Raw genomic sequence first — 72,089 nt, 5'->3', positions numbered from 1 at the left:
ACTTGCATGCATCAGACTCTATGATGATATCCAGCTCGTAACCGAAAATTGCCCTGTCATTTTAGGCATCAATGTGATTCAGCCACCATCTCATCTCTATGCTGATTTCTTGAGGAAGGGGAACCAAGTCTGAATAGGACAGCTCATTCTGGAGATGATGGATTTTGAGCAGTAGGAGAGCCCGATAATGAAGGGGAACCCGAAAGATGACTTGAAGGGAGGATGCAAGCAAACCCACGATTTGAGCCATCTATCTCAGAGATACCACCGCCTTGGACTGAAGAGACTTCAATTTCTTCTTGACATCCTTGAACTTCTGAGGGGGCAATAATAATTGCTTCATCACTGAATCTATCTGTAAGCCCTGGAACTCTATCAATTGTTTAGGAATCAACCAAGTCTTCTCAGAGCTCAGAAGGAAAGCCAACTGTTGAAGAAGATATATGGTCATGTTCAGGAGTGACAAGAGGAGGCTGTCCAGATACATTTGAAGATGTACCCCTTTGAACTCATAAAAATTAAACCTTGGATTTTATGAACATGGTGAATCACCAAGGGGTGGAAGATAGCCCAAAAGGCAGAGCCGAATATATGAACCAGTAGTTCTGCTATTGGAACTGGAGATATGAACAGTGAGGAGGAAAAATCAGAACTGTGAGGTAGTCCTTCATTTTGAACCCCGACCCTCCAGTTGCTTCCCTGAGGAGGTCTATGAGGATGTGAATGCCTTCCATTTTGTGATGGTGGTAATAAGCCTAGTTGTGTAATTGTCTCAGTTTAAGCACCAGCCAGTGACATTCTCCCTGCTTGGGAACCAAGAAGGTGGTACTTCAAAAAACCCTCAAACGTTGGGACGTGAGGAAAACACCCCCTTTGCCAAAACACTCATAATCTGCTCATCTATGACAGCCTGGTCTAGATTGGAAAAACACAGAGGGCATGGAAGGACCCGTTGATACAGGTCCTGTAAAACTCTATTTCATAACCCTGTAAACTCTGAAGGACCCAGGCGTCTTGAGTTATCAGAGCCCAACTGTGTACGAACAAACAAATCTGACCCACTAATGGTACCTAAAGGGGAGAAATCTGTCTCACCTACATTTGACAGCTGCGCTTCACTGTACATTCTGGATCAGGATCATCCCTCCCATGTATGGACCTGCAGATGCAGGAGCAGGAGGGGTAGATGATACTGCCACTGGTGTAATATTGCCAGGAGCTGCTTCAGTGAACATCAAGCCCATGTTGGGGGCCTGTGATGAAAGCACAGCTGGGTGGGGGAACTCAGAAACTTCTGGGGTAAAGGTTGGACTGAAATGCTCTTTTGAGGGAGTATTGGACTTTGCCTAAGGTTGTGAAAGTTTTGAGAAATGTAACAGATAGAGTTCTACTAGTGTGGTGGTATTTTCTATCTTACAAACATTTTTGAAAGGATCACCTAAAAGGAGACCATTGTTGATGGGCCACGCTTCCGCGGATGCCAATTATGAAACATTTTAAGAAATGTATTCATGTTGTTATTAACTTTAGGAGTGATGGAGACCATTTCTTCCAAGTTCGAGCGGAATAATTCTGTCCAGGTCTTAGGCTGCACCTCCTTATTCTAGCTCCTGGGTACATGGGTATGCATGTATATTGCAACTTTGGGTCATCCTGGGGAGTTGAAGGGATGGCCTGGGCTTTGCCGTTCTAGGGAAAAGGACTATAGGGAGGGGCAGAAGAGGCTTCGGAGCCAGTAGAGGTGTTGTAAATGTGGTCCATCAAAAATGATTAGGAGAGACATGATGTTGGAAGGTGGTTCATTAGTAGGTTCAGGTAGGTACGCAGCCCACCTGCACTTACAAATTGTTTAATTAAAAAAACTCTGGCAAGTCACCAGAGGCCATGCCCCCTTCACCACCACACTGTAAACGTGCCTCCTGGTGCAATGGTTGTTGGGGAATTAAATCCCCTTGAATGCTGAGTGCCTTTTGGGGGCAACAAGCCCTCTTGTTACCTCTAGTAAGTCCCAGAGAGTGGCATTGCTGAAAGGATTTAAAGGCCATGCCCCCTTTCTCCACCACTCTGCAAACACACTTCCTGGACCACTTCTGGTTGGGGAATGAATTACACTAAACTCCTGAGGCCCTCAGGACTAAAGTGAATTACATCCCCCCACCAGTAGTGCGCCAGGAGGCCCATAATGGAGATCCGTGCAGAAAGGGGATACTGCCTCTGAAAACCTCTCACCAATCCAGCTGCGTTGATGTTACTGGAGGTGGCAGAAGGGGTAGTTGGCCACCAATGACTCTCAAGTAGGCATGGGCGGAAAATCCGTTCCGCTCGCGGATTTTGCGGATTTTCGGGAAATCCGCAATCCGCGAGATTTGCGAATTTCCCGCAAAATCCGCAAATCCGCGAGCAGCGGATTTTGCTCGCACTGCTCGCACTGTTCGCGTGAGTTCGTGCCCCGCGAATAAGTGCAAAATTGCAGAAATACGATCTTAGCAAAACTGAAAGTAACTACTTACCAGGTTCAAAAGTTCAGGCACATCATTAGTAGCCATTTCCTGTAGTGCTTCCTGAGGGGCCCCTCCAGAGTTCAGTTGCCAGTTGAAACTATTATGTGACCCTGCTCTGAACCTCAGAATAGTTACACATATGCCACAAAGGTCCTGAATTACAGCTAAGGGAGACAAGCAGGAGCCAGGCTGGAAGTTAAAATCCATTAATCAGCCCCTAATTCATTATTGTCAGTTGGGGCAGGGCAGGTGTTGTAACTAATTTTGCAACAATGAAAGCACTTAGCAAGTGCAAAAGATCACTAATCAGGGCGCACTAAGGAAGCAGGTGCCAGCTAAAAAAATATTCTGTGACACATTAATCAGCCCCAAATTAATTCAGGTCACTTGAGGCAGGGAAGGTGTGCTTTGCTTTGCCGAAAATAATGTACACTGGACAACCAGAGGGTGTGGTGATGAAACAGAGGGTGGCATGGGTGGGCCAGAGGGTGGCATGAGTAGTCAGAGAGTGGCAGTGGTGACAGAGAGTGGCAGTGATGAAGAAGAGTGTCCCAAACAGGCTGGACACGTAGAAACAACAAGTTCGCAAAACTTGCGACCCGACAGGTAAGTTCGCAAATTGCGAAATTGTAAAAACCCTTGCGAACTGGCAGAAACACGGGCGAACACACAAAAAAAAAAAAATCCGCGAATTCGCGGATTTTGCGGATTGCGAATCCGCAAATCCGCTAAATTCGCGAACGCGAGATCCGCAAAATTCGCTCATGCTTACTCTCAAGAGCCAAGGGGACTTCATCCCCTAACTAGTAGTATGCCAGGAGGAGGTGCATTTGCAGAGTGGTGGAGAAAGGGGGCGTGGCTACTGAACATCTTCCAGCAAACCCAATGTGTGGGACTTATTGGAGTTAACCAGTGGGTCAGTTCGTCCTCAAGAAGCCAAGGGAACTTCACCCCCCTACTAATAGTGCACAAGGAGCCATGTTTGCAAAGTAGAGGGGAAGGGGGCATGGCGTCTGACAGCCTCTCAGGAATCCTGATGTGTGAGACTTACTGGAAGTAACAGGAGGGATATGTGGCTCCCATGGACACCCTTCAGGGCCAACTACCCCTCCTGTTACCTCCAGTAAGTCCCACACAGCAGGATTGCTAAGAGGTCTTTGGAGGCCATGTCCCCTTTCTCCATCAATCTCTAAATGCGGCTCAACTTTTGCTGCACTAGTGGTTGGGGGATGAACTCCAATTTACTCCTAAGGGACATTAGAGGCCAAGAGGCCCTCCTGGTACCTTTTGTAAGTCCTACACAGCAGGAGTCCTGAGAACTAGTTGGAGGGCCAGCCCCCTTTCTCCACCACTCCATAAACATGGTTTTGCTTGTGGTGAACTAGTGGCTAAGGGATGAACCCCACCCCTGTGGTTTTTCTCTGGGCCATTATGTGTTGACCTATGTAGGAAGGTGGATATCTAGCAGCATGTATGATGGGACCCCCTCAATAAGGTTAATTGTGGCCAAGGAACAGAGGGGAAAAAACATCACTGTGAAGGGATTGTTCCTTCAATGGCCATACATTTCAAATATTGGTATACATCCTACTTATTCAAGCTTGGCGACACAATTATTCTAGACAATCTTTATTCAACATTTCTTTTACTTTCATTTTATATGATTTCTTATTTGTAAAAAATTATTTCATCATGAGTACATTTTTTTTGGAAATATTTTTTCTTAATACATATAAACAAATATCACAAAAGTAGCTATAAATATGTACAAAATCAATTAACACAGATTATTTAAGAAGACACCACCTGATACCATACACATAAAATCAAAATACTAGCATCCTCACACCCATACTACATTCAAACCACACCAACAGGGAAAAAGGGAAGGCTGAGTTATGGTTGGCAAGATCTCAGTGCCAATTCTAGGGCCTCAAGATGCAATTATGGGCCCCTGCACCAGGTCGACGCGCGTTTTGGCGGCTCTAGGCCACCTTCCTCAGGACCTTTTTCTCACACTTTATTTACCAGATATCAGGGGATCTATAAGATATATGTAAAAAAAAGGAAAAAAGAAAATATCTGTCACCAAAACAGTCACAACAAGTTGAAAAACACAACAACCAGGTGATTTTTTATACTAAAACACTTGTTTAGATTTAACACAGGAGCTCTTCACGTGACCATAAGTTGCAAAAAAGGTGCACGGTGTATACTGACACCTTACATGTAAACATCATAGCGTTATATCCAAGATGATATATTCGAATCAGGCCTAACAACACAACAAGCAGACAGAACCAAACAGGGATCCTATTCCTGCAGAGGATACTTTACAGGTACAATAAAGCACATCAGAACACAAATACGAGGGCGTTAACCTACTTACGATAAAAACAGATATTTCCTATTGCTTAAATTCTATTTTCATATAAGTTGACCAGTTTGGAGAAACACGATGTACAAGCAGCACCTGAATGAAAGGCAAGGAAAACCCTTACTTTGCATGCTACAAAAGGCTTGACTAAAGACAAGTTTGTTCTCCCGAGTGGAAACTTACCAATAAAGGATGCAATATACGGTCTGTTGTTATTAATGGCTCAGGACTCCATAATAATATATGTCAGTTCTTCCTATGGTCAGAGCAACTGAAACAGAAATACGACGATGTTACGGTCTAAACAGCTCATATGAAGGTGATAAGCTGATCTATATAGCCAAGGAGCATATGATAAAAAACACACCTCCTAGTCAGCTAGTAGTTGTCAATCCTCTTATGCACGAAATTAGACGATACAGCGTGTCTTCGCGGTGAGGGGACTTAGTCTGATTCTAAGTAATCTAAAACATGGAAGAAGACACAGAGGCAGAACATGAGTTTATCTAAGCCAGTGTAATCATATGCCTTATTGCAGTTTAAAAGTTATGCTGTAGCAATTGCATAGGCATATATCTAAAAAACATTATCTTACTTCTATCAGCGATGCGGTATATTTCAATCGAGGGTAAATTGTGAAGATTTTAGTACCATTGCCTCCATAAGACCATCTGAAATATAAAGATGGTATAAGTTTCCCAAAAGGATGTAAAAGCATGAGCATGGAAACATGCACTGAATCGTACGATTTTATGATAGATAGATAACAGGTATTGAGGCACAAGAGAGTTAAAGAGGCTCAGAGAGCCTACAGTCAGATGTTACACATAACCGCCCGATCGTCCCAACATTACGCATTCCGGCCGCATTCTAAGCCGACATAGTCTCACATAGCCCATAATTATAGCTTACCAAGGCGTCTCGCATAGCCGTATAAGCTCCCCTCACTGCTTCAAATGTTCGCGGTAAACGGCATTCGTAATGCGATATCCGACTTTAAACCCCTCTACGGGGGCAGAAAATCTTGCGATAATTCCTATATTCCCGATGTGATCTAAATCGTCACACGCAATTCAACATAGAAAGTGGACTACGCAACAATTACCATCTGCTTGAGGTATATACCCTAAGTAAAAAACAACTTGAACGGAAAAACGGACAAAGGACACTTTATGCCAAACTGCAAGGAAAAGAAGAATCTCAACGAAAATGAACTACAACAAAGCAAGAAATCTCTAAATAAATTGCTATTTATCAGAAGTCCCAGCAATACGAAGACACAAGAGAAAGTGACTTGTTTAATATAAACAGTCATTTTCTCTACGTGCAAATAATGGTGATTTTCACTCATGACCACTCACCATTACTTTTCATAATTATAAAGAGGGACTCAAAATCAGATATAATGCGCAAAACATAAGACAATTCACATCTAAATAAGAAAAATAGGCAAAAAAACAGCGCACAATAGTGGAGCATATTTACAAGGATTAGTGATATGGGTCAAGGTACAGGTACTAACTAGAAAGAATGTAAATATCTCTACTTGGTAACATAGTAGGATATTTTCTCATTCAATCCTCGTTTAACACTATCCAGATAATATATCCAGAAGGTTTCACGTTTCTTCCGGGTTATTTCGTTCAATTGGCCCATTCAGGGTACTACCTTTTCCAGGATAGACCACTTGATTTCATGTTCAGTGTGGGACTTATCTAGACAATGTTGGACTAAGGGGGCCGATAACTTTTTAGTCCTGATGGCAGACTTATGTTCACTGAAACGGACGCGAAATTCGCGACCCGTCTCATAAGCCAAGCCACAACTGCAGAACAGAATGTAAATGATGTTACTACTGCGACAATTCATCAATATCACAGTTTGATATGTTTTTCATTGTATTTAATCACCTCAGATGTGATGGCTGAATCACAGGCGTGGCACGAGCCACATCTATGATTGCCTAAAACCACTGGTAAGCCTGTGATAGAACGCTGGTTATCTGAAGAAGAAGTTTTTGTTTGTCTGGTATGTTCCAACATATCCCTAAGGTTTTTATTCCTTCGATAGGCTAACAGGGGTAGTGGCAAAGAAGGAACATTCTCGTCAGAATTCAAAATTCTCCAATTTTTATTGATGATGTTCCTAATTTTGAAGTTCAAAGTGGAGTGGTTAATCACACACGTTATCCGATTTTGTTTTGGACGTGTGGTGCCCTGGAGAAGTGCAGTTCTGTCGTAATATTTAGCTCTTTTATAGGCATGCTGCACGAGGCGATGAGGATAACCTCTCTTGAGCAACCTATCTTGGAGAGCATCTCCATGTTTATAAAAGGAGCTCATATCTGTACAATTACGACGAATTCACAAAAATTCACCGAAGGGGATGGATTCCCTTTGACAGTTCGGATGATAACTATTGAACTTTAGAATGGTATTCTTGGCTGTACTTTTCCTGAAAAGGCTTACTGTTAAATGTCCATCAGTTCCTTCAATGCTGATGTCTAAAAAGTCCACTTTATGGTTGTTGAAGTTCACTGTGAACCTTAGATTGGTGTCACTAGCGTTCAGACAAAGGATGAATGTCTGTAAAAGTTCTTCTGGACCACTCCAAATAAAGAAAATATCATCTATAAAACGCTTCCAAACTTAAATATTCTCAAAAAATGGGGCCAGTTCATTATAGATGTTTTTGAGCTCCCACTCTCCCATGAAGGTGTTAGCCACACTGGGGGCACAAGAGGCCCCCAATGAAGTACCTTTGATTTGTTTAAAAAGGCGGCCATTGCACTCAAAGAAATTGTTCAGAAGAACAATCTCCAGACATTGTAGGATGAAAGCATCAGGACGATCGGAAGGATATCTCTGCAAAAGGTCTGAGACTGCCTGTAACGCTTGACACTGAGGAATGTTGGTGTACAATGCCTCAATGTCGAGCGTCACAAGGATGTCTATGTCAGGGTTGAATGGCAGGCCCTATATCTTATTAATTATATCCCCCGTGTCACGGATATAAGAAGCGTATTTATGAGTAAGAGGACACAAAAATCTATCAACATACTTTGATAGAGGTTCCGTGCAGGACCCAATGGTAGAAATTATGGGTCGCATAGGTGGATTTGTTTCTGACTTATGCGTTTTCGGAAGACCATAGAGGGCAGAGGTTATAGGGGAAATATTTCCCCAAAAAATGTACTCATGATGAAATAATTTGTTACAAATAAGAAATCATATAAAATGAAAATAAAAGAAATGTTGAATAAAGATTGTCTAGAATAATTGTGTCGCCAAGCTTGAATAAGTAGGATGTATACCAATATTTGAAATGTATGGCCATTGAAGGAACAATCCTTCACAGGGAAGGTGGATATCTGACTATGGTTACCCCGAAACGTTTTGCCTGGTGTTTAGCTGGTTTTCGACTTAGTTGGCCTGGGATCCTGCTATTCAGGGCCCCAGGCTAATTGCTCTCTCCTTAAAATGGACACCATGTACCCTAGGTGCATACACAATTGGAACTGGTTCTCCTTATAGGCCCCTGTAACAGTGTACCATAGGTACCCAGGGCATAGGTGTATCCAAGGCCTACCAGGGGCTGCAGCATGTATTCTGCACCCCTGGCCTGGCCTCCATATGTGACACAACTGGCTGATCACTCAGCTGGGGTAAGGTGGTGTAATCACCTCTTGCTTAGATATAGTATCTCTATATCTAACCTTAACTGACACATGTTAACCTATCAGCCATTCCTATGGAAGGCCCCTGCAATCCTGGGGGCAGATTGCGTGGTTTCATGTGAGATGGTGCTCTAGCATGAGCTGAGCCTGTCTGCAGCTGTCGGGGACAACTCCCTTAGCTGTTCCGGGATATTGCCATACCAAATACTCTTAAGTGCATTATAATCCTCGCGGTTATATGCTAACTTTGGTTTGGCTTTATCAAAACATGTCGAGTAAGGTGTCATACAAATTGGAATACTACCCCCTCTAGAGTTCTGTCGACGGGGATAGCATTCCACCCTTCTAGAGGGACACGACATGTACATAGCCTTAACCCCGGTTAAAGTTACCAGAGCCTCAGCATCACAAAATGGATGCTGCCACCACAGACACAAGTCTGACCTCTTGCTGCTGGGAGTCCTTCCAGCGAGGGAGGCTTGGACAAAGGGTTTCCTGCCTTGGGAGGTGCGAGCACCACCCCAGACAGGATTTTGTGTATTGGGTAGGACAGGGCTGAATAGAATCAGACATGCCCGGGGCACACAAGGTGTCCCCGTGCATAAGCCAGTCCAAACCGGTCCTGGGACTCTCCAGACACAAGCCTGGCGAGGAGCTGGACAAAGGAAAGGGGGTGTAACGGCCCCCTTCCTGGTTCCACCCAGCAGGTGATCCACCCCTCAGATTGGGAATAAGAGTGGGAGCAGTGCCATAGCACCTCAGATCATCCTGAATCAACTTGAAACTAAGAAGACGACTGGACTTCGACATTCTGCTGCACAGAAGACTGAAGAGCATCTCCCTTGTGGCCTAGGAGTGGCCACCCTATGAACACAGGCACCAACCAGCAACTCGACGTCTGCTTTGCCGCTGCCTCCCGCCGGAGCCCGAGCCCAGAGCTTGACGAGACCCAGACTCCCAGACTTCTCACCGCACGATCCACAGTCCTTGCTAAGAAGGGATCCGTGGAGGCACCGAGAGATGTGGGACCGGACATCTTGGAAGACCCTCGAAAAGCTGACTGCGCAGCATCTGAGGCACCCTCGATGTTGTGCTTTGGGGACTGAGAAGCCCTACCACTGAGCAGCCCTTGCACGGAAGATCAGCCCCCCAGCATCACCACGATCTGCGTGGGGCCCTTTTGCATCGTGCCACTCAACGCGCCATCCCGGCTATTTGCCACGTGGTCAGCGGCCATCTTGGCGACAAAACCTACAATCTACACTGCGGGTCTGGTTGCTCCAGACTTGCCCTCGCTCCTGTAAAAGGGGGGAGCACCCGCTCTTACCTTGCTGGTCCGAGTGATAAGCCTTTTTCGATTCCTGCATGGCTTGCATTAGCCATGGCCTGTTTGCTCCAATCAAGTTGCCGACACCGCCAACAGCGAGTAGCCTGTGTGGGATAGCTCGTGATTGACTCTTGGACGTCCTCGAACTCTTCGTGTCCACATGGCTGCAGAGAGAAGCTACACCTCATCGCCTGTTTGCACCCGACATCGCCTGGTTCCAATCTGGTTCCACCGTAGTAACTGGCTACTGAATTTGAACATTGTCCCCTCTGCTTTCAGGTCTTCACCACTTCAGATCCACCCTTGGATCCACCGGAACTCTTCACATCGAGCCGCCTGCAGCATCTTCAGCTCCAAGCACCATTGACCTGCATGACGAAACCCGACCTACTTCGCACCTGTGCACCCGCTTCCTGTGGGTGAGGTAACTCATCAACGCCGGTGTTCCCACACTGGTACACACCTCTAGTGCCTGTGTCTTAAGTTTCACTCCTCTAGGTCACTCGGAAGGTTCCTAAATAACTAACTTTGTACCTTTTACGCACCATAGACAATGCATTGGTGAATGCGTGCACTTTAAACACTGCACCCGAGTCCCGCGGGCCGTTCCCGACTTAGTCACTGCTAGTCCCTATCAGCTCCAGCGATTCCCAAGGCCCCAGGCCTACTTCCTTTTCAATTGGTATCTCTTATACCACTTTCTTAGTATATGGTTTAGGTGGCCCCTAGGGCTCATCCATATTGTGCAACTTTTGTGTATTTTTAACTGTGTTTTGTTTTAACGCTTGTACTTCTGTGCTCATAAAGAGTATAGGGGAAATTTGTAGTTAATAAATATATATATATTGAAAATATATATCTGTGTGGTGTCCTTTCATTTGGTATTCAAGGGGGTTGTATATGGTAAAACAGCTTGCTTCACATGCCTTTCAGAGTTTAGCCTAAGACTGCTTTGTCCACGCTACCACTAGGATAGCTGGTCTATAAGGTTGACTTACAACCAATCATCATAAGGGTTGCTTGGCATGGTACACGGTGATCACTAGAACTAGTGAGCATCATATACCAGGCCAACTTCTCACAACTTAGACACCATTTTAATGAGAATAACACGTGTTAGATTATGAGCTGACATGACGTAATGTCAGTCATTTTTTAAATTCATTGATACATGTCTTTTATTTTAATTCTTTACAGTTGTGTGGATTGATTTCCGCACATGCTTACAATTATGCATTTCTGAAATATTGTTTGAACTGAAGGATAAAATCCTATATAATTTTGATTTATACTTACGTATTACAATTGTATTTTAATCGTAACTTTGAAAGTAATTATGTTACAAGAGTGCTCTATAGATGAGATGTAGTCTATACTCGATACCTATGCAAGCAGCCAACACTGATTGTCTGCTTATATGTTTGTGTCTTTACACTTTAAATGGTGACTGTGTCTATGTGCAAGTTGGCTTTGGTAAAAGACCTTTGTTGTCGAAACTTGTTGCAGTTCAAACCAATACAACTAACTTTATGAACACGATCCTGGAGTGCGAGTCGTTTTGTATTCAAAAGTGAGAATACAAAGGTTTCCTGTAAAAAAAAAATATATATATATATATAGATGTGGTGAGCAAGGCGGATTCGTCCGTTGAAACGCGTCTTGATCTGTATTGCATGGAATAAATCATTCTCTTTGATTCATATCCCATGGAGTCGGTGCCTGTTTCTTTGATTAATGGAATAGGATTGGAAAGAATATATATATATATCTATATTACCTACTGGCGTTCGCCAGTAGGTATATATAGTTAGGATTTTTTCCCTATGGGATTTTTGAAAATTCTATGTCTAATAACTTTGGCGTTTGTGGACGGAATCGGCTGAAATTTTCAGGAAAATGGCACATTTTATGTCTGAGCAGCCCCTGAAAATTTTTTGGGGTTTCGTCAAGGGGGGGCCGAGAAAAAAGGGGGGTCCCAAAACACGTTTTTCCCATTCATTTTTCCATAGGGCGGTTGGACTCACTTTTAGCTCGAACGGCTGAATGGATTTGCACGAAACTTGGCAAAATTGTAGGGACTGTTAGCCCGATGTGCCTTTGCTAGGTCTCAATATATGTGCTCCAGTAGTTTTTGAGAAATTAACGTTTAAATCAAGATATATATCTGTAACAGCGCTCCAGGCTGCGCTCCGGTTCGCTTACTTTTCGCGAAACGGAACTTTGAGCGCAGAAAGCTGATTGGCTCTCCGGTGTCTGTCAACATTCTAAACAGTCCGGAGCGGCCGCCATCTTATCTCTCGGTAGGATCGAGAGAGAAGAAGAGGTGAAAAACGAAGGGGGAATTTATTGAAAGGGGGCAAGGTATACCCCTCTTGACCCCCTAGGAATGTTGTTGGGGTTATTAAAGGGTCCCGTGGGGAAAATAAAAAAAAAATGATTTTTCACGGTAGAAGCGCTTCACGGGCCGCGAACTGGGCCGCAAACTGGTAGCGAAATGGGAATTCGCCATTTTGTGCTTGGTTTTAATTGTTTAGAGACAAAAATTATCGCCGCACATCGGCCACAATGCATGAATATCGCTGAAAAGTCAGCGATATTCATGCATTATCCAGCAAATGCTCTTAGCCATGTTATCCACCTTCCATTGGATAACATGGCTAAAAACTGCTCTGTGCGTGAGCTTTTTTTTTTTTTTTTTTGCTGCGTGACGTGTGTTAACGTTCGATTCGATGGAAATCAGGAAGTGTTGACCACCATTTTGTCACTGCGAGTAAATATTTTGTTATAAATTAATCCTTATTGATAAACATTGTCTGCGCCATCTTGCGTTTTTGTCCAATGCCACAATTTTGTCGTGCACGGCAGCCATTTTAGATGCCTTGACCAGGGCCACTCTCTGCACTCCGCCGATCCTCAGCATGGCTCCCCACCCTCGCAAGCATCTCCCCCACGCACTGGTCACCCGCGCTCTTTCTCTCATGCATGGGCCATATACTTCCCCCCCATCTGCGCTGCTCTTCTCTGAGAATCACACCCTGTGCCCGCCCGACACCTCCCTTTCACCCTATTCACTACCGCACCCTCTGACACTCCTCTTCCTCTGTGTCCGATTGTCCAGGCCGGACCTAGGCTATCACCTAGCCATGCGGATGTAGTTTATGGCCCCAGCTGTAGAGTATCCAGACATGCCAACCCTCCCGATTCAGGCGTGAGACTACTGATTTCAGTGCTAGTCTCCCGCCTCCCGATTCCTGCAAGCAAAAACCCGGGGGCATATTACCAACAACTAGCGATAAATTTTGTCTCTAACTTATTTAGAGACAAAAATTATCGCCGCACATCGGCGAATTTTATCGCACATAAACCTTGCTATTAGCAAGGTTTATCGCAAATGCGATAAAAAACGGCCGCAATGCATGAATATCGTTGAAAAGTCAGCGATATTCATGCATTATCCAGCAAATGCTCTTAGCCATGTTATCCACTTCCCATTGGATAACATGGCTAAAACTGCTTAGGGCAGGTGTTAGGTTTTGGAGATATTCGCGCTTAGCGCGAATATCTCCAAAAGTTGGTAATAGGAGATAGCGATGGTTAGGGACTGTTTCCAGTCGCTAAAATCTTGGCACGCCCACTTTGCATGTCATTAGTGATAAATATCACTGATATGCAAAGCGGGGCCCAAGATTGTCGCTATCTCCTTTTAGCTGTCACTAACTGGTGTTAGCGACAGCTTGGTAATAGGGAGATAATTTTATCTCTTTTTTTTGGGGCTTTTAAAGCCCAAAAAGCGGAAATAAACCCCCTTGATAATATGCCCCATGATTTCTCGGGGGTTTCAGCTGACAGGGCATGGTATTGTGTTACGTGCTAATTTTTCCAGGAAACGTCAGAGGGTCGATGCAGGGGTTCTAGAAGGGGTGATAAACCATTTAAGCCTCATGAACAAGCGCATGGTCATTTAAAGATTTGTGAAGTACTCGGGGCGGCGGTGTGTGTGTGCCCTCTTTCAGGAGCGGGCGGGGGGGGCACTGCCAGCAACTTGCCAGGCCAGGCAGTGTTCTACACGTGCATCACCCTTTCTCTGCCTGCTATTGCGCTCCATGCTTCGGAAAGGTAAGAAAAAGAACGTGCATTTGAGTTTGAAATGTCCGATCTTGTAGCAGTACACTTGCAAAGCCCACACATGACAATAACCCGATTCAAGGCCCCATTCACCCGATTTTTTAAACATATATAGCACTCCAACAAAGTTAGATTTTAAAACTTTATTAACATTTAACTATAATGAACGGAACAAAAACTGTAAAAACATTTAAACATTTTTCACCCAAAAAAGCAACAATGGTCAGAAGCTGTCTTTTGTGCGAATAGTCCCAAGGCAGCACAACGTGCAGAGTTCTGGACGGCACCCAGGTGATGTCGCCTGGGTGCCGCACTGGTTTTGGGATCCTACAATGCTGCTCCGAAAATTGGTGTGGGGCGTCCCGGGTGGGGCGGGGGGAGGCCTCGTCAGTAGTGGTCTGTTGTGCGAATAGTCCCAAGGCAGCAGAACGCGCTGAGATGTTGATGGCACCCAGGTGATGTCCAGTAAACTGCCGCACTGGTTTTGGTATTCTACAATGCTGCTCCGAAAATTTGCGTGCGGCGGCCCGGGGGGGGGGGGCGTGGGGGAGGCGGCGTGAACGGGCCTCCCCAGGTGGCGGCCATCCAGCTGAGTTGCGCCCGCTCTTGCGGCTACAGCGTCTCGCTCACCATGTTGTTGAGTTGCTCCCACTCTTGCAGTGCAGCGATAGGCGCCTGCCACATGACTCTCAAAATGGCGGACGGCTCTTCGGTTTTGGGCCTGGTCCACTCAAATGGCCCTGGGACACCTTGGAACTCGGACGCTTGCCTGCTAGGGCTTGGGCTCCATTCTCGAAAAGTGTCCCCTCAGCCGTGAAGATTCTACAAAAGTCTTGGGGGCCCCCGACTCCCGCAGGCTTCCGGTGGGGAGCGGCTGCCATGATTGCTCGCGGAATGACCACGACAGAGCCACGAGATGGTGGTGCTCTCATGCTGACGCCAGCTTCAGTCTGAATGATCCAGAAACAAGGTGGGACTTTCATCGTTTGGGAAAAAAAAATGTTCTAAACCAATGAAAAGTGTTATTTTTAGGTCATATGACCAAGCCTTCCATCTTTAGGAAACCAAAAGTAAAATGATCCAATGAAAAGTTTTATAAACAAGTCACATGACCTGTTATGCGGCATAGGGCTACAAAAAGCGTAGAAAATCCGTTGGCACGTGAGGCGGCGTCAGTAGCGGACCGATGTGCGAATAGGCCGAAGGCAGCACAACGCGCCGAGATCCGGATGGCACCGAGTTAGTGTCCAGCAAGTTGCTGCACTGGTGTGGCTATCCTACAATGCTGCGCCGAAAGACGGCGTGTCCAGCTGAGTTGCGGTCACTCTTGCGGTACAGTGACTCGAACGCGCCGAGATCCGTATGGCACCGAGGTGGTGTCCAGCAAATTGCCGCACTGGTGTGGCCATCCTACAATGCTGCGCCGAAAGACGGCGTGTCCAGCTGAGTTGCGGTCACTCTTGCGGTACAGTGACTCGAACGCGCCGAGATCCGGATGGCACCGAGGTGGTGTCCAGCAAATTGCCGCACTGGTGTGGCCATCCTACAATGCTGCGCCGAAAGACGGCGTGTCCAGCTGAGTTGCGGTCACTCTTGCGGTACAGTGAGTCGAACGTGCCGAGATCCGGATGGCACCGAGGTTGTGTCCAGCAAGTTGCCGCACTGGTGTGGCCATCCTACAATGTTGCGCCGAAAGTCGGCGTGGGGTGCCCCGTTGGCTTATGAGGTGATGTCAGTAGTGGACCGATGTGTGAATAGGTCGGAACCAGCACAAGGCGCCAAGATCCGAATGGCAAGTCCTGGATGTTGAGTGCCTCAGTTGAGAGTTCTGAGCAGTGCTTGTAAGATTGTCTGAAGCTTATTTGCACCTGCTGCAGCTTCACTATTGCCCTGGTGTGGCCAAAGGTCGCACATGACATAGGCGGCCGGCTCCCGAGGTCCGGCGGAACTTTTTTCCTTTTCCTTTCTGCTTCTTTTCCTACAATCCGTTTCATCTGAAGACACGACCAGGTCCCTGAATGTGTGCAGGGGGACGCTATTGATTGAATGAAAATGGCGGCTTGACACAAAGCTGACTCAAGCGTTGCTGTTGATGCTATACAGACAAAAATTGGTTTTCAGTTTGTACATTCTTCAGGATTTTTTTTTCTATCCAAGTCTGATTGAGAGTTTGTAGAAAAATGGCTTCAGATTTTCCACATACTACTCTTCAACATTCTTCCTAAATGAAACAATGTGAAACTCACTAGGAGAACAGCTGTTTCTGTTTCCTTTCAAAATGCTGCCAACAATATTTTCTGAATGGAAGACACCATCTTGTAGCATAAAGGGCCGAAAGGGGTTCTGGTCTGGCCGATGGTTGGTGGAGACATTTTGACTATATCTTGGACATGCCCGGCCTCGGCCAAAATGGCGCCGGTATAAATGGGACTCGTAACTCCTTGCCCGCAAATGTATATCTAGAAAATGTTATTGTAAGTGGCCCTGTCGTATTTTAATTACAAAATGTACGTCCACCGATTCCGCAACTGTTAGACACCTTTGTTCTTGCAACCTAATGGCCCGCTCGTTACGTTCCTCTACAGTGTAAATGTCTCCTCATCATATACGATTTCAGTTTGCTCCGTGGCCGGCCCACGTGGTTATAGGCCCGTATTTGTATACTGACATTTTCACAATAAAGGTTTTTAAAACAAAACACAGTAGTAGTATTTACATTGGTAAAGTTTTTACTTTTAGTCACTGTTTTCGAATCAGTAAAAGGCAAGTGAAATAAAGCAGTCCAATTACATGACAGATAAAAGGTATAATATGTAGGAACGCTGTAAAGATAAATGGTCAAGGGCAGTTGTGTTTTTCATTTCTGCAACATAAAGTGATCGATAAGAATCTGATAATCAGGCGTATCGGCGACTAAGACAGCAGGCCGAATCTCTTTTACTCAACGGCTCCGTCATGGAAGGAAGAAACGCCCTTTTTCTCGAAAAAGGAATATATTTTACTTGCAGGACAGTTGTAAATTTTCCGGGAAAGTACATTAGCCTGGAATATTATAACATATGTTTAAAAAAAAATAATGTTCGAAAACAATAAAAAGCGTAATTTTTAGGTCATATGACCAAGCTTTTCATCATTAAAATAACAAAAGTAAAATGAACCAATGAAAAGTTTTATTAACAAGTCACATGACCTGTTATGCTTACGTTACGCGCTGCGCGCCGCGCCTCGGATCACTTCCGGGTGCGCTAACGCGGCGTGTCATATAACGCATTACGCGACAACGTAGGTCAAGAATATAGTCAAAATGTCTCCACCAACCAGCGTTCTGAACACAACCCCTTTCAGCAGTCCAAAAAGTTCTGTTAAATGATAACAGAGGGGACAGGCAACAAGAACCATCAGTCAAAGAGGGGAGGGCAAGTTCTTCTCTTCCTGGTCATGTTGGGGCGCTACCGGAACTGATCGAATTGGTAGTCTACAGTGTTTCTGGATGTTTCAGACTAAAGCTGGCGTCAGCATGAGAACACTACCATCTCGTAGCTCCGTCGTGGCCATTCCACGAGCAATCATGGCAGCCGCTCCCCACCAGAAGCCTGCGGGAGTCGGAGGCCCCCAAGACTTTTGTAGAATCTTCACGGCTGAGGGGACGCTTTCGAGAATGGGACCCAAGCCCTATCAGGGAAGCGTCCGAGTTCAAAGGTGTCCCAGGGCCATTTTAGTGTACCAGGCCCAAAACCGAAGAGCCGGCCGCCATTTTGAGAGTCCTGTGGCAGCCGCCTATCGCTGCACCGCAAGAGTGGGAGCAACTCAACTACATGGTGAGCGAGACGCTGTAGTCGCAAGAGCGGGCGGTAAACAGCTGAATGGCGGAAGAGGCACAGTGTAGCAAAAGCGGGCGGAATGGCAACTGAAACGGTAAAGGGGCGCCCCACTACAGCTTGTCTTCAGGTCAAACGGATTGTGGGACAAGGTCCAGAATTGAAGAGTCATCAAAAGGCAAAAAGTTCCGCCGGACCCCGGGAGCCGGCCGCCTATGTCGGGGGCGATCTCAGGCTATACCAGTGCTATAAGACTTGGGGAGGGTGTCGGAGCCAAGCTTCTTCTCCGAGTCCGTGCCATCACACCGTCCCTCGGGGGCCTCCGTCAAGCGGTTTAGGGAGGTACCATATAACATTGTTTTCAAATGCAGTCAGGTCCACAAACGACCCTCACTTACTTTGAGAATAGTGAAGCTGCAGTAGGTGGAAATAAGCTTCAGACAGTCTTACAAGCACTGCTTTTGTAAACATTTTTTGTTTTTTTTGTATTTTTGCACAGTTTTATATATTTTTTTTGTTTTTGATGGAGGGGAAACAACAAAGCACAGGCATTGAAAAAGGCTCAAACTCAGAACTCTGAACTATGGCACCCAACATCCAGGAGCTTGCCATCCGGATCTTGGAGCCTTGTGCTGCTTTCGACCTATTCACACATCGGTCCACTACTGACATCATCTTATAAACCAACGTTATGTAAATAGTTTTTTAATAAAATGTTTTACCCTGTTTCTTTGCTGGTGTGTTGTCTATATTTTTAATATTTGCATAGGGTTTGTCGTTATTTTGTGCGGGATGGGTGATGGAGCCGAGCTGTCTTGCAGCCCTCATGGTGTGGAGCTCAGTTCATCTCACTATTTTCGTATTTCTCATGAAGGGTTGTTTATAATATTTGTATTTTAGCGAGGTCAAAAAAAGATCCAATTAGTGGCGTACTGATTTTGCTCGATTACTTTTATTTTTTTACACGATTTTTCCCGATCTGCAAAGACTAAACAGAGTATTGCGACTTTGTGCTTGTTTGTAAATAGAGAATGAACCAAAGAGAATCAATTGTAAAACAGTAAATGCTTGGATAATAATCAATCAAATGGAGAGACAAGCAGGCACGACGGATTACAACGGGGGCAAAGGCCTGCGTTAACTACCGTTCACTATCTGCAAAGAGAGAGTACTACTAAGAGAAAAGAGGGGAGGGGGGGGGGGCAGCGTTCAAAGCACATCAGCGTGCATAAATACGAAAATGTTTTTATCTATCACGTACTTGACATTTTAAAGCTTTTCATATTTGCTATTAAAAAACCAATGAAATTCACAGAAAAAACCATAGGTTATAGTGGATATATAGTTAGGAATTTGCATTTACAAAACCTTGAAAATTCAATGAAAAAACCATTGGTTTTAGGCCATATATAGTTAGGGATTTGCATTTACAAAACCTTATTTTACTCGCATAAAACCATTGAAATTCCATATATAGTTATAAGCGCTAACTATATATCGCGCACCTGCAATCCACTGCTGATGATGTCACATATTACATCATTCATGACATGGTTAGTGACATCACTGATGACATCACTGATGACATCTCAAATGACATCACTGATGACATCACTGAAAACATCTCATTTGACATGACTGATAACATCACTGATGATATCATTCATGTGATAATACCATGAACCTCTTCAGACTCTAATATAACCTTAGATACAATCAGTGTAAACAGACAGTCACAGACTGTCACTCATCCATGGAGTTACTCACACACCTAGTCAGTTATGCCAAAAATCAATCACACCTCCATTTTCTCAACTATACAGTTATACACACCTTATTTATTCAAACATATACTAACACATATTTACTTTACTCTCTTATACAATCTCTGATACATGTTCACAATGATCCATACAGCCACTCACACATTTACTGGCTCTTATGCACAGTTATTTATAGATGTCAACTCTCACATGTACTGTGTTTTACATATGTACTTAATTTGACATGTAGCACTGAGATATCCATTCACTCACTAATACACTCATGCACAGTCAACCGCCCATACAGCTGTTTGCACATGCACTTTTGAATCTATACATATAGTGAATCAACTACTCACACATCTATGTACAGAGTCACACACCTCCCAGCCACCCATACACACACACTCAGTTTCCCATACAAATACTTGGACAACCAATCAATAACCCATACAGTTACTCATATAGCTACTGATCAACATATGCAGCAGTTTGTAGAACAACAGATATAATGATGCACAAATTAAAACAGTTTAGTCACTAACCCATGCACTCAGTGAGACACATTTAATCACTCACTCAATCAGTCAGTCATGCACCTAGTAAATCCTTCATCCAGACACTTATATATCCACTCATTCTTCAATATGTAAAAGATATTTTAACTTTACAGAAACATACAGTCACTGGATGTTGTCATCAGTGATGTCATCAGTGATGTCATTTGAGATGTCATCAGTGATGTCATCAGTGATGTCACTAACCATGTCATGAATTATGTAATATGTGACATCATCAGCAGTGGATTGCGGGTGCGCGATATATAGTTAGCACTTATAACTATGTATGGAATTTCAATGGTTTTATGCGAGTAAAATAAGGTTTTGTAAATGCAAATCCCTAACTATATATGGCCTAAAACCAATGGTTTTTTCATTGAATTTTCAAGGTTTTGTAAATGCAAATTCCTAACTATATATCCACTATAACCTATGGTTTTTTCTGTGAATATATATATATATATATATATGGAGTCAAAAGTTTCTTCAATATCCCTTAGAAAAAAACACACGAACACTTGGATCTCCCAAAAGCCTTTTAATTCGGCAGTTTAAAGGCAATCACTCTACGCGTTTCGGGTCTGTGACCCTTGCTCATGAGTAAATTTCAACACCCAAAGCACAACTTAAATAGTCATGTGATAATTGTGCAAATAATGAAACAGAAAAACAGACTATGACTGTGATTCTCAAATAAAATAGCAAATGTAAATAATTCCTTTACCTCCTTATGCATATATTTTTTAGCGGTATATTGAATATTAAACCATATTCTTTTCAGTAATCAACATCTATATTAACTCTTTTTAATGCCATAGGGTTTTAGGGGATCTCAACATGAAAATGAAAATGAAGACAGGGGTATTTGAAAACAGGGGTAACTTTACATAGGTTACTTTCATCTTAGTCCTTTATTAATCAGGACAGACTCTAGTGACTGTAAGGTATCTAGCCCTAGTGGGCATCCTGAGCTATACATCACTGCATTGATTAAATGCCTTATTGTATCCCCTTGTCACAATCTCTTTTTCGCTCATTCTGAGCGACCAACTTAGAAAAAGTTATTGAGCCCAATTGGGCATTTCATTCCTCCAATTCACCACAATTTCACTCAATTTATGAAGTATACATGAAAAGATTCTGCTTCTTTTCTCCATATGCTCTAGATTAAAGAAAACAAATGGAAAGGGGCGACCACTCGGTCCCCCCGAACGTATGGTGGAGTGCCTCGATCCCCCCGGGAAGCCATTTTTGGGCGGGAGGCGTGTCTCGGCTGGTATGCCCGAAGCGGCGTAGCCGGGGCGCGCTTTTTCCCGCCCTAGAGTGGGCTGGCCTAGACACCGACGTAGCCAGCCCCGCCCTAGGGGCGGGCAGGGGCGGGTTCTCGCCCGCCCCGAAGACGGATAAAAAGAGACGCAAGACCAGAAGACGTCCTCTTGTTCTTGTGCTCCGAAGCTGCACCTCCTCGCTACACGTGAGCTCGGGACAGAACGAAGAGCCAATTTTGAGCGTTTTGATCCTTTTCTTTGTCTTCTAGATACTTCCTCGGGGAGATGCCCAAGAAAGGCGCGAAGAGAATGACGACCGACCAGATGGTGCGGGCCCTTTGCAAAGAAGTGTCCGACATAAAGAAACGGTTGGCAGAACGGGACGGGGAGGAGGGTACGGGCCCTGCGCCGGCTGGAGGGAGACCTAAGAGGCCGAGAAGGGTTCCAGCCGGTGGAGACGTCCCGGTTCCCTCTGCCCCGCTCGAGGCGCCGACCCCAGTACCGATCGAGGGGAATCCAATCCCTGTTGTCGTCACCCCGACACCCAAGGGAGACATGCCCCCCGAGCTGGCAGCACAGCTAGCAGCATGGTTGGGGGATAGTAGTGATGGCGCAGCGGCTGCCGAGGCACAGGCGCTGATAAAAGGACTTCGTGAGAAAAGGGAGGCGGCTAAAGACAAGCCGCAAGCGGCAGAAGTCGCGTCCGGTTCAGGTAAGCGGCCATTGCCGATTGCAAGGGACGAGTCAGCACCCTCTCGTAGAGAGAGACTGGGACAACATGTGCCTTTGGCTATAAAGGAAAAGATCTGGTCTGGGGAGTATGTGAATATTTTCTCCTTGCTTGTTGACCATTATGATATGGAGCATGTTAAAAGTCAGAAGGACTTAATGCATCCGAGTGTTTGGCGCGCAAAAATGGCCGCCTTTAAGGTGAATGAGAATATTGGCAACTGGGGCAATGCGTGGGGTATTTTCACATCGATTTTGGGGGGTCGTAGGCCCGAGTTGCTTCCTGAGTTTCCCGTTTATCAATCACGAATTATGGGGTACTCGACATCGTATCAAGGTAACCATTGGTTTTGTTATGACAACCTGTTCAGGAAAGAGAAGGAACATAACAAGAGTTTGACTTGGGATTGTTACGATTCTATAACATGGGATAAAATGAAAGAATCGGGAATGTTAAGAATGCCATTGGTTGGGAGCAATGTTATTGATTACTCCCGCCAAAATGTGGGGACGCCCTTTCGTCCAAGTACGAGCACCGACGACCAGTCAAGGCCCGCAGGCAATACAGGGAGAAAGGGTTTCTGTTTTAATTTTAACAAAGGGAAATGTACCAGGCCTCCGGGATTGTGTAAATTCAAACACGAATGTAGTACGTGTGGGTCGTCCCATCCTGAGTCATCGTGCAGAGCCAGAACGGGTGAGAATGGGGGTAAGGGGGGCGCCAAACAGGTCTAAGCTTGGCCGAGGGGCGCCGTTACCAACCCCGATTGATACCTTGGCAATGATTCCCTGGCTCAGCGAATACCCGGATCGTACTTCTGCCGGGGTGCTGCGGAACGGTTTTTCACATGGTTTCCGCATCCCGGTGGGGGACTTTCAGGGGGTAGGGATGTGCAAAAATCAACTTTCCGTGTTGCAACATACATCTGTAGTGCATGAGAAAATTCAGAAAGAGGTTAGCCGGGGACGGGTTGCCGGCCCGTTTAGTGTACCCCCGGTACCGAATTTTGTTTGTTCTCCGTTAGGGGTGGTCCCCAAGAGGGACCCAGGTGAGTTCCGTTTGGTCCATAATCTGTCTGCTCCACATGGTCTTTCGGTGAACAACGCAATTGATCCGGAAGTTTGTTCGGTGCGATACGCATCGTTTGATGAGGCAGTAGCCATCTTGAATCGCCTGGGGCCCGGGACGTTGATGGCGAAATCTGATATCGAGTCAGCGTTCCGGTTGCTCCCGGTACACCCAGACGATCAGCGTCTTTTGGGATTCGGGTTCCAGGGGTCATTTTACATGGATAGGTGTATGCCAATGGGTTGCTCTATATCATGTGCTTATTTTGAGCAATTCAGTACTTTCCTGCAATGGGTGTTTACTAAGAAAACGGGTTTTCGAAATGTAATGCACTACCTTGACGACTTTTTGTTCCTGGGCTCCGCCGGAAGTCCCGAATGTGCCCAGGCCTTAGATGAATTCTGTGTGTTGATGGGTCATTTTGGTGTGCCATTGGCAACGGGTAAGACTATGGGTCCCACGACTTGCCTCGAGTTTTTGGGGATCGAGTTGGACTCAAGGGAGGGGTGTTTCCGTTTACCAGCTAGCAAAGTGTTGAAATTCAGGACAGCCCTCCAAGTATGTTTAAATGCACCTAAGGTTACACTGCACCAGTTGCAACAATTAGTGGGAAAGTTGAACTTTGCCTTGAGGGTGATCCCAATGGCTCGCCCGTTTTCCCGCTCGATTGCCCAATCAATGGTTGGCTTAAGAGAAGGGCATCATCGCACGAGATTATCGGCCGAAGTCCGCCAGGACATGCGGATTTGGTTAGCATTTTTGGCGGACTTCAATGGCCGAGTCGTCTGGAACAAGCCAGCCGTGTCCTCCGAAGAGCTTGGGCTATGGACAGATTCAGCAGGAAGTATAGGTTTTGGCGCCATCTTCGGCACAAAATGGTCTGCACAAAAGTGGCCCCTATGGTGGCACGAGAAGGGGCTGACGGGTAATATAGCTTTCCTTGAACTATTTCCCATTCTGGTGGCCCTGAGAACATGGCCAGACGGGTTCAGAGATCATTCTGTCGTGTTCTGGTCCGACAATATGACCGTGGTAGAATGCATCAATAGTCAGGCAGCCCGTTGTAAATTGATTTTGAGGCTGCTCAAAGAAATTGTCTTACTGTGTATACAACTGAACGTGATATTCAGAGCAAAACATGTCCCAGGGGTGATGAATCAGGCTGCTGATGCACTGTCTCGTTTTCACATGCAGGCTTTCTCGGGTTTCCTTCCTTCAGCGGACCCAGAGCCGGCACCCTTCCCCGAAGCTCTCTGGTCTCTCGGTGCCCCGAACTTCGTCACCTCGTGGGAGAGAGTCTAGCACCCAGGACAAGGAAGGCATATGAAGGGGCGTTTCAGGCCTATTTAGCCTTTTTGGGGGAAGAGAGAGGGGGACTGTGGGGGCAGGAAGAGTGTGTAGTACTTTTTCTGATGTCTTTACGTAGGGCTGGGAAATCGGTGGCTACGGCCCAAAGGCATCGTGCCGCCATTTCCTTTGTTGCCAAGGCCCATGGCATCCAGGACCCGACAGCGTCTTTTACGGTACAAAAAGCGCTGCGTGGGTGGCAACGCCTAGAGGGTCGCAGAGTAGACGTAAGACGACCGATAGGTCTGGATAGGTTGGCCCAGTTACTGGCCTCACTCCCTAACACGTGCTCGTCCCCTTTCGAGACCTGTTTGTTCCGGACTGCATTTACGCTGGCATTTCACGGGGCTATGAGAGTTAGTGAGCTGGTTGCAAGGAACAAACAGGATGTGTCGGGGGGCTTGTGCAGGGAACATGTCCGGATCAGGGGCGATGCGATGATTGTCTCCTTTCTCAGGTCCAAGTCCGACCAAGACGGGAGGGGGGACTGCACGATCATTCGCCGGACCCCCGGATCCTCCATGTGTCCGGTACAGTGCTTAGAAGACTACCTAGCACGAAGGGTGGCATCATGGGGGGGGACATTGTTGAGGCATGCAGACGCCACCCCACTGACGAGGTTTCAGTTTCAGCGGGTGCTTGCAATGGCCATTGCCGCAACGGGCTTGGACCCGGGCGAATTTGGGACCCATTCCTTTCGGATAGGGGCTGCCACTGAAGCTACAGCCAGGGGTCTTAATGTAGAACAAGTAAAACGTGTGGGGCGTTGGTCCTCCAATTGTTATAAGAGGTACGTGCGATTGCACATGTTGTGAAGCTGTAATCATGTACTCACGCCTCTTGTCTTTGTTTGTTTTCAGTTGCGCAAGCCTACGAGGCAGGGCGGACTGTGCAGTCGACCCAACACCAGGCCAGCGGTTGCACATCACCGGCTGTAAGGAAGGAGGTGTGGGTCGTGGGCCACTCATACGTGAGACGGGCCGCGGACGTATTCAAAGCAGGTGACATGGTTCACGTACCTGGGGAATACGGGTACAGAGTGTCCTTCTACGGAAGGGGCGGTCTCTGTATTGACCAGTTTCAGGCATTTTTTGAGGGTTTGTTAGAGCGGATGAGGTCACCGCCGTCCATAGTCATAGTGCATTTAGGGGGTAATGATTTGGTCACTACCGGTAGACGACTTCTCCTGGAGACTATGCTTTCCACGGTAAGTTGGTTAGCAAGGAGAGTTCCGGGGTGCATAATTGCGTGGTCTCATATGATCCCACGAAAAGTATGGCGGGGGGCTATCTCGATCCCTGCTTTAAATCATTCTGTTAGAAAACTGAATAACAAAGTGAGTAGGTTGTTCCGTTCCAAGACATTGCATTCGATCTCGCATAGTTGTATTAATGATGACAGTATGTATCTGGGGGATGGTGTGCATTTGTCGAGGGTGGGGAATGAGTTACTCATAGGAGACTTCTTAGCCTGGTTAAAATCATTAGGACATGACCTTTAGGTAGGAGTTTTGTGGGGGGTCCGGATAGCCGGTCAACTATCCGGACCTGTGGCGGTAAGGTCATGATCGGTGAGCACTAATTGGTAGATCCCTATGAGTGGGCGTCACCCAACACGGATGGGAGCGCTCGGGAGAGGTGGCCATTGGCCCCTCAGTGGGGAGGCGGTCCCGTCTAAGGGCGGGTCGCCGGAAGTAAAGGAAAGGCGGTCAAGGCCCCTTCCGTTGTAGGAGGGGTTACAGCCCCCTCCTGGGGAATTTCCCGGGGCCAGGGTCATCTGCGACGGCAGATGCGGTAAGTTGTGTGGGATGGGGGGAGGTCCACGATACCTTCTAGATACCACACACAAGTCTTCGAACGACCTTTAAATGGCGTCGAGTCTTAAGTGCCCCCGTCAAGTCAAGGGAAATTGTTAGTAGTTGCACTTGAGGTAAGCCTCTGTGCTGTCGCCCCTCACAAGTGGGAGGGGTAAGTCTGGTTAGGGATCTTGACACCGGTTATGACCTTGCCGTTGGCCCTTAAACGTTAGGATGTACAATTTCAGTTTTTCTAGAGAATGTTTTTGTTGGATGCTAGTTCGGCTAGGAGAAACTCTGTATTAGAGAATATGTTAAGGTGAGCCAAACATCGCAATGTGATAATGAAATTGTACATAAAATGAAACGTTTAATGTTTTAATTTTTTGTTTTAATAAATACGGCCGGGGGAGGGTCACTCCCTCCCCACATCCAAAAACTTCAAGAACTGTTTCCGGTTTCCCTTCCTTTTGGGGATTGTGTTGAGAGGGGGTGGCGGGTATCTCAGCCATATGGAAAGGGGCGACCACTCGGTCCCCCCGAACGTATGGTGGAGTGCCTCGATCCCCCCGGGAAGCCATTTTTGGGCGGGAGGCGTGTCTCGGCTGGTATGCCCGAAGCGGCGTAGCCGGGGCGCGCTTTTTCCCGCCCTAGAGTGGGCTGGCCTAGACACCGACGTAGCCAGCCCCGCCCTAGGGGCGGGCAGGGGCGGGTTCTCGCCCGCCCCGAAGACGGATAAAAAGAGACGCAAGACCAGAAGACGTCCTCTTGTTCTTGTGCTCCGAAGCTGCACCTCCTCGCTACACGTGAGCTCGGGACAGAACGAAGAGCCAATTTTGACCCACCCACCAGCCCCTGAGGACAGCAAGTTGTTGTGCAATAAAGTGAATTTATAAGTTTGTTTTTCCATTCCGTTTACAGGCTGTGAAAGTATCAGTTTGTTGTTGATCATAATAAAGTATGGTGAATATTGTGTAGTTGTTTCGATTAAAATGATTTGGTGTAGTGTTGTATTTTTTAGCATGTTCCTTCGGTCGTAGCGACCAATGTTTTTTGTAGGTTTGAATAAAAATTGTCGTATTTATTTTTGGTAGGCGGTAAGGTCATGATCGGTGAGCACTAATTGGTAGATCCCTATGAGTGGGCGTCACCCAACACGGATGGGAGCGCTCGGGAGAGGTGGCCATTGGCCCCTCAGTGGGGAGGCGGTCCCGTCTAAGGGCGGGTCGCCGGAAGTAAAGGAAAGGCGGTCAAGGCCCCTTCCGTTGTAGGAGGGGTTACAGCCCCCTCCTGGGGAATTTCCCGGGGCCAGGGTCATCTGCGACGGCAGATGCGGTAAGTTGTGTGGGATGGGGGGAGGTCCACGATACCTTCTAGATACCACACACAAGTCTTCGAACGACCTTTAAATGGCGTCGAGTCTTAAGTGCCCCCGTCAAGTCAAGGGAAATTGTTAGTAGTTGCACTTGAGGTAAGCCTCTGTGCTGTCGCCCCTCACAAGTGGGAGGGGTAAGTCTGGTTAGGGATCTTGACACCGGTTATGACCTTGCCGTTGGCCCTTAAACGTTAGGATGTACAATTTCAGTTTTTCTAGAGAATGTTTTTGTTGGATGCTAGTTCGGCTAGGAGAAACTCTGTATTAGAGAATATGTTAAGGTGAGCCAAACATCGCAATGTGATAATGAAATTGTACATAAAATGAAACGTTTAATGTTTTAATTTTTTGTTTTAATAAATACGGCCGGGGGAGGGTCACTCCCTCCCCACATCCAAAAACTTCAAGAACTGTTTCCGGTTTCCCTTCCTTTTGGGGATTGTGTTGAGAGGGGGTGGCGGGTATCTCAGCCATATAAAAATTATAAATAAAACAACCTGTGACCCGATGTACTTATTAAAATTACTATCTAGGAGAGATCAAAATAGATAATCAAAATTTATTATTAGAAATTTGGAAACCATGTAGACTGCTGTTTCCAAGCTCCTAAAACCGAAATATGATCTTTATAAATCAAATTCTCCAATGATGTAAGCCATTTTTGTCCCCTGTTATACAACAAAACAGTAATATTTCATTTTTAGCAGGTTAACCCAAATGTACTTCAAGCTCTTCATCGCAATTGTGCCCTAACGGAGTCATTGTCTTGTACTGAATGATTATTCTTGACTCTAGCCTCCGTAGATTTTAGACTCTATTCCCACTTCTTTCATCAAACTTAATCGTGTCCAACACGCAAAAGCTTAGTAATGATGTATCCTGTTTATGCGAATATATGTCGTTACCACGCGCGCGTTACAATGACCTACCATTACAACGACTTGCGTGGGGGGGGGCGCAAATTTAAAACATTTAATTTACTATTCCAACACCAGTCCCCGTGGATAGTAGGGAAGGTGTTGGGATAGTAAATTAAATGATTTACTATCCTCGAGCGCCCACCAGCACAATGCGTTGTAACAACTTTCGTTGTTACAACCGCGTGGTAATGCTAGGTCGTGGTAACGCACGCATTGTAAACATTGCGCACCGTTTATGCTGGCTTTGAAAATGTCTGGCGATCGGGTATGACTTATCACCATTCTTTATTGCTCGTAAATGTTCCAGGACTCTGAGCTTAGCTTTTTTGATAGTACTGCCCAGATAACACATGTTACACGGACAGAATAGAGCATAAACAGCAAATTCTGTGTTGCAGGATGTGTGTTCTTTTATTTGGAATTTTTCAGCTTCTGGAGATAGAGTTACCTCTTTTCTATTGCGACTGTTCTTACAAGCTTTACAGCTTCTACAGGTGTAGAAGCCTTGTATCCCAACTATTTTCGGGTTTTTGGTTTCCACTGCTTTGCAGAGTTGATCTTTTAATGATATAGTCCTTTTGAAAGTCACTTGAGGGAATAGATCAACACAGTCTGTGATGTCTGGGTCAGTTTTCAGAATTGGCCAAAACTTAGTCAGACCTTTTCTGATCATATATGATTGATTACTATATGTAGTAATAAATTGGGTTGTGTTCTCTTCCTTATCCTTCTTCGTTCTTTCTAAGAGCAAAGTCTCTCTGTCTTTTCCTGCCACTGCTCTCTTTGCTCTGTTAATGATCTTCCCCGAATAACCCCTGTTTCTGAATCTATCAGACATCAGTTTTTCCTCTTCTATGTAACCTTGCGGTGTACTACAATTTCTCTTTGCCCTTAATAGTTCTCCCATCGGGATACTTCTGATGAGCGCGCTAGCATGACAACTCTGGGCATGAAGTAAGCTATTCCCTGCCGAGCTCTTTCTGTACAAGGTGCTCTCTAGTTTGTTATTAGTGACTCTTAGCTTCAAATGGAGAAATTCCATATTGTATTTCCCCCACTGACTTGTGAATTTCAAATGATATTGATTTTTATTTAGGGTTTCAACGAAGGTAACTGCTTCTGACTCTCCATATGACAAAAATGTCCAGTGGATGTGGGCATTCTGTATACCACTTTTTTTTCCCACAGGCCCATGAAAAGCCCCGCAAAGGATGGCGCAAAGCATGTTCCCATACATGTACCCAGGTTTTGTCTGTAAATTTTATTGTCGAATAGGAAGAAGTTTTGGGTAAGACAGGTTCTCATTATTTCTAGCGGCATCTGTGTGTGTTCCGCATAAGAGATGGATCTTTCTGATAGAAAGTGTTCACATGCATCCAACCCTTGTTGGTGTGGGATGCATGTGTATAATCCCACTACATCTAATGTTAACAGTGAGTAGGTTGGTTCACAGTCTGTGTTTCCTATTTTTCTCAGGAAATCCCCTGAATCTTTTAAATATGCTGGTAGTTTTTGAACTGGTCCCTGGAGGAAGTGGTCTACGTATCTAGACGCATTTTCAAGATTACTCCCTCGTGAGGAAACTATTGGTCTCCCTGGGGGATTATTGGCGTCCTTGTGAATCTTCGGAAGAAGATACAAGGCTGGTAATTTAGGATATATACAGTCTAAGAACTTAAATTCTTCACTTTCAATCAAACCTCTCATTTTCCACTCATTTAACTGAGTGTTGAAGCTTTTCAATGATTGTTCGTATTCCATACGATTGCTTCTACTGTAATTGGTGATGTCTCTTAGTTGTCTTAAACCCTCTTCAATGTATTTGATCATTGACATAACAACTACATTCCCCCCTTCGTCCGATTTTTTGATAACTATGGAATTGTCATTTCTTAAGTTTTCTAGAGCCTTTCTTTGTGTGGGTGTTGTGTTGTTCCAGCCTTTTCTTTTAGTATGGTTGGCTATGTGTTGTAGCTCTTTATTCATGCCTTTCTCGAAGACATCAATTACATCACTTTTTATCTGTGGCAGAAAAATAGACTTGGGTTTGAAACCGCTTTCTACACTCATTGTTAATGAGATAGTGTTCTCCTGAAATTGGTCATAGGGACTGCTGTTATCATCTCTCTCACCATTTAACACTTGCAGTGTGTGTGCTAATTTTGCTTCTGCTATTGTAATAGGGCATGGACTATCTTTCTTAGCATGCCCCTCTGTAGTCACTCTAGTTGCATACCACTTGTGAATTCTCAGTTTTCTCGTAAAAAAGAACAAATCCACTTTACTCTGAGTGTAATTAAAAACATTAGATGGACAAAAACTTAAGCCTTTAGTAAGTAATTCTACCTCAGATTTTGTGAGTGTCCTGTCCAAAAGGTTAATGACTATTTGTTCCGCCATTACTTTGTCTTCAGCTGGCCCCTCGTTATATATATACATTTATTATTACATGATGTGCACGATTGGTATGTGACCAGTCTGCGACTCCTGTTCCCGTGCATTTGCGACACATGCGCACGATACGCGACGCTTGCGCGGTGGCGGGTCTCGCGTGACATCATATACGTGCTGGGTGCGCGACTCCCCCAAAAATGTTTTATGTTCTAAAGTTATATGTATACGTCTTTAATATACATATTAGGGCAAGAGATTATCTAAGATATTCATAAAAATAATATATTTGTATTTATAATAAACATATTATTTTTAAATATATTTTTGCGAAGTTGCATCGGGTGCGTGCTTCATGAGCGCAGAGTGCGCGGATCCCATGTGACCTAAAAAAATGGATTTCATTGATTCAATTACATTTCCCACTGTAACTTTTGAATGACCCCGCGCATTTTAATCATTCTTGTTGGAGCATCTTTAGAGAGACTCTCTTTTCCTACAAGAACCCTTTTTGCTTGTTTTTTTGGTGTTTTTCAAAAAATATCAAACAAAATGGCATCTGCACAGCAGCAGCCGCAGGAGGAAGTATCTTCTGAAGAAGAATTCTTGCAAGAGGCACCACGTCCACAGAGGCCAGAATCTGTCATGTGGAAATTCTTCACTTTTCCACATGGAGAGAAGAAAGTAAATGCGAGAAAGGTGATGTGCACAATTTGTGACCGATGCCTGTCAAGAGGCAGTAAAAAAAAAGTGCTCTTATGGCACTGCTTCTATGTACAAGCATCTCCGGACCACACATCCTCTCAATCTTGCTCAAAAGGAAATGAGGCGTGCTGCTTTGAACCCCTCACCTTCTGTGACAAGTACGTCTGGAGCGTCCCCAGGAACACCTGCAATGGACATTAGGCAAGAATTCGCCTTTCTCGAGCAACGCTGCATAAAGTGTAAGAAACTTAAATCCTTTGGTGAGCAGTCGGTGGATGCAGTTTGTGCTGCGCAACGCAACCATCGTTTTTCATTTTTTTTCTGCTGTTTTTGGAATGATAAGTAATTCCAAAAGTTTCCTGTTTTATTCGTTCTTTTTTTGTTCATTTTTTGAATAAACACCCAAAAAAATACAAAATTGTTAAAAAAAAAAGAAATACAAAAGAAAAAAGAAGAGAAAAAAGTTCTTATCAGAACTACCTCATCTGGTTAAAAAAAGGCATTTTCCTCTTTCAATGTATGCAGTGGAATGCAACATGCATTGAAAGAGGAAAGAATTAGGAGAAATGAAAAAATTCTCCCCGTTGTGCTTTGCTACACCAACTCTAGGATGGCGCAGCATTCACACACATCTCCAGATTTACGATTTCTCATAAATCTGGAGATGTGTCTTGTTTCATGGCTATGGGAACACCCAAAGCAACACCTATGGAACGCCTCTTCAACACAGTTCTGTGTATGAAGGGGTCGTATTTACAAGGAGAGGAAAAACCATGCAGGGGGTTTTTTCCTCTCCTTGTAAAGATGAAGGAGTACCTGGTGCCATCACTTTGTTAAAAAAAGTGATGTACTGGTGGCGCAGGGTGCTTGTAAATGTGCACCATAAGTGCTTAGGTAGGCAGACAGATACAATAAGAACATCGTGCTGGATGGGTGATTGAAGAATTGCATGAGACTGACAGGAGGTATCCTACACTACTGCAGTATTTAATGGAGTGGACCAATAGTATGTATCTGCTTAGAGATTTGTAGGGATTATGCACAGAATATTTTATGTGTACTTGTGTTGGTGCCTAGGTCATTTTATGAGAATACCACTAGTAACTAGAATGATGACAGTGCTGCAAACAGAGTGAACACTTAATTTATAAGAGCTTACGTTTTGGTGGAGTGGTAGGATAAGTAGATAGTGATAGATAAGTGAATAAGGAAGTGCATGGGACAGACTGGACGATTCCTATGCTGCATGAGTACTAACTGGGTATTTCGAAGAGTGTATCAATAGTATGTAGCTAGTTAGAGGTTTGCTTGGATAGTGCACAAAATATTATAGCTGTACTTGTGTTAGTAGCAAGGCTATTCCATAAGTTCATGACTATTAATTAGAATCATTACAGTATTACAAACAGAGTATATAGTGAATTTTTAAGTGCTTAGGTATTGGTGGAGTGATAGGATATGTAGATAGTGCTGGATGGGTGATTGAAGAAATGCATGGAACAGACAGGAGGATTCCTACAATGCATAGGTACTAACTGGGTATTTGGAAGATCGTATAAATAGTTTGTAGCTGGTTAGAGGTGTGCATGCATAGTGTACAAAATAGTGTAGCTGTACTAGTATTAGTGTGTGTATGGTTTCGAGAATGGTAGTCTGTATTTTAGGGTGTGAGGAGGTGCATCAGATAATCACGTGGATGATGTTATCAGTGATGTCATTTGAGATGTCATCAGTGATGTCAGCAGTGATGTCACAGAGCATTGCAGGAGTGATATAATATATGACGTCATCAGCAATGCATTGCGGGGGCGTGAGTTATAGTTAGCACAACTAACTATAACGGCGGAATTTCTCTTGTTTTGTATGAGTGAAATGTCCAACTAATTATGACGTCCATAAAACCTGTGTTTATTTTCAGTGAATCTCTGATATAAATTTGAATTTTGAATTTAAAAACATTTATATAGCGCTCTACTACCAAGCGGTTTCTTGGCGCTTTAGGATTGCGAGGGGGATGGCAGGAGAGGAGGGGATCAGACCTTGTAGGCTTGAGAAAAGAGCAGAGTTTTAAGACCCTTCCGGAACTCTATGTAGGAGGAAGTCAGTCGAAGTTCAGTCGGGAGGGAGTTCCAGAACGCAGGAGCGAGAACTGCAAATTTTGTTCCTCCGGCCTTTTTCTTACGGAAACGGGGGATGGTTAGCAGGGCCTGATGGGAGGAGCGGAGCTCTCTGCCAGGTGAGTAGGGTTTGATGGCGGAGCAGATGAACTCCGGGGCGGTGCCCATTTTGGCCTGGAAGGTGGTACAGCCGAGTTTGAACAGGGCACGCTCTTTCACCGGCAGCCAGTGCAGTGCCTGCATTAGGGGGGTAACCCGATGGAATTTAGGCAGGCCGTGGATCAGGCGGGCAGCCTGGTTCTGCACTAGCTGCAATCGGCGAATGGCGTAGGCTGGGGCGCCATTGTAGATGATATTACCATAATCAAGGCGCGAGAGCACCATGGCCATCACTATGATTTTTAACACAGGCAGAGAGAAAAAGCGAGAGATCTTCCTAATAGTTCTAAGGGAGAAAAAACAGGAAGAAACAACTGAGGAAACCTGTGAGTGAACGGAAAGTGAAGAATTAAGGAGAATGCCAAGGGTTTTGACCTTGGGAACAGGAAGCGGAGGGACACAAAGTGAGGAAGGCCAGTGGGAGGGGGACCAGGGACTGCAACCACCTCCAGTCAAGACTAACTCCGTCTTGTCTGGATTGAGTTTGAGGTGGTTGCAGTTCATCCAGTCCTGGATGAACAACATGACGGACTGGACGTTCAGGGAGGAGGAAGGGGAATGGGAAAGGTTGAAAATTAGCTGGAGGTCATCGGCGTAATTAAACACCGTGACCTCGAGCTGCTGTAACATAAAAATTAGAGGGTAGATGTATAAATTAAACAAAAGAGGGGAAAGTGAGGAACCTTGGGGGACTCCACAAGCAACCCTGCGAGGAGCAGCGGTGAAGCCAGCTAGGTGAACCGCCTGAGCCCTGTCGCTCAGGAAGGACTCAAGCCAGGCGAGTGCCAGGCCCTCGATGCCCGCCGCCTTGACACGGGTGAGAAGAGTGGAATGGTCCACCGTGTCAAAAGCGGCGGACAGATCTAAAAGGATGAGGGCCTGCTGACAATTAGTGTCGATGCCCTCGCGTAGGCTGTCCATCACTGAGGTCACCACCCTCTCGGTGGAGTGGAGGGGGCGGAAGCCCGCCTGCCTGGTAGAGAGGCAGTGGTTGGCTTCCACATAGGCGCTCAGGGTGCTGGTCACGTGGGCTTCTAGGACTTTACCCAAGTAAGGCAGGAGGGAAATGGGACGATAGTTGGAAGGGGAAGAGGGATCTGCACCAGGTTTTTTTAGAATGGGGATGATGGCCGCAAATTTGTGAGCAGTGGGGACCGCTCCGTTGCTGAGCGAGTCGTTCAAAAGTGTGAGGGGGGGAGTGGGGCAGTTTAGGAAGATTTCTATTAAGATGTAAGCAGGGGCAAAGTCAAGGGGGGAACCTGACTTTACCTTATGAAGCAGGGGGAAGAGCGTGGCCTTGGTTAAGGGGGGAATGGAAGTGAGTTTAGACGTGATAACGGGCGGGGAAGGGTTGGTAAAAGTGGAGGAAGGGAGAGGAATGTTGGCTTTGATCTTTGCGACCTTGTCAACGAAGAAATCGTTGAGTGAGTCGCAAAGCGGTTGGGAGGGGGGAATGGAAGCCACAGCTCTATTGGACGAAGCAAGTTCGTGAACTGTGGCAAAAATCTCCTTAGTTTGAGATTCCGCTGCCAATATCCTGTTGGAATAGAACAGGGTCTTAGCATCAAGGATACCCTGCTTGTATGTCTTAAGCACGGAGAGGTAGATGGTTTTTTCCAAAGGGCAGTATTCTCTTCTCCATACGCGCTCTGCTCTGCGAGCGGCCAGTTTCATTGCCTTGAGGTCAGGGGTGAACCAACGGTTAGCGGCATGAGCTCGCTTAACCGTGATCCGCCTCAAGGGGGCGAAGTCTTCGCCAGCACGGGTCAGCCACCCATCGATCATGGCCAACTGATCCGGGGCGGCGAGGCCGGAAAGATCGGGACAGGCGTTGACTAGGGATGAGTGGAAGGAAGGCATGTCTGCCTTGCCCCATTTCCTAACCCAGGTGTTCTTGGGGAGGGAAGGTTTAGCCACTGGGGCTAAGGCAAGGGAAAAGGAAATTAAAAAATGGTCTGACCAAGGGCAGGGGGATATAGCAGGGGAGGATGTGGGGATGTTCAGGGTCCAAACCTGGTCGAGAGAGTGGCCATGCACATGGGTGGGACTGTGAACATGGGAGGTAAAGTTGAGGCTGGTCATTAGATCGGTGAACTCCTTAGATACACACACTATCCCTAAATAAAGTTATTGCGATTATAGGTCCATTCCATACACAGCTCATTTGAGATGTCATGAGTGATGTCATGAGTGATGTAACTGACCATGTCATGAATGATGTAATGTCTGAGGCCATTAGCAGTACATTGTGGGGGCGTATGTTATAGTGCAGCGGAACACAAAGGACATTCTCTGCACTTGTTGGATGTACATGTTTTACTGAGAATGTCAGACTTCATTCTCACATGAATGAGAAAGATAATCTGAATTTACAGAAAAGATGCTCTCAGTTTAGATTATAGATCACCTTCCAAACCTCTGTGGGAAAAGCATGAGGAAATAGCTTTTTCTCAAACATGATTTATGATATCCCAGCAGAAGGCTTTTTCACATGGTAAAATAATCTTAGAACACACCACAATTCCTAAAATGAGTATGGTACCATCAACAAATGACTTATAATGTAAAAAAAGTTTTAAAACCTTCTATTAACTGCAAGGCTTTTTAATGAGGTGCTATCATGTATATTGATTGAGAAAAGGGGGTGGTGATGCCCGGCCCGGCTTGCTTGAATCCTGATGGAGCAGTGAGAAAGGGACTCATGTCTGAGTATACCCTGCCACACCTATAGTGGCCAAAAACGATTCAGAAAAGGGGGTGGTGATGAACAGAGTGTCTGAATTAAGCAGACCACTCTTACCCAGTCCAAAGATCACGGCTTGATCCATCACCGTTATTTATCTCACTGCACCATCTCTGCTCAGAACCTGGCTATATGCAAATCAGTCTGTCCCTGGCCCAGTGCATCATGGGAACAGGGCAGACTAAACTACCAAACCAATTCTTCACCAGAAAGGAGACAAGCTACCGGGGACCGGTTTCTGGCATTTCAGCCGTCTTCGGACCGGCTTGCTTGAATCCTGATGGAGCAGTGAGAAAGGGACTCATGTCTGAGTATACCCTGCCACACCTATAGTGGCCAAAAACGATTCAGAAAAGGGGGGTGGTGATGAACAAAATCATCATGTATATTGGTCCCAAGATGGCTGCAAACACGTCTTGGATGTAGTGCTGACAGCCAATCAGATCTCACAATGAGATTTCTAGTTAGGCTCTGCCCAGATATATATATATATATATATATATATATATATATATATATATATATATATATATATATATATATATATATATATATATATATATATATATATATATATATATATATATATATATATATATATATATATATATATTTATTTTTTCATTAATATTATAAAAACTACTGAACGGATTTACACCATTTAACAAAAAGTGCTCTTTCTGAACCAAGGGCTATCTTTTTGCCAAATTTGGTGTTATTACGTTCAGCAGTTGGGGCTGTAGCCGTGTCTAAAATTTCCTATAGAAAATTGCATGGAGAAAACACATTTTGGGCCCCCCCTTTTCTCGGCCCCCATTTGCCAAACTACCCCAAAACTTTCAAGATCGGAGCGGACCAAAACGGCCTACAAGTTTTGACATTTTCGCAAACATTTATCAATTGGCGCCAAAGTTATTGGGAATAAATAGTTGCTATTTTCCTATGGTAACTAGGTCCTAACTATAACTACCTACTCATTAGTGATGTCATCAGTGATGTCATTTGAGATGTCATCAGTGATGTCATCAGTGATGTCACTGACCATGTCATGAATGATGTAATATGTGACATCATCAGCAGTGGATTGCGAGCGCGCGATTTAAAGTTAGTACAACTAACTCTAACGGGGGAATTTCAATGGTTTTGTACGAGTGAAATCTCTAGCTAACTATAAGACCCCTAAAACCTATGTTTTTTTCAGTGAATTTATAAGGTTTTTCAAATGCTAATTCCTAACTATAACATGTCTGAAACCTATGGTTTTTTCAGTGAATTTCAAAGGTTTATTAAATGCTAATTCCTAACTATACCATATCTCAAACCTATGTTTTTTTTCGTGAATTTCAAAGGTTTTTTAAAATGATAATTTTTAAATATATTTATTGTTGTTTTTGTTTTATTTTTTTTAACTACATTTCTTAAATTTTATATTTTTGTTATTTTTAAAATTACATTACACATTTCTTAATATTTTTTTAAAATAAAAATATATTTTTTAATTATTTTATATTGTTTATAATATACTGAAATTCTTTTTATTATTTTTTGCTTTTTTTTGGAGTCGCGCACCCAAAGCGCATCCTGCTCGATTACTGCGCGCATCTTGTCCGCCATTTTAGGATTTCAGTATAGGATCCGCGTAGGGTGTGAGATGGGTACGACTTTTCCAACGCGGTTGCTATGCGACTTGTACGTTTGCGAGATATACGTATTACGCAATGTGACGGACACGCGGTAGCACATGACGTCATGTGCATATCGGATGCGGTGGGTGCCTGACTCCTGCTATTTTTTTTTGTTCAAAAAAGGTATATATATATTTAATATAAATATTAAGACAAGACATTATCTGAGGTTAATATAAAAATAATATTCTTTAACTTTCTTAAAAAGTACATCACTTTTAAATGCAATTTTGCGAAGTCGCGCTGGGTGCGAGCAGGGTGAGTACCCCATGTGACCTCAAAAAAAGAGATTTGATTGGTTCATTAGACTACCTATTGACATTATTGAAGGACCCCACCCGTTTCAATCACTCTTCTTAGACCTTTTCTTAGGGAAAGACCTGCTAAGGAGAATCTCTGTTCCTTCTTGATTGAGGAAGAGATTGACCTGATTCTACTATGGCTGCAAATCAACCTCCTACCTCTGAATCAGACCATTCTTCAACAGAGGAATTTGTTGCAGAACCTCCCCTAAAGAGAGATACCCAAGTATTGTGCAGAAATTTTTCACATTTCCTCCAGGCCTGAAGAAAGTAAATGCTGCTAAAGTTACTTGCCGCATTTGCAAGGCAGTGTTTTCTAGGGGAGACCCCACAAAGAAATACTTGTGTGGTACTGCGAGTATGTGGAAGCACCTGCAAACAAAACACCCTGTGAACTTTGCAAGTGAGAAATTGAGAAGACTGAGGGAGAGTCCTGCTGATCCTTCAGCTGTTCCAAGTACCAGTAGAGCAACTCCATCAGCTTCATCATCGCCTTCGATATCCGTCCCCAATTTGGGAAAGTCCGGATGACATGTATACATGCGGTCATCTCATTGCGTATGGGGAGCAGTCGGTGGATCTGGTGTGTCAAGCAATTGACAACCACCGTTAGTTTTCTTTTTTTCTCTCCTCCCAGTTTTTAGTTCTGTTTCTCCAGTTCACATTTTTTCCCCTCTTTTTAAAAAAAAATACAGAATCGTTCAAAAAATCAAAAAAAAATACAAAACAACAAAAAGAAAAAAAACAAGTTATTTTCAGAACTAACTATTCTGGTTAAAGAAAGAAGCTAAACTAGTATGCTAGTGTGTGATAGTTTAGATGAATGTAAATGTAGTGCATAATTGACTGTAAAAATACATTTGTGATGTGTGGTGAATGCATAAGTGCAGAATTATAAGGAAGTGCTGCAGCATGACACTGTAAACTGTTTAATTGCAGCATGCTGTGGTACTTCTGAAGTACAGGGATGCAACATATGTATATATATATATATATATGTTGCAGGTCAGTGCTGCCCTCTGCACAACTGCTTAAACTGCAGTCATGTGGTGACACAGGCACCCTTGCACCATGGTGCAAGGATATCCATGTCAGGTGGAGATTGTTTTGTGCAGGAAGGAACACCTTCCTGCACAAAAACAATCAGTAAAGGCATTTTTATCCTTCAATATATGCTGTGCATTGTGGCATATATTGAAAGTGAAAAAATGAGGAAAAGTGAAAAAAAATGTCCTCGTTGTATTTTGTTACACCAATAAGAGGATGGTGCAGTATTCATAAAAATGTCCAGATTTATGATTTATGATAAATCTGGAGATGTGTCTTGTTCTATGAGTGTTCTGTGCACACATGCACAGCAAAACCTATGGAACGCCTTTTCAACGCAAAGTGGTGTGTATGATGATATTATATTTACATGGAAAAGAAAATGTATACAGAATGCCTTTTCCTCACCTTGTAAATAGGAAAGAGAGTTAATGGCTAGGCCAATTGTTATTATAGGAGTACATGTCAGTACTGATCACAGAGAACAAGATACATTTATAACTACTTACATTTTAGGGAACTGATAGGACATGTTTATTTATTACCGGAGGGAAGGGATGCCGCCTAATATGACATGTGCAAAAACACTCAGTGATGTGGTTTAAATTAAAGAGTTTCATTTCTTTTAATTCTGAAATTGCCAAGACCTACAAAACCACCATATGTGTCTATTATGTACGATACCATGTATCTTGCAGACAGGTGTTCTGAAGCTGTCCCCTATTTCATACCTGTCTGCAGTGGAATTCTCTGGCACAAATCTAGTCCATTGTGCATTTTAAGATGTACTTAAATTTACCTCAGCAGTAATACATCTAAAAAACGCTAAACATTTTATTTAGTTGTTTTTTATAATGTAAAATATACTAAATTCCATATTTTAGAATTAATATCTGTAAAAGAAAAGAAAAAATAGTTATAACATGTAATAATACATTTTTAATAGCACAGCATCATTTTAACATTTTACATAGTAATTTATTTGTCTTTTTTGCTGTTATCAGAATATATTGAATTAGTGATTTCAATCGTGCTCATCACATAACAGATGGAAAAAAACCCAATCAATTAGATTGTTTAAAAAAACAATAATCCATCTATCGTAAAAAACTAAATATACAAATCACACATATATATAAAATGATTACTGCCAAGAAAATGTTATAACTTAAATTTATGAACACTATAAATGATGCCAGTTAAAATTATACACCAAGACAATGTGCAACAAAAAGTCCATAATTCAAAGAAATACCTTTCCTTGAGGCCAAATTGTATTTATGCAGTAATTTTTATGTAAATTGTCCAATGGTAATCCTTTTAAATGATAATAATAAATTCCACAGATGCTGAATTATCTTCCTAAAACTTTGGCTTTAAAAATATTAGGTAGGAATTTGGTAATTCGAAAGGCAAACGTTGTTTGAAAACCAACTCAGCATCATTACAAAGACTTACCGCCTTTCTCACTTTTTTAGATAGGCATTGTTATGTCCAGATGTTGTTGAAGGACCATCATGGAAAATGAATGCTACTGCTTCAAAAGTCCTTCCTGATATTGATAGTTGTGTAGCTACAAAATGTTTTATTAAAGTGTCCAATTTTCTTCTGTCAGCTGTACAACGTTGCATCATTAAAATTACATATTTTTCCATATCTTTGTATAAATAATGTTGATAACATTTCTGATTTGCATTGGCTGCACTCCATGTTTTGATTTGCAGCTTTAACTAATTTACTGAAAGACACTGATTTCCATCCGGTAATGTCAAATATAGAAATCTTTCAATATCTACATTAGTGCTACATGTATACATACAATTTTCACATTGATTTTCCCATTTATAACAAAGGCCAAAAATATTCTCTATGTCTACACCTTCATTTTTCAATACAGTAAGCATATACATTAGAAATTCCTAAGCATCTTGTTGGATATTTTGAGTAAATTGTGTAGAACCAGAACTTACATTCAAAAGATTACGAACATCAGAAACGCTTGGTATTTTTATCAGTTCTCAATTTTTAATGAACAGAATGAAACAAGGAACAAAGGGACATATTATCAAGACAGGCGATAAAATGATCGCTGTTTTAGTGGCAGAAAACTGCCGCTAAAACGGCGATAATGGGCTTCATAAAATGCTCTATGGAATTCCATTTGAAGCTGATATTAGATGTCCTTCACATTTAACATGGGCTTCAATTGGAATTCCATAGAGCAGTGTTTCACAAACTGTGGTGCGCGGACCCCCAGGGGTCCGTGACACATTCCCAGGGGGTCCACAAAAGGCAGTTTTAAAAGCACTCCAAAGTTCCTTGTCTAATTAGCAGTTTTAGAGCAACAATAAAAGTGTCAAAATAAAGCCAGTGAATAATGCACCTGCTGGAGAGATGAGAGTTTTGTTCAGTTGCAGCTTTGAGTTATCTAATGTAGCACAGAACAGAGGGTGCAAATAATGTGTACCATGCATTTAAAAAAAACAATGTTTTATGTGCATTGGTCAGTGGGTTGTTGATTTTGCCACAGATTTTTTTGTTACTCTGCAGTTCATAAGTGACAATCGTAATCTAGCACAGTGACCTATAAACTGTCATCAAAGAGCTGCTTGCAAACTGCATGGGACAAGTTAGTAACTTATATTTTTTCCCAGTCTTTCATTATCCTGATGCTGCTAAAAAGGTTTTTGAGGGCAGAAATACATTTATATTTTTTAAAGTCAATGCTAACCACTGGCTTATGTTCTGAATCCCAAGACGTGAATCCTACACATTGTAGTACCCTTTGCCTTATGTAACATTTTCTATACACTGATTTACACGTATGATTCATTATCTCTATGTGTTTGTAATGTAAAGTGCTCCGACATCCTACAATGGTATGAGAGATACTGTAAAACAAATGAAATACATGTGACAGGGAGGCTATGGAGAGATGAGAGGCACTGCTGAAGGATGATAATAAGAGAATCATTGTAGAACCCCAACAAAGAATGTCGTATCCTGGTGTATGGTAAGGTCTTCATTTACTATTCATTAAAAGCCAATACATTTTAATATATAATGATATATGTGTTTTAGACTGCGCCAATGTTTCCTAAATTTCTTGGAGGGAGAGCCTCCTAAATCCCCCTTTGTAGTGGTCAGGCTCACTCACTGCACTTGGTATGCACCGTATGGCGACTGATCTGATAACATTTGCCAGGGCTGCTTTGGGTTTCCAGTCTGGCCCTAGCAGGAGCAGGAGCTTGTACTGCTAAATAAAACCAACCATTTAAAAGTTAGTCACAGAGATGCAGCACCAACTTTCCCATTAAAATGTTTTGTTTTTTGCAAATTCTTTGAATATAAAATACTAAGGTGGATATTTACAACAGAAGTGGCAGTGCGTGCCGTTAGCCTCCCTGGCTTAACGACACGCTCCGCCACTGCAGAAACATCGTGCTGCACCATATTTACAAGAATATGGTGCAGCCCTGCATTCCCCCTGTGCTGGCGCTACACTTAGCAGTGTAGCACCAACGGGAAACCCTTGCACCATAGTCCAAGGGTGTGTGTATGCAGTGGAAGATTGTTTATGTACAGGAAGGTCCTGCTTCAATCTTGAAATTCTGTTTTGTCACTTCTATGTGTGCTGCTTAATGCAGCCTACATGGAAGTTACAAAATGGCATTTTTTTAAAAGATTGTTTATGTGCAGGAAGGGTCACCTTCCTGAACATAAACAATCCAAAGCGTTTTGCTTTTTCCAGGTGTGCTGCAAAAAGCAAAAACGAGGAGGAATAAAGGATTTCTCCTCGTTTTGCCAAGTTAAGACCTGGATTTCCCTGGCTTAATTTTGGCACTACCTCCTTTTTATGCTGCCCTCGTAAATAGGGGACAGTGTCAAAATCAATGGGTTTTGAGGTGGAACGCCCACCGCAACACCCACTGCCCACCCCTTTCACGCTAGGCATTGTGTGACAGGGGACCTTATTTACAAGGCAGCGTTAGGCCATGTTAAGTGGCTTTGCCTGCCTTGTAAATAAGGCAAAGCCTCTACCGCCACGGGAACATTGCAAAAAGTGATGTTCCCATGGAGATAGGGGCTTCTGAAAATGCCCCTAAAATCCTTAGTAATTCGAGTTTTTGTTTTGTGTGCACACATGTTTATTTTTTCTCAATTACTGTTTTAATGTTTGAAATTTAAAATCATACAAATTGCTTGGGGGTCCCCGGCTTCCCGTGGTGACTCAGTGGGGGTCCTCAGGAGTCAAAAGGGATCCACTGCCATAGAGCATATTATCAAGCCCATTATCGCCGTTTTAGAGGCTGTTTTCTACAGCTAAAACAGCTATAATTGTATTGCCTGCATTGATAATATGCTCCAAAATCTTTTTTTCCGATTCTCCATAATTTGCTGTTGCAAACCTTCAAGAAAAAAAAACAACATTGACCAATACATTAGCATAGCAGTTGACACCAGAACTATTTTCAAACTGATCACCAACAATCTCATCAACAGTGTCCTTTTTCTTTTTGCTTGCAATCACAAAATTATCTTTTTTTTCCCGTTTTCTACACTTTCAGTACAGATATTCTCATACCTTCTTTTTCGACCAACCACATGCTTTTCAAATACAGGATATTGACCTAAATTAGAAGCATATGTTCTTCTTAACCTATTGTACTCTTTGACACAGTTGGCATCTGCAGTAACCTTTGTATCATCAAAAACAAACCAGATAATGTTCTGACTCGCAACAAAGCAGCATATTCCATTCCTTCTTTAAACACAGTATTTCCAATGTTCACCAAAGCACTATCAAAACACTTAAACCCTGGGATTTATGAATAGTGACTGCATATGCCAGAGAAACTGGAAACTTTTTTCTACGGACATATAAATCTTTAACAAGCAAAAAACGAACAGAACAAAGACCAATTTCTTTAACTGATCAAATTTAATCTTTAAGAATTCAATACCATCTTTATTTTGATAATTAACAAAATCCACAACTTTGCCCGATGCTCCTTTACCTAAATCATTTTCTACATCCAAATTACGCCTTAAAATTATCCGACAGTTTCTACAAGCATATAGATTATTTTCTAAACCAGCAATTTTAGATATTGATTTTTCTAAAGAATCCAGGGGCATATTACCAATGTTTAGCGATATTTATCGCTAACGATGCTTAGCAACGAATTTTTTAACGCTAAGCATCGCCGGATATTGTCGCAGAGATAACTTGGTATTAGCAAGGTTTATCTCAGAAGTGATAAAAATCCTCGCGCTAACTGCCAATTGAGAGATCATCGCTGTTAAACCAACGATAATCTCTCGAAGTTTGGTGTTAGCTTGATGATAGGGCCTCACAAACTTAGCCACGATATCCACCTTCCATAGGATATCATGGCTAAGTCAGGAAAATACCAGGTGTAAAAAAAGCAGTGCTTACCGCGATTAGCGCTGCTTTTTTTTATCACTAACAGGGTTAGCGAAATCCTTGATAATAGGAGAAATGTCGCCTAACCCCTTCGATGCTCATGACAAGCTCAGCTCATCATGAGGCATGGTTGAGCTGTGCTTATGTCGAGCTGAGCTCGTCATGAAACCATGGAAATCACAGTCTCTCAGCACAGGAGGGGAATTGCTGCAGCATTGATGTGGTTAACAACATTTCTTCTATTATTTTTCTCTGGAACGCCCCCTTTGCATCTCATTAGAGATGCAAGGGGAAGCATAGAGAAAAAGGGTGTCAACATGCAAATTTGCGTGTTAGCACCCTGTTGTTGATAGGGAGATAATTTTATCTCCACTTTCTTGGCTTTTAAAGCCAAAAAAGCGGAGATAAATCCCTTGATAATATGCCCCCCAATTTTGCCTTCAATTTTACGATCAAAATAATAGGGATTCCTTCATGCTCTATTTTATGCGATGGCTTCCATTTTTATTATTTCTTCATTTTCCAGTTTCAAAAATTGTTCGTTGAATATAGAACACTCACGCAGTGTTGGCATTAAGCAGATTACAGATTTGTTTTCTCCAATTTTCATCTATATTTTCTCAGGAACTATTTTTTCATTTGAAAACAAATTGGAAAGTAATCAAATCTGCAAAGCTTGTTTTCAAGGTTCAGTCAGTAGTCCAATTCTTATACCTTGGAGAATAGTTCCATAATCAACATCATTTGCCTGTCGCATATTTGTAATGAGTTCTTTGTATTCATAATATTACCAAATGTTCACGTTTCCAACACTACCCAGAGACTTTCTGGTGTCTTCATGCGCAAGTGTTTTAAATACTGGTTGTCCTTTTACAGGAGATCTCCAAAAACTATAAAACGTCGTACTCTGTTTTAAAAATTTGCTGCATTCTTAAATGCACAAACGTAACCATTGAGTTTGGTACCATGCTTACCTCATTAATATTAAGAAGTTTCATTTTCTTCAAGACTCTTGAAACTTCACAACAAGCTTCTCCAGATGGCTTGTGGTATTCCAATGTGCGTTCATGCTCTACTGGTAGCATTAGTAAATAATGTGAAGTAATTCCTTTAATGTTGTGTGCTGCCAACCCAGTTGGAGCAGTGACAACACAAGACAAATACGACACAGTTGGTTTTTGTAGATAACTTGTAATTACTTTAAATAAAAAACTTTTTCCTGTTCTAGCTTGTCCACTCATGTACATTCGGATAGGTTAAAATGACGTGCATGAGCACGCTTTCTTTTCATGAAGTCATCTATGGTCCATCTGGTGTCTGACTTGCTCATATATTTTGTTGTTATTCCACGTATGCTAAGTTTGTTACATCTTCTTGAGCTTGATGCATTGCTCGTTCCATCTCATTCATGGCCATTGCTGCTTCATTTTCAACAATTGGTTGTCCTAGTGGATCTAGACTCAGCGCAGCAGAACTTTGACTGTCTTGAGAACTGTCTCTAGCAATCTCAGCTGCATATGGCCGGGATGCCCGCCACCCCCTCCCAACACCAATTCCCAATGGGAGAAGACAGACACAGGTTTGAACTTTTGGAAGGCGGGGGGGAGTTACCCCCCCGGCCGTATTTATTAAAATATGAAACAAAATTTAAAACATTAAATAAAAGTTTCATGAATTATGTACAATTTTACATTTATTACATTTCGATGAAGACATGTTCTTTGGCTAACCTTGACAGATCTCTAATACAAAGGTTTCCTAGCCGAGTCTAGCATCCTGTAAATGCATACATTCTAAATTAAAATTGTACATCCTAGCATTAAGGGCCAACGGCAAGGTCTTAACCGGTGTCAGATCCCTACTACCAAAATCTCGCCCTCACGGTGTGAGTGGCGCATGCGCAGAGGACTTTACCCTCATTGCCAACTGTAACTTCCCTTGTCGTGGGGGCCCCCTTTTCACTCGACGCCATTTTAAAGGTCGTCCGAGTTCCCATGTGAGGTATCTGTAGGAAGGACAGTGTGGACTCCCCCCTCATCCCCACACTCTCTATCCGCCGTCACGGATATCCGGCCCCCGGGAAATTCGTAGGAGGGGCATCTAGCCGCCTCCCCCCTGGGAGGGGCCTATGGCCGTCTCCCCCTAGGCGACCCATCCTTAGTGGGTGCCGCCTCCCCGTGGAAGGGGCCAATGGCCGCCTCCCCCCGGGGGCTCACATCCATTCTGAGTGGCGCCCCCCTCTAGGGACCTTGAAATTACTGCTCACCGATCATGACCTTACCGCCACAGGCCGGATAGTTGACCGACTATCCGGCCCCCCCACTCCTCCTAAAGGTCATGCTTCCTCAAACCCCTTAGCCATGCTATGAAGTCTCCTATGAGTAAATCATTTCCCTCCCTGGACAGGTGAACCCCATCATTCAGATACATGTGATCTCCCCAAATACACCCGTGAGGAATGCTATGCAACTGCACGGAGCGAAACAATTTCCCAACTTTATTGTTAACCCTTTTCACAGAGTGGTTCAACACTGACACTGAAATGCCCCCCCGCCAACTCTTCCTGGGGATCATGTGGGACCAGGCAATCGTGCACCCCAGGACTTTTTTAGCCAACCAGCTAACTGCCGACAGGATGTGTTCTAATAACACTCGTCTTCCCAGTGTCACCAAGTCATTGCTCCCCAGGTGTACTATGACTACAGATGGCGGTGACCTTTGCCGCCCTAAAAGACCCTAAAAAAACGATTGAAATTGGTCAAAAGAGAGCCCGCCCTTCCCATGGAAGGTCACTCTGTACCCGTATTCCCCAGATGCGTGAGTCCCGTCACCTGCCTTGAATACGTCCCCGGCGTGCCTCACATATGAGTGGCCCACGACCCATACCACTCTCTCTCCAGTTGGTGATCCTCGACCGCTGGTCTCCTGATGCTAGGTCGACTTCCAATTCCGCCCCGCGTTACAGGCTCGCGAAACTGTAATTCAAACAAAAGACAAGAAGCGTGAGTGCATGTCAATTGATCTTTACAACATGTGCAATCGCACATACCTTTTGAAGCAATTCGAGGACTAACGGCCTAGCTGCTTTACTTCCTCCGCACTCTGACCCCGGGCTGTAGCCTCAGTAGAAGCCCCTATCCTAAATGAGTGGGTCCCAAAATCGCACGAGTCCATGCCCGCGGCAGCGATTGACAGCGCCAGCACCCTCTGAAACTGAAATCTCGTCAGTGGGGTGCCATCCTTGTGCCTAAGCAAGCTCCCCCCCCATGTAGCCGTCCTCAGTGGCAAGTATTCCTCTAAACACTTTATCGGACAAGTGGGGGACCCTCGTGCGCGCTGCACAATAACACTATCCCCCATAGCTCCCTGGTCAGTCTTGGACCTGGCTATCGAGATTACCATCGAATCACCCAATATTTGGACGTGATCCCTGCCCAGGCCTCCCTCTATATCCTTCTTGTTCCTTGCGACGAGTTCGCTCACCCGCATAGCCCCATGGAATGCCAAGGCGAAAGCTGCCCGGAACAGAACTGCTTCGAAAAGGGAGGAGCACGTCTCATCTAGCTTTGCTAAAAGTAGAGACAATCTGTCTAAACCAATCGGGCGCCTCGCATCCTGCTTGCGACCCTCGCGGCGTTGCCAGCCACGGAGTGCCTTCCTAACCAAAAGGAACCCGTCGGATCTCTTATGCCATGCACCTGTGCCATGAACGAAATGGCCGCCCTATGTCTATTGGCCATTGCCGCGGATCGGCCTTCTCTGTGCAGCGCAACCAGGAACCCCAGGAAGGATTCCTCCTGACCCCAGCTCTTTCTCCCTGATGGACCCAAAAATGTGCAGTAGGAACGAAACGCTCCTTCGTATGCCTTCCTTGTCCTGGGAGCTAAGCTGGCTGCCACGAGGTCTTGTAATCCGGGGCACCGATTAGCCATAGTGCTTCGGGGAATGGTGCCGCCACTAGGTCCGCTGTGGGTAGATAGCCCCTGAAAGCCTGCATGTATGAACGAGAGAGTGCATCAGCTGCATAATTCAGCGGGCTGCCTGCTGGTTAATGCACTCAACCACAGTCATATTATCAGACCAAAACACCACCGAGCGGTCCCTGAAGTCGTCTGGCCATGCCATCAGAGCAACCAAAATGGGGAATAGCTCCAAGAACCCAATGTTACCTGTCAGACCGCTGGAGTGCCACCACGTCAGCCATACTTGCGCCGACCATCGGTTACCAAAGATGGCGCCAAATCCCACGCTCCCAGCTGAGTCAGTCCACAAACCTAGTTCATCCGAAGATGCTGGTGGCGTGTTCCACACAGCTCGACCGTTGAAGTCAGCCAGAAATGCCAACCAAATGCGCATATCCTGGCGAACCTCTGCCGACGGTCTCGTACTGTGGGGTCCCTCCTTGAGACCAACCATAGCTTGTGCAATAGAGCGTGAGAAGGGGCGGGCCATTGGTATCACCCTTAAGGCAAAGTTAAGCTGACTCACTGGTTGCTGTAACTGGTGCAGGGTCACTTTCTCCTTGCCCAGGCATTGTGTCAAGGAAGCCCTAAACTTGGCCACCTTTTCCATGGATAAACGGAAACATCCTTCCACAGAATCGAGCTCAATTCCCAGAAACTCCAGTGAAGTAGATGGTCCAACCGTCTTACCTGGTGCCAATGGGACTCCGAACTCCCGCATGAGGATGCAGAAGTCCAGCAGCGCCTGCGCACATGTCGTATCGCCGGCTGCTCCCAGAAACAGGAAGTCATCCAGATAGTGCATAACATGCCTATGCCCTGTGACCTCGGTGAATGCCCACTCTAAAAAACAGCTGAACATTTCAAAATAGGCACAAGAAATGGAGCAACCCATAGGCATGCATTTATCCATGTAATACCTCCCCTGAAATGCAAAACCTAGCAAGCGCTGATCTCACGGGTGTACCGGGAGCAACCGGAATGCCGATTCGATGTCCGATTTCGCCATCAGCGCTCCGGGGCCCAGGTGATTTAACATGGCCACGGCATCATCGAACGATGCGTACCGCACCGAACAAATATCTGGGTCAATGGCTTCGTTCACCGAAGAACCCCTTGGGGCAGACAAGTTGTGAATGAGTCTAAACTCCCCTGGGTCTTTCTTCAGGACCACCCCTAGCGGGGAACACACGAAATCCGCCACCGGCGGGCGGTGAAAAGGCCCCGCCACCCGCCCCAAGCTGACTTCTTTGGAAATTTTTCTTGCAGCTACGATTGTGTTATGTTGGACAGATAACTGATTTTTACAAAAGGTGTCCCCCCGAAAATCCCCCGCCGGGATGTTGAAGCCATATAGGAATCCATTCCTCAACACCCCGGCGGATACATGATCAGGATATTTGTTCAACCAAGGAGTCAGAGCCATGATATCGACAGGTGTAGACAATCGGTTACAAAACATCACCTCACTCTTGCTTAGACCCCCCTTTTCCTCCCGTTCCACTGTTTTTAGATCTACAGCTACTCTCCGGGTGTGAGGAGTTCCCACAGCCTGCACACGCATGCCTGAACCTACATGTTCCCTGGGGCCTGCTACAGTTGCCTCTATTGAAGCCCCAACAAACCCCCCGCTTGCCGCCATTCCCGCTGGTCTTGGGCTGATATTCCCCACCGGCACCCGCTGGAAAGGGCACCGCGGGCTTTTGGCGAGCTGACCCCGACCTGCTCCCGCCCGGCGAGGACGCTCCTGCCGCCCCAGGCAAGAGCTGCTTGTGCCATGACACCGAGTCGAGGCAATCCCAGGTCAAAGTTGCATCAAACTCTTTCGCTTTTCGGAATTTCATATCGTAACCTTTCCACTCGTCCCCCTCATACATGGTATAAAAATCCATAATCCTATTTTGATAACAGGTCAACTCAGTCATGACTTCAGGCTTTCGTTCCCCCATGACTGCCGTAAATATCGAAAAGGCCTTTACCCAAGTCGCTACCGTCTCATCGACCCTAAATTCCGCCATCTTGGCCCGCCATACACTGGGGTGCCATGGGGAGATATTCCATCTCGCGATGGTCAGTCAACAATGAAAACATATTCACATATTTCTCCCCCCATATCAGTTCCTTTGTGGCCGCAGGGATGTGCTGGGCCACCCTTTCGCGCCTTGAAGGTAATGAACCCTCCCCTGCCATTGGCAATGTGTGCTTACCAAGTTCGACCGTCGTGTCTGCCGCCTTTTCCCGGCTAACCGTAGATCCTCCCGGCGCCACCTGTGGGGGAACAAGAGGAACATTCGCCGTTGCGGCCTCTCTCGACTGCCGTAACTGCTCGATTATTAGTCTAGCCTCCTCGGCCGGGTCCCCCGCGGCCACTGCCCCCCCGCTTTCTTCTTGAGCCATCGCAAAACTGCCGCTAACTGGATGGCCAGTTCCGGGGGCATCTCCTCATCATTAACAGGAGTAATTACAACCGGGATTGGTAAACCTATATCTGGGTTTTGGTACCGGGCTGTCCGCCGGTGTGATGGGGGCGACTGGGGGTACCTCAGGAACCGGATCTTCCCCAGAAACCGCCCTCCTCTTAACACGCTTCCCCCTACCCTCAGGGACGACTCCCGGCAAGGCCGGGCCTATTACCTTCTCAGGACGGCCTGAGCTGTTCTGGGCCGCTAACTGTTTTTTAACATCGTCCAAACCTCGACCGATCGAGTCAAATTTACTGAGTTTTCGGTCCATGATCGCCATTCGGTTCGACAAGGTGCGCAGTACCTTCTCCAACTCGGAGCTCTTTCCTGCTTTCTTGCCGGCCATAGCTTCGTGTACTCTGCGCTAGTTGATCAACGAGGTCCTGGATCTTTCGTACTCCAAATAACTGAAAGAGAAACAACAAGATTACAAGCAACGAGTTGGTGCAGCCTTCAGAGCACAGGAACAAGAGGACGCTTCTTCGGATTCCCGCTCTATTTATCCATCTGCTGGAGGGCGGGGGACCCTCCTCCGGTACGCCTACTGGGGCGTGGTCTTCCGTGCGGGTGTCTAGGACAACCCCTCCTGGGCGGGAAAGGGCGAGCCCCAGCTATGCCACTTCGGGCATACCAGCCGAGCCACGCCTCCCGCCCAAAATGGTTTCCCGGGGGGATCGGGGCACCCAACCATACGTTCGGGGGGACCAAGTAGTCGCCCCTTTCCAATTGCAGCTTCTTGATCAATTTTATTGTTCAACATTTTCACATAATTTGCAAAAGCACTGCATTGTATGCTATCTTTACAAGCATTTAAGGAATCTTCATAGCTCTGGAAATCTCCAAGTAATTCCAGTTCTGGACGGCATGGTTTGAATACTTATAAAAGGGCTAAAGAGTAAAATTCCCTTTTATCAGCAGTGTTGCAACTCCGCTTTCTGTGATTAATCAAATTTCCTTTCGTTTGTTTCACCAAACATCCTTCGGAACCTATGACTCCATATTTTCCATAATTGATGTTCTCAGTAGTATTCCGTTTAAAAGTGTAGTTTTGCAGACATATGTTCTCAAGATGATGACTTCTGTTGGGGTAATATGCGTCCAACATATTAGTTTTCAAAATATCTGTACTTTCTGGATCTTTTGCTGCTAAATATTCAATTACTTGTACAGATTTCATTACTCGATTTCACATTGCTGCATAACCTAGACTCACATAAAGGATTCTTCTAGATTTGGAGTAAAGACTTGCAGATGATAACCAATCTGAGCATTCATATTCTCCAAGTTCACGATGCGATAACATCTTCAAACTCAATCTGTATAATTTCTTACTTAGAGTCTTCTCGTGAGAAATCTCTTCCCACATTTCTTTCAATTCCGTCTTTTCTGATTTTGTAACATAGGACGTTACATATCGAGCAACAGCAGTGGAATTGCCCGCAACATATTGAATATCCATGTTAGCATTCCACATGAACAAAATAACTGGGTAGTAGTCATTTATGTATTTTGACTCTTCATTTCTTCTTAAGTTGTAGGTATTTTTGGGAGACTTTCTTGTGATAGTATGTCGCAAAGATGACATGAAAATGTTCACTCTTCCTTTGGACATTACAGGACATGGAAATGCAGAACGACATTTAGTGTAGAATTTGTCCTTAGATTTGTACTTTCTTCGACAGTGTTTTCGACATCGATGGCTTTGGAATCGTAACACTTGTGCTCTTAAGTTGGTTTCTTATGTGCTTTTGGGTACATCACATGTTGCCTATTGTTCAATAAAACTCATAACAGTATCATCCACATCTGTTCCAAATTTGGGAGCGTGCTTTATACATAACAGCATATGTATATGAGGAGCACCTCTTGCTTGATACTCCTTTCTCCAAAAGAAATCCACAACTTCTCCAAGAGGAGGATTTTTTTATTGCAGATAAAAGACATCATAGCTTCAAATCTATGATTGAAATACCTGCATACATTAACAGTATCCAAATAGCACAATTCTCCAGGTGTTTTATATTCAATATTTTTTATATTGGAATTTGCCTCTCGAAGAAATTCTAGCAAATCATCCTAAGCATACTTAGCACAGCTTAGGGTAAGGAACCATGATGGAGTTCCTAGGTTCCGTAGCATACATTTCAGTTCTCCATGACAACGGTACCAATATTCATTAGTCCCATGCTGACATGCCATTAAATTAATGAGCTGGGATTCTAAATGATCATCTCTCGGGTGCACTTTATCCATAAAATCTTTTGCAGATACATTTTGCAGATGTATTCCAGTTTTTAGAATATGATTGACTGCATATGAAAGTCCAGACAAGTCACTTTCAAAAAAAAGAATAAATATATAAGGGATACATTGTCAAGTTCGTGGATCTTCTGCATATAATCTTGTTGTCTGATATTCAGATGCAGGAATCTACACAGAACGTTCATCATATCGTCCTCCTTTTCCAGTTGGGAACAATTGTGGCAAACAACGAGCTTCCAAGCTCTCTTCCCATTGCTTTTTTCATTTGGAACAAATTAATAGTGTTTCTCATCACTTCTTTTGAATTGTGCAGATGCACACTGTAATGTTCATAGATTTCTTCACATCTTAACATATCCACTTTTTCAATTTGTCCACTTGACGTTTCAGTATCTTCTGCTAAAACTATTTCTTATTCTCCCATATACACATTCTTATAGCATGTATTGTTCTTTATCAAATACAATGTTGCCTTTTGCACTTTCCTAACATCCACTAACTCCTGCCAGATTTTCATATTCTTAGTTGGTACACCATTAACAAGAATAACTAGTGGTTCACTTTCTACACCAATTGTTTCAATATTTTTTCTTTAAATCTAACAGTAAATACACAACTTTTCCTTTAAATCCTCTTTGTAAATCTGAAGGAGGCAATTTACCCGTTTTAGGCTCCATACGAACAATAGCCTGAAATGGGTGGACACATTGAATGAGAATAGACTCATTTTTTTTTTTTATTGGAACACGACAGAAAAAACCCAAAAACAAACAAAGTACACAAGATAATCATCACACAATACATAATTCATAGTTCATAACAAATTTCCAACCTTAGATTTGATAAAGAATACATACGAGCATACTACAATACTAATTAAAAGAGAAAAAACTATACAGTAAAAGATACACCCAAATATATCGACATCATAAGTTCTTTAGGTCACATAAAAATCAGAAAAAGTCTCCCATATTTTCCATCCCAATCTTTTTTTCCTTCTTGATTCAGATAACGAAAAGAGACTCCATTCTAACTTATACAATTTATATAACCGAGCTTGCCATTGTTGAAATAGTGGAGGTTTTTCTTGAAGCCATTCTACTGCAATACATAATCGAGCTACTGTCATTATAAAAAAATAAACTGTCAAAAACAATAAAGTTCATTATTTTGACCATCATCAGGAATCTTCCCTAGAATCATCATTGATGGAGTAATTTTTAGATTGACCTTTAGAATTATTGAGACAAAATTTTCAATATCTTGAATACATTTTCCTAATATAGGACAAGAAAAAAAAATATGTATGCTATCTGCATTGTCCATTTTACAGCGATAACATTTACCATCATGACCTCTTCCCCACTTTAACATTCAAACCGGTGTGTAATATAAATCAAAGAGGCTTTTAAAAAATTGAGCTTTTAAATTAGCAGACATCAATACATCTTTAGACATCAAAATCAGATTTCCCACTTCTATATCATTGTCTCCCAATAGTTCCCTCCATTTTCCTTGTATTTTATCCAAATCATCAGGTTTCTCTTCCAAAAACATGCGGTAGAGAACACCTATCTTAACTTGTTGTGCAATACCCTCTACAATTTTATGCTTTCTTAGGGAAATTTTATGTCTAGTGAAATAATCTCGTATTTGTAAAAACTTAAAGAAATAATTTCTGGATAAACTGAACGACTTACATTCCCCTGCACTCGAAAAAAAATCTCCCAACCTAAATACCCCTTTTTTTTGCAAATTCTGAGCCACTCCGTCCGAGAATATCATGGGTAAGAATCTAACCGAACAATGTGGAGTATAATATGATACTTTCCTTACATCAATAAGACGGGCCTCCCACTTCCAAATTTTATAAGCACTTACAAGAACCTTAAATCGTGTCCTTTTATAGTAATTGCCATCAATTTCATTGAAGAACATTTGTTTTGTTTGTGACCCCATCAAGATCTCAAATATGGAGAGATAATTATGCATATACTCCTTGGCATCTCTTATTAACAAAAATCTCATTTTTAACAAAAAACATACTACATAATATAAAAAAAAGTCAGGTACCCCTAACCCTCCCCTTTCAATTGGTAAAGTCAGATATTTCATTGCCCGCCTGGGTTTGCCGGGACTCCAAATGAATTTACCGCAGAGAGATTGCAAAGCCTGCAATTCGGGTTTCGGAAAATCCAAAGGTATCGATCGGAATAAATAAAGAATTTTCGGAAGGACATTAATTTTGATGACATTGGTCCTACCAATAATAGTCAAGTATAGCCGCTCCCATTTCTCCAAGGAAGTTTTGATTTTATGGAAAACGTTACTCCAAATAGCATTAACCAGATCGTCCATATCAGTTTTAATACGTATTCCTAAATAAGTAACTTCATCAACCACCCTCTCATCCCCCCAAATTATAGCACCTGAACAGAGTATTTGTGTTTTAGAAGCATTAAGTTTATATCCCGTTATCATGCCAAATTCCTTGGCTAACCTCTCAATTTCCAAACTAGCAGTTTCAGGGGTATCCGTCACTACTGCTATGTCGTCCGCATAAGCGAAGACGGAAAAAGAAAAATCAGTAACTATAAAGGGGGGAATCAACCTATTCTGACTTAATAACTCAATAAAAGGGTTAATATATAATGCAAATAAAAGGGGGGAGCTTGGGCAGCCTTGATGAGTCCCTCTGGTAATATTAATCACGTCAGAGAGTCCGCCCAAAGTAGATATCCGTTTGAGGTAGAGTGTTTTTATAGCCTTAATATATCTCTGACCAAAACCCATTTTGTCCATTAAGATCCATAGGTACTCCCATGCCACCCGATCGAACGCTTTTTCCGCGTCTAATAGAAAAAGCGCTAATTTTCTTTTATTAACAGCAGCCAAATCAAACAGGGTGATAGCTTTATTGATGTGTTCAATGGTACTCCTTTTTGGAATGAACCCATGTTGATGTCTGGACACTAAAGATGACACTACCCCAGACAATCGATTAGCTAATATCTTTGAGTAGATCTTATTGTCCACATTCAACAGGGATATAGGTCTGTAAGACCCAACACTATCAGTAGGTTTATCTTTTTTGCAAAACACTACGATTGTTGCTTCAGCCCATGTAGCAGGGGGATTGCCACCTTGAGCTGTCAAAATTACCTGATGAAGCTCATCCTTTATATTATGCAAAAAACGTTTATAAACTTCAACAGGCAATCTATCGGGCCCCGCAGCTTTACCCAATGCTAGACTAATCACTGCAATTTCCACTTCCATCAGAGTTATGGGCTGCTCTAATTCATCAGCTATTCCGGGATCTAATACTTTCAAGTCAATCAACATCCTATCAAACCATTGATCATCGGGCACTATAATGTCTTCCCTAGCATAAAGCTTTGCATAATAGGTTTGGACAACTCCCAATATACTTTCTTGATCGTGATGTAAGTTTCCCTGGGAATCTTTCATTGCACTTATATTCTGGGCGGAATGTTTCATTCGGAGTTTTGTTGCCAAGGTCCGACCTATTCTTTCCCCGAATTCGTGGCTTGTCATTTTTGAGGTTAAAAACTTTCTAGCAATTTCTTTATCACAGAACCCCAAAATATTGGACCTAGCTTTAATAACCCCATTTTCCTCTTCAGCCAAATCAACGTTGCCCAATGCAATTTTTCTGGTTAAGGAAATCTCTGCCTTTCTCAGCGCTTCATATAACATATACAGTTCCTTTTTTAACTTCTTACGCTGACCCAATGCGAAGTTGATACATTCTCCCCTAAACCCTGCTTTAAATGTATCCCATACTACAGGGATGCTGGCAGTACCACGATTTTCATCAAAGAAGGTTTAAATCCAGCCCTGCATGTGTGTAATAAATTCAGTATTTACACCAAGTTTGCGATCAAATGAAAAACTGGATTGTATCTTCCTTTTGGGTAAGTGATGTATATCTACCACTACTGGGGAATGATCCGAAGAAATTCGGGGGTAGATTCTAATATTCGTACCTTGAATTAAATTTTGTGGTAAAAAAAAATAGTCTAATCTTACAAATTTTTTATGTGGCTAAGAATAGAATGTATATCCACAATCCTTTTTTCTTAGCATCCCCCAGGTGTCAACCAACCGGTGATCTTCTAACAGATTCTTAAGTGCTATATAGACCTTGGGTTTGCATCCCTTGTAAATTACTTGTGGATCTCCTAAAGCGCTGGTACTCAGATTAATATTGATGTCGCCACAGATCACTATCGGATGTTGAAAATTAACTAGCTCCAAGTTGATCTCTATCAATGGTTCGGGGTCATCCAGATTAGCCCCATATACCGAGACTAAAGTAACCTGTCTGTTTCCAAACTTCAATTCAACAATGACCCAGCATCCTTTCTTATCTTCCAACTTACGACCAACTATTACTGAGCTATCTCTGACCAGAATGGCCACCCCTCGTATCATACTAGATTGTTTGGAGACTGATGCTAATCTATAACCTAAATCCTTCAGGAGGTCCCTCTTACTCCATGGGATATGCGTTTCTTGTATGCAAACCACATCGGGTTGTATATATTTTAACTCCGCTGCCACTTTATGTCTTTTTATTAAATTATTTAAACCAGATACATTCAAAGAACAAATCCTTAAGCAATTTCCGGCCATATTTGATCCGTACGTCTCAACCCAGGTAGTTTACCCATTCTTTTTACAAAAAGAGAATTATATAGTAGTATGTTCAAATCCAATTTCCTCCCATTATGTGTTGTGCCTGTTTTTTCAATCTTTAGTAGTGTTCCAATTTTTTCCCCCTTTTAATTTCACCCTCCCGTGCCTTTACCCCCCCAAAAGAGCCCCCCCTCTAACCCCCCCCACCCCCTTGTCCCCCCCCGTCGCTGAGGCTTTAGGACCAATGGTCCTGTGATGAAAGTTTGTCCCCCCTCCCCTACCGCCCCCGACAGAGTTTTCACATATCCTATAGACAAGCTACAAATCAATCGCTGCCGGCGAGATATCCTCAAAAATCCAGGTTATTTAGACATTTGTAACTTTATCCCATAGACCAATATCATATTGATAACAAAAATTCCTTGGCGGCAGTTTCAGTAGTAAAGAATCTGGTGCGCTCTTTATATATAACTTTAAGTTTTGCAGGAAACATTAAATAAACCTGCGCACTTTTACCTTGAAACTGAGCTATGAGTTGTCTAAACTGCCACCGTAGCTCAACAGATTGCTTACATAAGTCAGGTCTAACAAAAAATTCACAATCACAACCTTTGCATTTTTTATCAGGGCGAGCCTTTAAAAAATCTCCTCCCTAGCTTGAAAACTATTAAAAGCTACTAGAATTGCTCGGGGTTTTTTATCTCTAGGATTAACCCTGAACGGAAATCGATGGGCCCTCTCAACCTCCCTGTCCCAGTCCCATCTCCCAGTCTCTGGCACAACAGATTTTAACAGTGAAACAATAAATCCTCGTATATCAGTTCCTTCTTTCCCTTCTTCAATTTGCAAGAATCTCAGATTGTTTCTACGGGCTCTGTTTTCAATGTCTGTGAGCTTCCAATTAATATCTTCTTTGGTCGCTAAATGCAATTCAATAGTCTTTCGCTGTTGACCCTTCTCGTCTTCCAATGAAGATATACGTGCTTCTGCTTCAGTTGCTCTAGTGACAAACTTATTATGTGACTTAACCAACTTCCTGACAGAGTTTTGTAATTTCTTACACGAATTTTGTACTTTCATACTGTCCTCTCGATTCTCTTTCCTGTGTTGCATCATGGTTTGATATATCAAATCTAATGAGATGTCCTCAGAGCACTCCACACCCTTATTTCCATTGACTGCGCCTTCTGGTAAGGGCTCCTTATCGTTTCTATCCAGTCTAAGCCTACGAACAGTACTTGGGCCTGTAAGCTCTTTATCCATATTCTCATCCAGGCTACTATGAAGACTACAGCCGGTTTCTTCCTCTACCTCACCGTCTGGACCATCGTCCTCCATACTCATGCGTGTGGCATACAACTCAACCAAACTTTCTGATGAGGACATAGAGTGCTCTGATAAAGAAAAGAAATCTGCTGAATCAGTATCTGCTGTAGTTGGCAAAGTTACCTCAACACTGTCCGCTTTCTCATGTAGCACTTCACTTAAACATCCTTTATCCACTTGTGCGGTCGTGTCTATTAAATTCAAGTCTTTGCCGCCTTTAACAAGTGTATTAGAGTCTGTCGAAGACCCTTTCTCATTACTCAAGGCTTCCACTACTGAACTTGAAGCCAGACTGGAGTCAGAAACTTTTTCCCCAGATGCGGCCGTCAAGACCTCCGCTCCTACACCAGCTGTTTGCTGTACGTTTGAAACAAATGTATCCACCGCTTTTGTTTTCAAAGCGGTAAACATTCCCGGGATCTTTCTCCGGACACTTAGCTCCCCCTCTCTCCCCTCTCTCCCCATTGGTTTTTCCAATGCTGTACGGTTCGTACTCACTGCGGGAGGAAGAGGAGGGGGAGTTGATCCAACGGCGTCAGTCTCAGCCATAGTCACAGCCGGAGTTTCTGGCGTTTTGCTCGTCGCCGCTTCTACTCCGTTAACCATTTCTGTTGCTGCTCCCTGTCCTCGCGCTCTCCTTCCCTTCAGCCGCATTTCGTTGGCGGAACCGCTCGAGATAGCGTTATGCTTCCAAGCACCGCTCTCTATGCTGAGCTCCGTAGTACCAAATGCCGCACTGTCTTGCTTCGAGCGGGGATCCGCCTTCCACCAGGTGCGCTGAGTTAGGTGTGTGATTAGAAGCTGTAATCGAGCATAACGCGCTCGCTGGCAAAACCGTCGCCACATCCAGGTCAAAACCGCTCCATGTAACGTCATGAGGGTCCAGTTCGTCTGTAAGCACTGTTTTTTTACAAAATTTCAATGTACGGTCCTGCTTCTCTCAATCTTCTCACCGCATTTCCTTCAGCTCTGCGGGGTCCGGCAGGAGCAACAAACTCACACGTCCGACTCGGACGCCATCTTGCCTCTGTGATCTGAATGAGAATAGACTCATATGTGTTTAAATCCATCAGTTCTGGAGGAATAGCAACCAACTCTAGATTATTATTAACAGCTCTAGCGAGCATTTTATTCTCATCTAGTTTGTTATAACAATATTTACAAATACGCTGATCAGAACCCAACTCAAAACAATTCTCTACCAACAACTACGTTGCAAATTCATTCCACTTATCATTATTTTTTTTTTAATTTTTAAATACAAATCAACACTTCTAGTCTGTTTTTTGTAGTGAGTTTGGTGGAAACAAATACAAGAAATATTTGGCCTTTCACCTGAAATCACCTTAAAAGTTGTAATTTCATTTTCAAAATTTTGTGTACAACTATGTTCAACATTCTCTACAACATTTTCTTCTATTAATGTCTGAGTTTCTTCACTCTCTTCTTCGTGAGACGTGGGATACTGTGTCAAAAGCTGCAGAGAGGCTCAGGATTATGAGGGCCACAGCCTCTCCTCTGCTGAGGTGGGAGCAGATGTCATCTGTCACTGCGAGGAGGGCAATTATTGTGCTGTGGTTTTCCTGAAACCGGATTGGGAGGAGTTGAGGATGTTTCTTTCTTCTATGAAGGAGGCAAGCTGGCTGTTGACAGCTCTTTCAATGAGTTTCGCATTGTATGGGAGTGAGGGGATTGGTCTGATCTTTTTGAGGTTGGTGGGTTCCGCCAAGGGTTTTTTCAGGAGAGCGTTGATCTAGGCATGTTCCCAGTCATCGGGGAAGGAGGGTGTCTCGAAGGAGCAGTTGATGATTCTACAAAGCTGGGGGGGGCGATGGTGTCAGCAGCTCTGTGGTAGATGTGGTGGGAGCAGGGGTCCATGGGGGCGTCGGAGTTTTGGTTGACTTCATAGTCTTCAGGGTGTCTTTGATTGTGAGGGCAGTCCAGCTGTCAAGCGTAGGCTGTGTGGTATAGGGAGTAGGTTCTGCATGTTGGTTGTTGTCTTTGTAGTTGTCATAGGTGGTCTTGATTTTGTGATGGAAGAAGGGGCTGAGTCTGTCACAGAGGTTCTGGGAGGGGGGTGTCAGTTGTCTCACAAAATGGTGGCCACAGCTTTCTGTTCAGGTTACATCCAACCAATTGGAGCATTCATTTAGTGTGGGCTTTTATGATTAATCATGCTGCGAAATATCTGTGGCCAGAGATATTTGGAAAAAGTACTGGATAGATTTCCACCAAATAACCAAAAGTGAAATTTGAATAACAACTGCTAGCTTTATGCCAAGTTTTGTGTTATTCCGTCCAGCGGTTCGAGCTGTAGGTTCGACAATGCGTTCCTATGAGAATTAACATTACAAATGCACCCTTATTTTGCCTCCCTATTTCTTGCTCCCTATTGCACAGATCACCCCCAGACTTTCCATGAGACATCAAAACTATTTTGAAACTTTTTTAGGAAAATGTCATGCAGATTGGCCAAATGACACCAAGGTTATAGGCAAGCCCAAAAATGTTTTTTATTTGGAAACAAGGTCCTAACTATAACTACCTACTGGCGGCCACCACAAGTAATATCTATCTATCTATCTTTCTATCTATCTATCTATCTATCTATCTATCTATCTATCTATCTATCTATCTATCTATCTATCTATCTATCTATCTATCTATCTATCTATCTATCTATCTATTTATCTATCCTTCCATCCATCCATCCATCCAGCCATCTAGAGGTGCCTAGATATATATAGGTTCCTCTCTCTCTCGGTCTCTGGCTCTCTCACTCACTAGCTCTCTCTCTCTCTCTACATATACATATTACCTGTTGGTGGTTGTTGTTATTGGTAGCTTTATTTAGGACGTAGTTATAGTTAGGACCAACATTTTCATAGGAAAAGGGCTTTTTTTGCTAATAAGGTAGGCGCTGCTTGACAAATCTCCATGTAACTTCCACAAAACTTTCCTTTTTTGGTTCAGTTGGTGAGGTGAAAGTTGCAGGGTGATCCGTCAAGCAGCATCTAAAAAAGGGGGATCCTAAAATGTGTTTTCCCCTTTTTAAGTCAATTAGGATTTTCCATTATTTAAACATGACTACACCACATTTGGCAGAAAGCTAGATGTTGGCCCAATAAGCGTGCTTTTAGTAATTTGCTGTAAATCTGTTCAGAGGTTTTTGAGACATCTAACTCAAAAAAATATAGATATCTGAGGACATGAGTCCTTGCAGTGGACTCACGATTCCTACTAAATTATATTGGCGTTCAACACTTTAACCAGGAAGTGTTTGCAGCATTAAAAAAAAAAATCAAACAAAGAAAAGGGGCCTGGGTAGGAATGCCTTTACCACCCATATATGGTGGGGAGGACTTGAGGAGGGATCCGCAAATCTGTGGCAAATTGTTTTTCAAAAGCAAACCATGCTCCTGTGCTCGCTTTAGAATAACTTCTGGGTGGGCCAGGTCCCGGGACATATGCTAAATATAGGAGGGAGACACATGGGCCCCCGCCTATGGCTTATCGAAGTCCCGGGGACTGTCACCTACCTGGGAAAGTTTTAATTATGAAGCCACCTCCCAGGGGCTAAATAACATTTTTTTGGAAGGTATTGCGGACTCCCCTTGCCCAGGAGACCGCCAATTCCCCAGGGCACATACATCATTTAAAAAAAGAATTGGGGAGGCCCTATGCCTAACCTGCAGCCCTGCTGACCGCCACCTTCCCGGGTGTAAAATACAATAATGAAGGGGGTCTATGGCACTGTACACCTTTCCTTTCTACACTGCCCCACTTTACCACACTCTACTCCACTCTAAGCACTCAACTCTGCAAGACCCTTCTACACTCTGTGCCACTATAAAACACTATACTCTACTCTACATCACTTTTGAACACTCTTCAAAACATCATTCCACTGTATTGTAGAAGACACACCTTGAATTGGAAGACGATCTGCAACTCTACACTACGCCTGTTCACTCAGGCACTCAACGCAACTTTAGTATTCAACAACCCTTTTCACTATATACCAAATGACTCCACTGTGTGCCACACCACTCCACTCTACACCAATCTGCTCTACCTTACTCTGCTCTGCAACATTCCACTCCACTTAATGACACTCCACTCAACAACAGTAAACTCTATGATTTGCAACACATTTTTATTAAAAAAATAATAAATTATTGAACTAAAAAATAATAAAAATCAAAGGTTAAACTTTCATTATAGTTAGAGCATTGTTACGTGTTCTTTCTATATAGACCAAGCTTAAAATACAAAAACATTCCAAATTCTAAAATTCTAAATATTTATACCCAAACTTTATAAATAACACACCACCTTTAAGTATAACGTTATTTATTCTTTAACCACAAAGCAAACGTAAACTACAAAAATATTTAAAATTATTACTTATACCTTTATTTTATATTTTACACAACACCTTTAAATTATCAGTCACATACCTCTATACACAGTGTATTCAACTCAGTAGCCACACTATATTAACTCTAACTTGCCACTCTACCACGTGCTCACAAAAGATGTGATTTGCAATATCAGAATTATTATTGTAAGTATTATTCTTTAAGATGGTATAACTGGTATAGGAGGGTATAATCAGTGCACAGGGAAGGATTAAGTTATCAGTAAATTTAGGTAACACCTTCAAAATAGTATACTTTGCATAGCTCCATACACAATGTATTCAACTCAATAGCTACACTCCATTACCTATAACTCAGAAGTTAAAGGTATACATATACATTAACCATTTCAAATAGTTTTGTAGTTTAAGTTTGGTTTGCAGTTAAAAATAAACAGTAATTTAAAGGTGGTGTGTAATTTAAGGTATGACTATACCTTTAGAATTTGTACTGTGTGTGTATTTTAATTTTGGTCTGTCTGGAAAAATATGTAATGTTTTTCTACCTATAAAAAAGGTTTAACCTTTGTGTTTTGTCATTGAATATATATATATCTTTTTTAAGAATCTGTGTTACTGTTGAGGGGGTTGAAACCCTTCTCAAACAGAAACCACAATCTATGTTGGAGTAAAACACAAACAACCCCTAAATTAACCTGTGCTTATCCCTCTCGTAGCTTGACACAAAAGAAGTCAGGCTTACCTTATAGGCAAAGTAAAGTATTTATGCAGCACTTCAAATAGTAATGAAGTGAAAAAGCAGTACAAAAATTTAGAAAACTTAAGAAATTACTTGAAATCAAAATATAAAAATCCAATCAGTGAATTTCAATGTTTTAAGTAAAAAGTATGACTAGAAGCACTACGCTGACCACGATGGAGCAAGGACCAGTACGGGGACCCAGTCAGGGCAACTAAACAAAGTGTCTTTCAACCCTGCAGGATGCATTGCAAAGCAATGGTTCTGAGGACCTGTGAGGCTGCAATGTAAGGTCCTGCATTGACATCAAGGTTGCCTCTGACAAGGGGCTTGTGATGTGTAGACCTGTGATTGTGAAGAAGATGTGATGCTGCTATGTCCTGCATCATCGTGGGGGCCTACAATGCACCCTAGAGGAGACATATGTATTACAAAGTGAGTTTTAGTCCTGGCAAAAGGTTAATTTTGCCAGGTTAAAATGGCAGTCTAAATCTGCCCACAAAGGCTGCAATGGCAGACCTGAGACATGTTTAAAGGGATGCTTAAGTGGGTGGCACAATAAGTAGCAGTTACTTTACAGGCCCTGGGTATCTCTAGTACCACTCTCAAGTACATTAAATATGCCAATTGGTTGGAGGACAATGCTTTCATGTTTAAAGGAGAGTGCACAAGCACTTTAGCACTGGCAGTAGTACAGTGCACATAGTCCTAAAGACAGAAAAATGAAGTCAGCAAAAACAGGTGTAATTAAGGTTTAGGATTGTTTATTGTACAGTTAATAGAAAACTCACAATATAAAAACTTACAAATATATAAAAGAAAACCATAGTTACAATTAAAATATAAGAAGAGCGGGTAGGCTAGCTTGTTAAGATCATAAAAGTCACGATTTATTTTGGTAAGGGCCATAAGGATTAAGGGAACTTAGCATAGCTTTGGCTTGGCTGGTGCTTTAGGTGAGCCATGTGACTGTTTCATAAGTCTCCTAGCCACTATGTCGAAGAATTGTGTTAGTCTTTTGGAGTAATTAAGGAAAAACATTTGGGGAAAGCCCATGCCAAGGATGTCAGGTCCTATCTTGTAACCCCAGCACCAGATATCTACATTTAAAACATTCCTTCACATTATTTTTTGTTTTTATTGGGCAGAGTAGATGTTGGTATATATGCATTTTACACCTGGACACAACTATTACTGTTACTCCACATTTAGACAATAATTTGAAATTCAAACAAATAACCTGCATTCATTGGTGTTTTAGTACTCTGAGATTCAGGGGCATATGCACAAGGACTGCCGATAACTACCGCTAACTCTAATTAGTAGCAGTTTTCTGTCCGCTGTGTACTGCTGAAAACTATTGCCTTGTTAGCGAAGGATTCACAAGATGTCGCTACATGGTGATAGCTTCAGAGATCAGCGGTGAAAACTGCTGGGAAAATTAGCGTGATGGCGATAGGAATTTGAGCGTTAGCGGGCGGAAAATAATGAAAGGCCCATTAGCGACAAAAAAATGCACGTTAGTCAGATCAACATGAGTTTTTTTGGCCTCTATTGCCAAATATAGCCTATGAGTCATCCTCAAAAGAAAAACAGGCATGGAATGAAGAATGGAGCAGCCAGGGTCAAGTGCAGCACAGATCAACAACCCCCTCAAGCCCCCCAACATTCAGGATTACCAGCCACAGCCCCAGGGGAAGAGGAAATGCAGGGCTACATCCATGAAAAGAGGGGCATTGCGGTGCAACACCAGTGATGTATCACTTCTCATTAAGCAGTCTTCTCAACACCATGGCATCCAATACCTTGAAAGCACAGACAGTCCTTGGGGCCCAGAAGCCTTGCTGGTCCTGCACCTGGAGACTGGATGCCTCGCTGGACCTGCGTCTGCAGCCTGGAGTGGTATGCGGGGGTGCTGTGGAGTCGATGAGCCGTGGTAGTAGACATTGATGCACGGCGATTGCCCTTACCTGGTGGTGAAGCCTGGCAGGGCACACAGAGACCTGTGTGAGAAGACTGCCTTGAGCCCCTGTAGTGTAGTTCCTCTATTCCCAATAGGCTCTGCGCATTGGAATAATATATCCTATAGATTTGACGTAGGACTTATGTCTACTAGGTCTGTATCGTATACATTAAACTTAATTGTGAGTCCCAGCTAGCTCAGAGGTCACTAGAAACTTTTTCGAATTCACAAGAAGGGATTCGTTTCTGACAACTGTATAAACATGACAACTTTGTTTCCGAAGAATAAGAAATATATCTCTAGAGTTGTGGAAACAAAAGATAAATATTTTACTCAGTCAATCGTGCATGCTTTGTTTCATCGGAGGTGCAGAGAAATAGAGAGATGGCCGTTTTCAATAAAAAAGGATTTTTTGAACAGTCTTCTTTCTCATGCAAGTACAGTGAACTGCTACAATCGTAATGCAGGCTGCGAAGTATAATGCGTGGGGCGAGAATATAATTATAAAATAATACTGTAAAAGCATTTTATGGTTTCTAAACCCTATAAAAGTACATATATAAATAACAATGGCTAAAAGTACTCAACTGGTGCTTCTAAAATACGCCTACCCTAATGTACCTAACCTAAGTCTAGTATGCGGGAGGGAGTAAGTATTTGTGTAGCATAGGTTTGATTTTCTTTGCCAAGAATCTATCCAAGATTTCTCTTAGGGTCTATCAGCTCCATACCTTAGACTGAAGGAGGTCTGGTATCTCTGTCTTGGGACTCGATTTCCCAACACCCCGCAAGGGGAGCTTGGAAACACTGAAGCTGGATTCTCAACGAGAGAAAGGATAGCTTCTCGATCAGTGCGTCAGCTGGAGGGTCAGCTTCCTTTGGTAATTGCTGTAGCGAGCTGCTTTGGATAAGTAGATAGACGAACTGCTCCAAACCACTGTGTCTTGCTAGAGCAAGTGAAAGCACAGTTATACCTTGATGGTGCCTAGTTTGACATAAAGTTGGGCATAATAACATCAGTAAAGAACCTCCAGTGTCCTTTCTGACATTTCCCAGCAGTCCAGCCCCCTCCACGCAGCACTTCTCTATGGCGGGCGCTGTGCACCCATTTTTAGCGGGTGTACCACTGGTGTGCCAAAGGTATATATAGGCTTTTCTGTTTTCAGTTTTGTTTTTGGTAAATTCTGGTGTTTTTTCAGTGTTTTCAAGTGATGTCAATACCTTAAAAAAACAGTTGTTATCAGTGGTTACAAATCCCAATTATTGGGTAAGTTGGCACCATCCTTGGCAGGACCGGTGATATTGGGAGGAGATTTTAATTCTATCACAGATGTTGACATGCATAGGTCTCACAAACCCATTGCTGGAGTCACACATTCATACACTTGCCAAGGTCAGATGAAATTGGCAAGACAGATCGGGTCTAATCGACAAGTGGCGTGCGCAGCACCCAAGGGAACGTGATTACTAAATGTTTCCGTGTTACATGAGTTCCCTGGATGTATATGCAACATAGTGAATATCTTACAACAACAATCTCTAATCATAACCGATTGTTACTCAGGATTCAGTGGGTCCAGGAAAGACCTGTGATTCTGACCTGGAAGCTACGGCCAGAAGCATTGGAAGACCCTGTCTTTTGCAAGGAAGTTGGAGCCGTTATTACACAATATTTCCCTGATAATGAGGGTATGGCGTCGACAACGGCGCTTGAATGGGATGCCTTTAATGTAGAGGTGAGGGGTCAGTGCATGATTAAAATGGTGGGAGTATGTAAGACATTGTTGCAGGACATTAAAAAGGCAGAGCAGCGGTGGAGGATGGCCGAGAGGGAAAGTCCCGAGAATCCATCGGGGCAGGGGGAGGTCCAGGACGCAAAAGAAGCAATGGCAGTGCAGCTAGAGAGACTGCCGTGCTTTGATCACAAGCAATATATGGCACATGCACATGCGGAGTGGGATAAGGCGGGCACGCTACTTGCCTGGTTGGCTAACCCTACCCCCCGGGGCACCCCCATACTAAACCTGATCTCGGAGACGGGGATGCCGGTTCATTCCCAACAAGGGATTAATGGGCTATTCCTAGAGTACTATAGCGAGTTACATAGGAGCAAATTGAAGGTATCTGAAAGTGCCATAGAGCCTTTTCTGCCCGATGTCACGCTACCACAACTAGATAAGGAGCAGGCGGATCTGCTGGGACATGAGATTACACGAGGAGTGATTAGGTGCGCGGTTAAGCACATGGCGCGTAATAAAACACCAGGTATAGACGGTCTACCCATAGAGTTTTACTCAGCCTACGTTGATATATTGGCCCCTAGGTTGCAGGCGTTTTTTAAGGAGGCGAAGGACACTGGAAATTTACCGGCCTCCACACGTGAGGCGATTATTATCCCACTGTTGAAACCCGGGAAAGATGCATCATATACAACTACTTATCGCCCCTTATCCATGCTTACTTCCGATTATAAGATTTTAAGCCGGTTTCTTGAGACTCGGCTCCTTCCCTACATGGTGCAGCTGGTTCACAGTGATCAAGCGAGATTTATACAGACTCGGAACATGGCCACCAGTGTGTGACGCCTGCTTAGAATAATGGGGGAAGAACATAGTACGGCAGCGACAGCAACCATGCTGTCTGCGGATATTGAGAAGGCATTTGACAGTCTGGAATGGGCGTACTTATTCTATGTTATGCGACAGTTCGGCATTGGGGATGTGTTCGTGAGGTGGACTGGGAATCTTTATGATTTGGCAACTGCCCGGGTTCGGACAGAGAATGTGGTTTCCTCCTCCTGCTCAGTGGGATGAGGGATGCGACAAGGATGCCCGCTATAACCTTTGCTATTCGCATTGACGATTGAGCCACTAGCGGCACACGCTAGAACAGGGCCTAGTTATTCTGGGCTGGGCCTCAAAGGAGAAAAGCAGCATATATCACCTTATGCTGATGATTTACTCATGTTTTTGGCTAACACAGGGGAAGCTCTGCAGGGAGCAACGTCACTGCTCCCTGAATTTGGCAAGGCTTCAGGGCTTGGAGTGAACTGGACAAAGACCTACATGTTCCCATTGATCCCAGGGGCGGTTGGCCTCTCCCATGTACAGGACATTAGTTGGGAATCTAGCTGTTTACCATATCTTGGAACTAAAATATATCATTCACCCAATAATATGTTGGAGGGGAACATAGGAAGGGCTGTACGAGGACTCAAGTGTAGTTTTGCGTTTGGAGCACTTTGCCACTCTCAGTGGCAGGACGGGTAGCCTTATTGAAGATGATGGTGCACCCCCGCTTGTTGTATTACTTTCGCACACTACCGATATGGATCCAGGGATCAGTGTTCTGACAGCTCCGTTCAATGGTTGGGGGGTTTCCGTGGGGAGCTGGTAGGAGACGGGTGGAGCAAAAGACAATGATGTGCTCCAGAGCTGACGGAGGACTGGCAGTAGCGGACTTCGAGCTCTATTATTTGGCGGCTCAATTGCAATGGCTTACACAAGCGGTTGTACTGGAGTTCAGGGGCCCTGTTGGCATAGTACTTCATCAGCGGCTTTGCCTGGGTGCGCTTACTATTGAAGAGATGACGTTAGGGTTAATTTGGAACCGGAGTCAGCGTGGAATGAGGGCTGCTCGCCCTTATGTTCCAGAGATACCACTGGGTATGCGTACAGCCCTCCCTCATGGGGGAAACTGGACAGCGCTGGTGGAGTGGGAGGCATTGGGAGTACAAGTGCTGGGGGCTTTGTATGAAGATGGAGTCCGATTGCCATATTAGGCCTTGCAAGATAGGTATGTCTCCCTCGTGGTGAGTATCGATTACACTCTGCCCTGGTGATGGCAGTGCATAAACATTGGGGAGAGGGGCTCTCAGAACCATGGACCAACACGGTATGCCAATATGTAGTGATGGCAGCAGGCACCTTCTAGGTGGTTACATGTCTATACCAGCGTATTGTAATAGAGGAGATAGAGCCACTGGGGGACCTGCAAAGGGAATGGGAGGCAGACCTGAGGAAAGAGATTCCTGATATTCCTGAGACTGCATGGGCACATATAGTTAGGAGAGCGTGGAAGAGCACCAGAAATGCCAGATTTCTGTTGGTACACTTTTTTATTTTACGCAGGGCATATCTTACCCCTGCTAAGATTAAGAAGTACTTTAGAGAAGATAAGGCTCAGTGTCCGCTGTGTACATTGGAGGGGACGGAGTTTCCGCACATGAGGTGGAGTTGTCCTCAACTCGGAACATTCTGGGAAGAGGTAGTAGACCTACTGTGCGATGTCACAGACCACAGAATTCCTACTGACATGAGCATGTGTTTGCTGCATTGGTTCCTGCACACTTCTAAAACAAAGGTAACAAGCAAATTCCTAAACCTGGGGCTGCTCTTAGCGAAGAAGGATATTACAGCTCACTGGAAGTCAAGGGGAGGACCCAGCTTTGTGAGGTGGAAGGCTGATCTAGTTAAATTGGCAGCGAGCAGAAGTACTGTTCGATTGCAGCAGGTTAGGCGCGTGGATAACGACAAGGCGCTGATGGCTGCGAGGGCATGGGAGGCCTTGGTGCAGGCCTTGCGGGATCGCGAGTAGGAAATAGAAACTATGCAGCCTTGAAGGCATAAAAAGGACCATCCAGAGGAATAGGAATAGTGGAAGCCCCCAGTGTAGACATGTTAGATGGCCATTGTGGCAAATTGTATACAGGTTAAAGCATACGACATAGGTGCTATCATACATAGCGTTAGCGAGAAGGAGGTGACCCAGAATGTATGGAAGCTTGATTATTGAGACACACCAGAGGCGGCAGGTGGGATGGGAGGGGGTGGGCATTATGATAATTGTTATTTTAGTTAGGTCGGAGGACAAATATAGTCTGATGAATACTAGGACTTAGCATCCTGTTGATGCGTTGTAAGCTGTAAGGGAATGGACTTATTATGAGACAGCCTGGAATATGTACATGAGAAATTTATGGAACTATACCGATAATCATGCTCTTAGGATTAAGTGTAGAAGAACAGCTCCAGTGCACATAGTTATGTACAAGTGCTATTGTAATTATTGAATGTAGATGTGTGTGCTTTAAAAGCAATAAAAAC

The sequence above is a fragment of the Lissotriton vulgaris genome, chromosome 3_2, assembly GCF_964263255.1.
Source record: "Lissotriton vulgaris chromosome 3_2, aLisVul1.2, whole genome shotgun sequence".
Taxonomy (NCBI): Eukaryota; Metazoa; Chordata; class Amphibia; order Caudata; family Salamandridae; genus Lissotriton; species Lissotriton vulgaris.
This window is presented reverse-complemented; position numbering follows the sequence as displayed.